Source organism: Colletotrichum navitas (genome assembly GCF_030913465.1).
Source record: "Colletotrichum navitas strain CBS 125086 chromosome Unknown LY79scaffold_131, whole genome shotgun sequence".
Taxonomy (NCBI): Eukaryota; Fungi; Ascomycota; class Sordariomycetes; order Glomerellales; family Glomerellaceae; genus Colletotrichum; species Colletotrichum navitas.
The window spans coordinates 1-72,089 of NW_026850677.1; the positions used below are offsets into that span (position 1 = coordinate 1).

The 72,089-nt window shown below is 25.8% G+C and overlaps 6 protein-coding genes across 6 annotated transcripts; 1 reads left to right on the forward strand and 5 right to left on the reverse strand.

Annotated features, from left to right (window-relative positions):
• Nucleotides 1-4,965: 4,965 nt before the first annotated feature.
• Nucleotides 4,966-6,526, reverse strand: LY79DRAFT_674593 (uncharacterized protein; the record flags this gene model as incomplete). The annotated part of the gene is made up of 2 exons (XM_060564330.1): nucleotides 4,966-6,315; nucleotides 6,470-6,526. 2 exons carry the CDS (start codon nucleotides 6,524-6,526, stop codon nucleotides 4,966-4,968), a joined length of 1,407 nt encoding a protein of 468 aa, XP_060407762.1.
• A 405-nt stretch (nucleotides 6,527-6,931) lies between these two features.
• LY79DRAFT_663624 (uncharacterized protein) lies at nucleotides 6,932-7,958 on the reverse strand. The gene has a single exon (XM_060562846.1). It carries the CDS (start codon nucleotides 7,888-7,890, stop codon nucleotides 7,153-7,155), a length of 738 nt encoding a protein of 245 aa, XP_060407763.1. The 5' UTR covers nucleotides 7,891-7,958; the 3' UTR covers nucleotides 6,932-7,152.
• Nucleotides 7,938-8,701, reverse strand: LY79DRAFT_571702 (uncharacterized protein). Its single transcript, XM_060559277.1, has 2 exons — nucleotides 8,194-8,701; nucleotides 7,938-8,122 (listed from the first exon to the last, which is right to left on the reverse strand). Exon 1 carries the CDS (start codon nucleotides 8,521-8,523, stop codon nucleotides 8,278-8,280), a length of 246 nt encoding a protein of 81 aa, XP_060407764.1. The 5' UTR covers nucleotides 8,524-8,701; the 3' UTR covers nucleotides 7,938-8,122; nucleotides 8,194-8,277.
• Nucleotides 8,702-8,884: 183 nt separating this feature from the next.
• LY79DRAFT_528493 (uncharacterized protein) lies at nucleotides 8,885-9,049 on the reverse strand (the record flags this gene model as incomplete). The annotated part of the gene is made up of 1 exon (XM_060556032.1): nucleotides 8,885-9,049. A coding segment is annotated over one exon (165 nt), but the record flags the coding sequence as incomplete, so codon positions are not given.
• A 1,961-nt stretch (nucleotides 9,050-11,010) lies between these two features.
• Nucleotides 11,011-11,710, reverse strand: LY79DRAFT_680025 (uncharacterized protein; the record flags this gene model as incomplete). The annotated part of the gene is made up of 1 exon (XM_060564534.1): nucleotides 11,011-11,710. A coding segment is annotated over one exon (243 nt), but the record flags the coding sequence as incomplete, so codon positions are not given.
• Nucleotides 11,711-16,038: 4,328 nt separating this feature from the next.
• On the forward strand, nucleotides 16,039-17,549 carry LY79DRAFT_707918 (uncharacterized protein). Its single transcript, XM_060565063.1, has 2 exons — nucleotides 16,039-16,678; nucleotides 16,798-17,549. Exons 1-2 carry the CDS (start codon nucleotides 16,147-16,149, stop codon nucleotides 17,139-17,141), a joined length of 876 nt encoding a protein of 291 aa, XP_060407767.1. The 5' UTR covers nucleotides 16,039-16,146; the 3' UTR covers nucleotides 17,142-17,549.
• Nucleotides 17,550-72,089: the final 54,540 nt, after the last annotated feature.

The following is a 72,089-nucleotide window of genomic DNA, read 5'->3' on the forward strand; positions in this document are numbered from 1 at the left end:
ATTTTTTACCTAGCACTATATAATACATGTTAGTGCCTATACTAAAAATAGATTTCTTAAAACTAGAATAGAAAAGCAGGGCTATTTCCTAAAAAGGAAATAAAAGAATTAATAAATTAAGAAAAAAAAGCTTTACCTAAACCTTATTTTACTTTATTTTTATATAGCTTATATAAGCCTATATAATTACTAATACTTTTTTACTACACTATAAAGGTCTTAACACTTGTATAGAAACCTTGTATTTTTTTTTTGAACTCTGCTTAGTAAACACTAGATTTATATTTACTTATACTCTAGTATTAATTAAAAAAAGTCTATTACCTTAGTTAAGTATAGCTAAGTATATAATAAGTATATATTAATAATATTTTTAGTCTTTTATATATTAATATACTAGTATTTATTTTAGTACTAATAGTGTTTATTAAGAATAAAGTTAGTATATACTAAATATATATCTAGATAAAACTAAAAATATATAAGTATAACTAGTATTATAAAGCTTCTAGATATCTATATATAATAAGTTAGTGCCTTATATATATATTATATAAGTAAAGAACAAAGGTTATACTAAAGGGGACCTAGCTATAGTTTAGGTTAAAAATAAGTCCTATATTAGATTAGTATATACCCTATTATAACTTAATAAGGATTATATATATACTTACTATAGTAGTAACTAAAGTTACTAAGGTTATTAGTATTAAAGATACTAAGGTTTATATAGTTAGTAAATATCTAGAATATTATTAGTATATACTAAAAATATAATAAAAATAAATTAAAAAAATACTTTACTATTACTATTACTATTATTATTACTATTACTATTACTACTACTACACTAGTTAGTAATAGTTTAAAGAAAAAAAGAAAAAAAAAAGAGAAATTTACTAAGCTTTAGCTTAGTATATACTAAGAGTAAGTTAACACTAGGCCTAGAGTAGATATATAAACAAAGTTATATAATAAGCACTAGCGCTTAAGTGAAAATTTTTTACTATACGTATAGTATAACTGCCTTCTATTTTTGTATATATTAACTTTGCATAACCCTGTAGGTCTTTACTATTACCCCCCCCCTAACTTTTTAGCCCTACAACAGATACCCCCCCCTGAAGCTGGAATACCCCCCTATAAACTATTCTCCTATGGTTAAATAGGTAATAGATTTAATAACTAACTAAGCTAGAGCTATAGCTGGTAATGGCTGGTCTTATAGACTGGCGACAGGTGGGGCCTAGTGGGGCACTAGCTGTCGGCAGGATATTGGCCTGACTGATGGATCTACTGGCAAGGCCGAGAAGTGGATCCGAAGGTTAGCTGCATACGGAGGAGCCCGTCAATAGTATTGTCCTAGAATGCCAAGACTGCCCCATAGGTTTGAGCCCACTTGGACCAGAATCTGGCCAATTAAACTTGCTGGATTAACCATCTTCCTTTTCCGAACTAGGACCCTAGTAAGTCGACCGGGCTACCACTGTAAAGGCCTGGTAACAGGGCTGGCAATAGGGCTCTTGGTGGTGTAAAATGCTGGCTACAATTGCTTTTGGTGTGCGCCCCTGCAATTATCCTTGCCACTTGACATAGGGTGGTCTTGGCATTCTAGGACAATACTATTGACGGGCTCCTCCGTATTGTCCTGTGACATACTTAGTCTTAGTAAAAATAATAAGCTTTTATATTATAAAGACTTTATAATATATAAAAAAAAGAAAAGCCTTATTAGCTAGTATATTAATATAAGCCTAGTCTTTATTACTAAGCTAAGCTATTACTTATATTAGTAGCTAATAGGCTTTATTATTTAACTTACTACTATTACTATAAATAGTATCTTTAAGTTACTTTTACTTAGCCTTAAGTATAATATTAAAGTTAATATAGTAAATATAAAGCTATTACTAAATACTTAAGAACTATTTATTTAGTATAGTCTTTATTTACTTATTATAATCTATAATTATAATTATAAAATAATAGACTAAGTATTAGTTTATAAGTTAGTAATTACTAGCTAAAGAAAACTAAAAACTCTTTATATTAGTTTAATAAGTAAGTACTAATAATAATAAAGCCTTTTAGCTAGTTAAAGTAATAAATCTTTAATTAATTATCTACTATTACCTAAAGAGTAAAAGAAATCTAGAAGAGGAGTTTTAGCTAGATAAGTAATATATATAAGGGCTCTAACTAGTGTCCTAGTTATTCTAGTTCTAGATATCTTAGTAAGATATTAATAATACTAGTTATTATAACACTTTAGTCTTTTATTATTAATAAAGCTAAATATATTATTATAAATAAATCTAAGGTAAGTTTACTTAGTAGCCTAAAAAAGTAAAAGTTTAAAGTAATTAGTATTATAAGTATTATTAAAACTAATTACTTTAGAGAATTACTTTTATATTTAAAGATAATAAAAAAATATCTAGATAAGACTAATAAAGTAGTTTAGCTTATTATTTACTTACTTTACTATATATAAGATACTTTACTTATTAAATAGCTTTATTAAAGTAGTAGTTAGTAAATACTTACTAAGCTTCTCTTAGTTTATATAAGCCTTAGTGTTATAGATATCTTATTAAGTAAATAAGGTATTTAAGAACTACTATTAAATAATAGTATATATATCTTATACCTAGATACTAACTTTTTAGCTTATTATATAAATAAAGTTTATTATAAGCTAAGTAAGCTTATAATAAAAAGGATATATAAAGGCTTTAAGGCTAAGGCTATAGTTATACTAACTATACTAGGTTACTAAATAATAATATAATAGTTACTTACTTTTCTCTTAGGTCTTTATAGTAATTTACTATTAATAACTATATTTTTAAAATATATACTATTAAATACTATTATCTTTTAGTAGTCTAAGGCTTTTAAATTAGTTATATTAAAAGGTATAGTATATAATTTAGCTATAAGCTTTATACTAGTTCCTCTTTATAATACTAAATCTATTAGCTTTTATAAAGGTATTAAGTTAATTAAAGAAAGTATTAAAGGTTTATTTTAGATTACTAAGTATTAGTAGGTTTAGGATAATAAATATAAAAAAAAAGATTAGTTATATAAGGTATAGTAAAAGGCTATAGTTTAAAAAGATATTTTACTTTAAGAGAAAAAATATTATTAAGGTAGTAAATAAAGTAGTAAATTAGCTTAAGGACTTTATTATTCTTATTATTAATAAATATACTTTTATTATTAAAAAAAGTACTATTATTAGCTATTAATTAGTCTTAATAATTTATTAAATAAGGTTAAAAGTACTATTAAACTACTATATAGTAAAATAAAAAGTTTACTAAGACTACTTATAAAAGAAAAGTTATACTTTAAAGAAAGTTAAAAAAAATAGTCTACTAAGTTTTTATTATTCCCTTAAGGAAATAATAAATAAAGTAAAGTATTAGCTTTATATTAAGGTAATATAGTTTATAGTATAAAAAAGGTTATATATCTTATAGTAAGCTTAATAAAAGCTTAGCTATAAGGTTATATTAACCCTTAGGATTACTAGCTTTATAGAACTAGCTAACACTAAGATAACTACTTTTAGAGAAGAAAAATAATAGTAGGTAGCTAGATAATAGTAGTAGGTTATAATTAAGTACTAGTTACTTTATTAAGATATAACCTATAGTAAGAGGGTAAGTAGGTTATATTTTATACTATAGTATATGTTATAAAAGTATAGTAAGTAAATAGTAAAAATAAAACTAAGGTTAAATAAATTAAGCTTACTATAAGGAGGGTTAAGAAAAAGAGAGCTACCTCTTATAGGTCTAGTAGAATTTAACTATACTAATAATAGTTTTTTTAAGTAATTAAATATAATAGACAGTAATACCTTTATAAAAGTAATACCCCTATATTAATTTATAATACCCCCTTATTAACTTCTTACTATAATAGCTAGCCTCTAAAAAGAGAAATAATAAAAGGTTACTAAATAATAGTAGTAGTTCTTAGTAATTAGTTACTTATAGGTCTTAAAAGATATAGCCTATACTAGAAAAGTAAATAAGTTAAGTTTTATATAATAAGATACCTTATAAAGCTATAGTAAGTAAATAATATAAATAAAACTAAGTTTAAATTAATTAAGTAGTAAAAAAGATAAAAAAGAGAGGTTACCTTATATAGGTCTAGTAGAATTTAGTTACACTAATAATAATTTCTTAGAGTAATAAGAGGTATATATAGGGGTACCTATATAAGAGGTATACCTATGTATTAATTTAGGGGTACCTATATATTAATTCCTAATAAGTAGGTATCTAGAAAGACACTTCTAAAGTAAAAAGTCTACTAGCTAAAGGACTAGTTAAATAATATATAGTAATATAAGTAAAAAAAGGTTATCTTATTACCTAATAGTACCTTTACTACTATATATAATATCTAGTAGGTATAAACTCTAGGTGTTAGTAATATAGATAGTCTAGATAAATCTAGTGCATCTGAATTATCTAGTGAGGCTAAAATTTGTATATAGGTAGGCAGCAGAGGTGGTGAAATAAGTGGTGATAGTGGTGATGATGATGATGATAGGGTTTTGCGGAAGTAGGGGTTTTGCGGTAGTGGGGTATTTGAGTTACCTTTATATACCTGTTTAGTTAGTATTAGTTATTATTTTAAATAGGAAGTAAAAAACAGATAACAGATGAAACAGAGAAAAGTCAGAATTAGACACAACAGCGCAGAACTCCTATTTTAAAAAGCAATAAAGAAGTATAAAATATATAAACACAATAAACAACCTGACAACAAGAACAACACGAGAGAAGAAACAACCGAGGACCCCGAAGAGCAAAGAACAAGCCACGAAACAAAAGAGAACACACTAAACATTGCAAAACCAGAAACACAAACGCTCCAATAGCAGATACAACAAAAGACAGTTCATCTTGTCAACATAGTAGCCCCTTAACGTCTACGTGTTCAAGCCCACATCTCGTCGTCCTCGGAGTCCAGGTAGTCTTCAAATGTCTGGCCGACGCGGGGTTCATTGTTAGGCTCGGCAATGCCCTCGTCCCGGATGGCTGCGGCGTCCAGAATACCGGCGCGCGCGCGCCACGCGATATCCCGGCGGTCGGCCAGCGGCATGTGCCTTGTAAAAGCTCCCTGCCTGAGCTGGGACATGGTGCTTCTATAAATACTCTCCGCGATTCTCTCTATCTCCTCCTGTTGGTCGGCGGCCGGTGATCTGGGGCGGCGAGGGCGGCGGGGGCGGCTGGCGGGCGCGGGTGCAGGCGAGGAAGACGTATCGGAGTCAGAGACAGGTTCGGGCTCGGGCTCGGACTCGGGCTCGGACTCGGACTCGGAGGAGACGGTGGTGGCGGTGCGGCGGCGTTGGCGGGGCGGGGCGTCAGACTCAGAGTCGGACTCAGGCCTGGGGCGGGACATCAGAGGGCTGGTCTGGGGGAGCGCAGGCTCATCGTCGTTGGGGCCGTCAGCATCATAGCCGAAGAAGTTGTCGTTGTCCTGATTGCCGCTATGCATAATAAAAGCCTCGTCGTAGTGGCGGCTGCCTTCGGTCTCTTCTGGCTGTTCTTCTTCTTCTTCCTCTTCCTGCTGCTGACGCAGCTGCTCCTCGGCATCCTGAACCAGCCGCAGCATCTCGGCTTCTTCCTCAGCCTCCTCCAACTCTGCCTCGTGCAAGGCCAGCATGCGCTGGGCGGCGTCGTCGTCGGGGTCCAGGAGCTCCATCTCGGCCCAGTCCCGTTCTTCGGCAGCTTGGGCGCCCAGGCGCTGGAGCCTCGCAGCCTCGGCGTCGGCAGCTTGGAGCTCGGCCTCGAGGAGCTTAGCGGCCTGGACAGCCACAGTCTTGGTGAGGTTGGAGGCACCAGAGGTGACCAGGGTACGCAGCAGCAGCCCGGCATTCTCTGGGTCTCTCGGAGACCCGGCCCAGAGGGCAGCGAGGTCGTCGGCGGTGGCGCCGGGGCGGGAGAGCACCTTGTCGGTAATCCAAGCCATTTTACGAATAATGAGGGGGGCAATCGGGGGCCTGGGAGCATAAGCGGCGGGGACCCAGGGGTGCGGTCCCCAGCGGTCCTGAAGCGTCGCATTGGCGCGCTCTGCTCTGATGTCCTTGGCGGCGACGTCGGGGTTCTCACGGAGCTGTGCGTGCAGGTGCCGGCCGTGGCCTTCGACAGAGGCATATAGAGAGGCTATGGCACGAGAGGCGGCCTGTGGGCGGGTTGCGGCGGCTGGCGCGAAGACATCATTCATAAAGGTAGACACAACATTGCTGGAGGGGGCTGCGTTGTAGGGATAGGAGTCTATAAAGTTCTATATAGTTGTTAACATTAGTATTATAAGCTATCTATCTATATATAACACGATACAACAGCGGAGAGCTATCAAGTTGATTTGTATTGATAGATTGGTGGTGTTTTGCTTTGCCAGGTAATGGGAGCGGAGCAGATGACGCAGAATCACATACCAGTCGTTCTTGGTTTGCGCCGGACTGGTTGCCGTTGTTGTTGTTGTTGTCGGCCATGGCGAAGTGAGGCAAGGCGAGGTAAGGTAAAGTAAAACAAACTGGACACAGACTAACAACAGACAAGACGAAACTCGACAATAGCAGTTGATGATGACTTCAGAAGGGAAGAGGAGAAAGAAGAGCAACGACTCGCAAGACAGACACGACGTCATGGTAGCATGGTATGGTATGGTATGGTATGGTATGGGCGGGCAGGCAGGCACACAGCCTCTGCTCTCCTTCCACGTCCATCTACACCTGCCATTGCACTTTCCGTACATATCCCTTCCCATCAAACAGGCTACAACCCCCACCAGCCCTACTCACAAGCACTTACTCGCTCGATGGTGTCCTTAGAGGCAGGAGGTGTCATTTAATAACCGGACTCGGACTGCAACAAGACACGCAAGAAACCGTCGAGTCATCAAGATTATGTCTGTTTGTCTGTTTGTCTACCTATGTTCTATCTATCTTGCCGAGAAACTGTAGTCACATCCCGGCCAAGCGTTTGATACTTTTCAGTTCCTGTTGCACACCTTGTCTCTTTGATGTTCCCTGCAGCCCTTCCCGTCCCCGTTCAGCCAGATTTCTAAGTATAACTATCAACTTCCCTCCGCCTTGCCGGTGATAAAAGCTATCCCCACCTATCTAGGTACCCTACCCTCTTCAGACACCGCAGCCACTGCTTCTGCAAGACCCCATTGCAATAACTCCGCTGCAAACAGTGCCGGCTCAGGCTCCAGAACTAGTTCGTCGTCTTCCCAGTCTTTAATCCGCTGCGCCCAGTCAAAAGCGGCCTTGTTGTCGAGTGTCCAGCGAGGCCTTGGGCCCTCTTGAATCCTTTTCCTCTCCTCGGACACTCGCTGTGCTATTCGACTGCCGTCTGTTGTATGAACCAGCGCCCCTAGCCTGATGAGACCAGGAACCATCTGCGCAGCCCAGCTTTCACCCCCCTCCTTGGGCCCCTCGGAGAGACAAGCGTAGTGAAGACTCCAATACCCAAACTCGTCTGGCCAGTCGTGGACCGGTCCATTACGTGCAACTGTACCAGCCCACAGACCATGGCACTGGTCGATGGTCCACTCAATCATTTCTGTCATGCGACCCGCAGCCATCATGTGAAGCCCCGTGAGACCCCCGCAGCTACTATGCGGCCGATCCCATACAGCTCCCTTGCGAATCAGAAGTTTGGCAGTCGACTCGTTGCCGTGTGCAAGCGATAGATGTAGCGGCGTTGGCTCAATGCCCCATCCGGACCATATGCCTGTCACACGAATGGCATTCATGTAAGGCGATGGGCAGAGGCAGCCCAGCAGTGCACTAGCTTCAATTGATACTCGGCGTCCGAGGAGCCAGCGGGTCATGTCTTGGTCCCCTCGCATCGCGGCTACATGGAGAAGCGTGGCGAACGGTCGGCGATCTTCCCAGTCGTCGTCGTCGTCGTCGTCGTGTATCGGGCAAAGCCCTGGGACGTAGAATGCAGCCGACAAGGCTTGGGCGGTATCTAGCGGTTGAAGTGTGTGTGGGACATAGCCGGCGAGGCGCGACAAAAGGGCAAGGTCGCCCGACAGCGCAGCGGTCATGAGCACGCCTACTCGGTTGTCAGGTAGTTGCCTGTCATTGTCAGAATCGTGCAAGCGAGATTAAAGAGGGAGAGAGGGACAATAGTATAGCCGGTTACTCACTGTGGCATTGGGGGTCCAAAAAGCCGTCGGTGGTCTGCAATGCTCATAGCCGCCCGGATGGTGTAGGAGAAGCCCCTAGCGGCGTCAGCAACAAAGTTGATTGGGGTTAGGGGGAACAGACATCCATTCCCTGCCTGGGCAGAGCATGTACCAGTCCCAAAGGATAGCATGTTTATAGAGAAGGGGGTTCGCAATCTCATGCCACATGTGCGAGACCAGGGCCAGCTGGGCTAAGCTCCGTAAGTCAAGGCGGGTCGGGGTGTCAGGGATAGTGAGTGCATCGGCTACACCGCAAAGTATCTCGGCAGGGAAGCGAGAGAGACAACCCATCGTGGTGCCTTGGAAATTCCAACTTGGAGTTCTGCAGGATTTGGTTTGCGTTGAGGGTTGTTTTGTTTTTCGTAGTGATCGCCTTGGCAAAGAGTTTGGTTGTTGTTGTTGTTGCGAGTAGGGAGAAAAGAAAAAAAGGGCATGACTTGCAGAATGAATGCGTTCAATTGAAAGAAAGCCTCAATGACAGCGGCACGGCCCGACCAGCGGGGCAGGGACACATGGTGATGTACAGGCAGGCATCTACAGTACATGGGTACTGGCTGGGTACATCAAGACTCTCACTGGCTAAATTTGTGCTGGATGTGCACAAAAACCCATGTACCTACCTCGTGACATAATCAAGGACGCACGGCCACATTTAGTGTAGTGTACGGGCCTCCGGGCTTCTTTGGCCTGATTGCACTTTCCTTTCCAGCTGCTGCTCGGTGGACGGCTCCACTATCAGACATTTGGCGTGTTCAAGAGTGGAGACGGTTCGGCTGGCCGTCCAATCAGACACTACAAACACGCTTGCGCCGCCCACAGCTTCTTTCCAGTATCGAACATGTCCAATCGCTTTCTGAAAGACTTGGGATCCGCAGCATCCGCGTTTCTACCTCTGGCGTTATCAAAGTCGGTGAGAGCACTTGCCTGAATAACGTGTGATGTGCAAATGCGGCCCGACTGACCACTAAGAGCCTGACCTTGCGACTAGCTCAATGCCTGGCCAGTATTGGCCCGATCGGGAACTGCCTCGGTATTGTCTCACGAGACAGTCGCAGCCTTCTTACAGCAAATCGTGCATCGACTGGGGTAAACGCACTTCTATGGTCGATCAATTCACTCGAGTTCCTGAGATTCTTGAAGGCGGGTTCTGTCAGAGGTCAGCTGGTCCGAGTGATGAAGTCAACGATAGGGCCACTTAACGGAAGGTAGGTATAGTGTTGTAACAGCATTCAAATCTAACCCCTTAACTATCGCAAGCTGGAAGGGTTTTATCCCTTATGGGCTGACTAATAGGGGCCCACTGGCTCTAACCCGTGACCTCCGCTAGGCACCTGACAGGTTCGACCTTGAGACAGCCTTTCGAGTCATCCGACGTTTTGGTGGCCGATCCGAATTTTTTCTTCATCTCAACAGCCTGCCTGCTCGAACACGAAGAGACGTCCCCCCACTTGCAATGTTGCATGCCAGGTCCCAGGCTTCAAATGCTATGTCGGACGGATTAGTTGCTATGGTTGTATATGGCGGCGGCGGTGGTGGCGGTACAGGAGACTCAACGGCGTCTTTACTCATCATGCCGTTTAACTAGGGGATTTGGTCAGAGGACAATCGAGATGACGGGGCTCTGAAATAGAACAGTGGGAGAGACGCCCATCATTCATATAGCGGGAAACACCCATTTTTGTAATACTGGTTAGTGCTTTGACTGCAACGGGGCGAGACCAGCATTTCCCTCTGTGGCCGGTCTCATGACGTCGGCATTGGCAACTGATAAAAGGGGTTTGGCCGACCGACGGTTCTGTTGGTGATTTGGCCATTCGACGAAGGCTAAGATATCGAAAATGCAACATGGACAAGGCGTATTCCGAGTTACAGACACAACTCACTGGCGTATCGCTTGGCTTTGAGGGCGGCGCTTCTGAGAATATCGAAATCGGTTAGTCCATGCTTCCACGTATGCAGCCTACCTTGCTGGCGTTGCTGTAACTGCTCGTATTCCCATCTGTCCCCCTGTCTGCCACGGAACAGACAAAATAAACTAGCTTGTTTTCAGTGGCGGAGTTTGCCCGACAATGCCCGTTCTGACGGAACGACTGGCAACTAGGCGATTGGAGTCTGAGACGGTAGAGTCATAAAATAAAAGTCGCTCTATGCAAAGTTACCCCTACAGAGTCGTCTGTCTATACCCTGGTCTTTCATGAGCCCGCCAGATGACCGACTCTATGACATTATGGGTCACTGAACTGCTATGTCTTGGTTTGGTGACTTGGTTTAGAGGCCGACATTACCACTAGTTACGTCACCGATGATAGAATAACAGAACAGCCTTACGTTATTACAATCAGGTTGCAAATCCTTACAAAAGACTTAGTAAACATAATGCTCTAGGATTTTGTCGCAATGCCCTCACAACATTATATAGCCTTGTAAATATCTAACTAGAGCTAGGACATCTATTAATCTAGTATCTACTGCCCTAATCTACTATTAAGACACGTATATCTATAAACTAGATTAGGTAGTCTAGAGTGTAGATAGTTAAGCTGTTTTCCTATAACTTTCTGTGATTAACTAAGTGTATTGTGACAGGTTCTTAATCTGAGCTCTCTAGGCAGATCCGGTGCATCTGTTTCCTGAAGGACATTATTAGAGCAAGTTTGTTGATACTTTGTCTGTAAGCCACTGACAATAACAGGCCCAACATGCTAGCGGCTTGATGCACTACATTTGTTGACAGATCTAACCAATCTCGCAAGCAAAAGATCTTCATGCCTTGAACCGTCGAGAGAAGAGGACGAACTTTTAATGCTAAACAGCCATGACAGTCTTGACACATCAGAAGTTACATATTAGTTGTTGTTCCTAGCACCCGACGTAACGATAGGGCTTACCATTGCCACAACATTGTAAGTTCTTTAACCACTCGATCAGCTAATCGTTCTCAGGCCGAGATCGACCAGCAGTAGCTCCATGTCAATGTCTCCATGAATGACAAGGAAGATGATGGGTTTTCACTAAGCAGTCATTTACTTTTGGTTTAGCTACCATTTGTACGACGGCAGTCGAGACGTCTGACCACCACTGCGCCGAGGACGACCTTGAGGATGTTACCGTTCTCCCAGGTGACGGTTTCAACCATATCGCGAAGATCGCCGTCAATCCTACCGACAAGATCTTCATCGAGCCACCGAAGCGCCTCACGCTCGCCGGGCTCGTTTTGGAAGAAGTGCACGCCCACCTAGTGCATGGGTGCGGTAAGCTTATCGAGCGTCTTAGCCGCAGTAATGATAGTCAACTCGACATTGTCCGAGGGCGCGTCGTCGGTGATGAGGATAATATTGATCGGCTTGACGCTCTCGACATCGTGATTCTTGCTTTCTAGGAGCTGAAGGTAAGACCGGAGGATGACATAGAGGCGCTGACCGGTGGGTGTGGTGCCACGGGGACGGATTGTGGTGAAGATTTCGTCGACCTTCTCAGCACGCTAGATGCCGTAGCAGCCGTTGACAGCCTTGCCCACCCTGGCGTTGCCGCTGTTCAATGTCTTATTATTAAGGAAAATCAATCCAATGCCGTCGTCTTCATGTGCCATACCACGTGATAGTCCATCAGACAACTATGTTCATGAGTATCAGCCTTCAACTGTTTCTTTCTTGTATCTAAGTAATTATATACCTTGTTATCCTATGCCTAGCTGTGACAGATATCAATTTTCTTAATCATCCGCATGAGCATTTTATGGGGCGGACGAGGTCGAGCTTTCGGTGGTTCCATTCGATCTCGCCGCGATGAGGCGATGGTGTACTGATCTTGATGGGCTAAATTCCTTGGGACAGGTAAGCATTTGACGCAGTCTTAAAGTCCATGCCGTGATACCTTGTTCTTATGGCAAGCGCCTCTTGCCACTACTCTGCAAACTGCGATTTGTCCGATATCGTAAGGTGTGGCAGACTGCTGTGTGCGTTGGTTACAGCGGGAAGGGCGGCTCCCTCTTTCATGAGGCAGTCTGCTTCCTCGTTCCCCTCGATCCCGTGGTAGCGAGGGATCCTCCGGCCTGCGACCTCTATCATCGTTTCTAGTTCATAAACTATAGAACGTCTCCAGCACGTCAAGCATGAAGCCCATACAGCCTTTAATGAGATCTTCAACGACCCGCTCATCTGATAAGGGCAGCCCAAGAATGGCGCATCCCAACGAGGTGCATCCTAACGACCACGTTCCACCGTCGCATCCATGGCATCCAACCTAAGCAAGTTGTCCTCAGTAATTACAGAGAAAACAAAGATGTTAGTCAAGAAAGGTTCGAAATGAGAGTAAAGGCTTAGTTGAAGCCAGCTCACTCAATGATTACGTACAAGTGGTTGACAAAGGTTGCGATCCGGATAATTTATTCAGTCTCAACGCCCATCAAATAGGTCAACCTTGTTTGAGTTGGTCAGAATCACTCCCGTGGCGGGCTCTAGGTTAGACCACTTTGGTTGCTGCTACTTGTTATGTTTCTCATAAACTGCATCTAATCAGACATACACCCCTCGTCAAACACCTCAGTTTCAGGATCCTCTATGGATAACTACAGGGTACAGTTCCTCAATTCTGACTCCAGCTAAATATCTAGTGGGTCAGCGATATCCCGCCTATTTCAACACTAAAGCCAGGTCAACGTTAATCTATCTTTTCTCCACCCTCTATCTTCCAGAATCATTACCAGCGTATCCCTAATTATAGTGCTCGTCTCATCATACAAATTAACCTTAAAGACAAATAACTTTCGGCAATATACTAGGGATCCAAGAAGCTCACTGTAACCTGAATATCCTTTGCCGCATGGTACAACAGGGCTACGTAGCCCGTGATAGCCAACATCAACAAAGTACAGTTTCATCTCACTACATCCACATTATCTTGAGGTAGAACTATCACCTGATCAATGTGCGAGGCAGCATGTCCATCGGCTTACCCAGCCTGATCATGAGGTAGGGTTTCCACAAATCCAACTCGCTGATTTCGTGAGCACCCCAGGCCAATTGACCAGACCACCCAGGAACCCCTGACATAAATAGGATCAAGCTAAGGTACAAGCTCCAAATACAAACTAATAATAGGTTTTGTTGGTTTATTTATTACAAGATTACAGCTGTGTGATTAGTCCTCGAAGAGGAAATAGCCACCATGGTGTGATAGTGTGATGGTGACAAACTAACAGTAAGGACGGCAAGGAGTGACCAACGCATTCCAACTGGGGTAGATTAGCATAGTAACCCAACACCTACAGGGTTCCGTGTTAGCCGTTTCCCATATTGCTCTAAGGCTTCTCTTCCTCTGACATAGTGCACCTCTTCCAGGAGACCAGTCTATCCAGGCTACTAGGAGTCAGACTTCAGCATATGTTCTAGCTAGAACACTTGCCCTCCAAAGAGAACTAAAGCAACAGGGACAGATAGAATGCATGAAGGTCCAAGTTCTATTCGCTAATAACCTTATTATTCGAAAGTCTATGCCAGCACATTAAGCGACTTGCCTACTAAACTCTAAGAAAGTGTCATCGTGGTCGCACTGCTAACATGATCATCTCAGTGTATAAAAATGTATTATATCACCTCAATGAAGCTGAGCATGTAAGGACCATAGAATATTTTGATAATAGATCTTCTTGATCTCCAGATCTCTCTATTGTCTAGTCAATGTTCTTAATAACAAAATGTATTCCTCCGAAGAAGCGACGCTTAACTCACAAGCCCTGATACTATGTTACGAGCAAGCTAGACTCGGGATTGTTTCCATAATTCCTGGATAAAGCGTCAATCCTACCTGGACTTGGAGATATAGTCGCTAATTTCTGTATCTCTTTGGGGTCTCACAAGACGCCCATATCGACTTCTCCGTCTTGGTTTGCTAGCGTCGGCAGAGCTCACCTTTGATATCACGGCTGAGCGTTACTTCTCGTCGCCTGATCGCGTCAAAGAAGTACCAGCTTTCCCAAGTCTTGAAGTGGAGTAGCTTAGATGGTCTAGTCTTGTAGATGTAGTCAAAGTATTATCAATTGTAACGCCAAACAACTAAACAAACAACATAGGGGTCATCTGTCAATATTCATCCAAAGCATTCCGACACACAGGAATATACATACCTCCAACAATGTTATCATGTACATACCTACGGCACAGCTCGCAAAGGTAGAAGCATCAGGTCCAATACCATTCCGATCTTTGTCACCCCACTAACCCCCTGACGCCTGCCGCAGACAACATCATGTACATCGTTCATAGCTACAATATAAGCACAACGAGAGTCCCAAGTAAGATTCTTGAGCCGGTGCAGCTCAGCAAAGCTAGCATCATTAGGCTGGGCTTGTGGTAGGAATATGTGGTCTGCGTGGGCCTCCAGCAGCGTGCGGAGAAGGAGGTTTCGTTCGGAGAAGGTGGTAGTGGTAAGCTGGGCGAGAAGTCGTTGCCGTGTGTCGCCTTGGGCAGCAGTGTACGTTTGCACGTTGTCAAGGGACTTGTGGAGTCGGTTCGTCGTTTCGGACAGCCGTCTCGCCAAGGTGCCGGAAGGTATGATGGTGTTGTTGGGTGACGAGGATGGGGGGGGTCCGTGTTGATGGCGCCGCGATGGATGTCGAGCTTGTTGATGTCGCACAACGGCTTGCTCAACTTGCTGCTCCCCGCCGCCGCAGTCATCCCCGTCAACGTGAAGCCTCGCGTTCTCGTCTCCCCACCAGCGCTCGTGTGCCCAGGCAGCCCTTACGTGGTCAGGCCAGTCGAGAACCGTCATGCCGGCTTCGTCGTCGAAGAGCTTTGTCAGAACGCCCGCCTTGAGGTTCTTGTTGAGCGTGTATGTCATGCTCGACACCATCTTGCGCCGGATCGCAGTCCACTCTTGTTCGCTGAGCGACGCCAGGTCGATGTTGAGCTTGGAGGCAAGGTTGACGAGGTCGGGGTCGTCACCCTGTGGGCGATGTGGGTGAAGAGAGGCCGTCTTGGCCATGCCGGAAAGCATCGGTACCGTCAAACGGTAGAAAGCCATGAAGGATTTCATGATGATAAGGTCGGACGGACGCCATGTCACCTTGCTCTGGCTGCCTCCCGTTATCAGGATCTCGCCGAGAGTGCAGCCGCGGAAGACGTAAGACGATCGGTTCTGGAACGTTGCAAGACCATCAGTCAGTCAATCAGTCAATCAGTCAATCAGTCAATCAGTCAATCAGTCAATCAGTCAATCATTCAATCATTCAATCATTCAATCATTCAATCATTCAATCATTCAATCATTCAATCATTCAAGCATTCAATCATTCAATCATTCAATCATTCAATCATTCAATCCAATCATTCAATCATTCAATCATTCAATCATTCAATCATTCAATCATTCAATCATTCAATCATTCAATCATTCAATCATTCAATCATTCAATCATTCAATCATTCAATCATTCAATCATTCAATCATTCAATCATTCAATCATTCAATCATTCAATCATTCAGAGGAAGGGGGGGGTCGTTACCGATGCTTTACCGTTCGCCGGCGGCGACGGCTCACGCGGGGTCACTGGCCAAGACATTGAGGACGACCAAGACGACGACATTGGTTAGTGTCGAGGTTTCGAACAGGAAGGCGCAGGAGATGGCAGTTTCGCCAGGGCGACCGGGTGGTGCGTGAGGAAACCGGAAATTGTGCTTCTCCATCGGGCCCGTTTGCAACAACAACAACAACAACAGCAACAACAGCAACAACAACAACCCCCTTCCAATAGCATCCTTTTCCTTCTTCCAACTCGCCACTTCTGCTCTCTCCCCGCCCCCCATCCTTTTTCCTTCTCCATCTCCTTCATTGCAAATCGTCTATTTTTCGGCACCCGACTTGGAAGTCCTCCAGACAACACACCATCGTTTCGCCTGTTCGTTCAACCACCAATAATGTCTAGCGAGGAATTCAAACCCTTTTTCAACAACCTTATTTTAGACGGCGTTCCCTATACCCAGGCTCTTTTTGAGGCGTCCCTCGCGACACGATACTATAATGAAATCCCGCCAGAGCTATTCAGCCGTTTCAACACATACCTCATTGACAGAGCCAACAGAGAAAGCACCCACGCCAGCCCTGGCCAGATCAGCAGCAATAGCGGTGGCCCTCCCCTCAGCCCTTTTAGGTCCAGAGTAAGCAGCGTTTGCTCCCCCCGCACGCCATCCGGTTCTCAGGCCCTGTCTCTGGACCTCAGTGACATGAGCTGCCTTCCGTCGCACCAAAGCCAGGTTAACCAGGAGCTACTCCACCGCAAGGCCACGGATCACTGGACCAAGTACGTAGCCTGGAAGCGGGAGAAGGAAAAGCAGCCAAAGTCACGGCCAGAGAATCTACGCCAGGGTGAGGCGGCGGCGGCAGCGGCTTCTGCTGCGCTTAGGAGACACACGATGCCTCTATCGTCGTTTGAGACACCTTACCGTCCACGTACGTCCCTTGATCCCTAGTTCCTTGTTGTCACTACCACTGTGTTGCTTGATGTTAGCGTGGGCATGTGCTTAGGGAACCGTAACTGACAATACATACAACTTCTTGTTCTGACACAGGATTAGGAGTAGACCTATCAACGTCGCCAGCGCCACCGTCACCGCCGTCACCGCGGCCGCAGCTGTCACAAGCATGGAACCCTGTACCCATGAGACCGTTTGCTGTCCCGACGGCCGCGACCCGTTTGTACATGACACCTCCTCGACCGCCACCCGGCAGCAGACATAAGGATCTGGTATGCGAGTTCGAGGCCGAAATGAAGCAGTACCAAGACGACTGGGAGAAGTTCAAGGAGGCTGAAGAGGAGGCGAACCACCGCAGGGTGGCTCTAGGGAAGAGGAACCTCCGCCTCATTGAGCTCCTCGTTAGCATTGAGGCGCTCCCTGAAGGTCATACAGACTAAATAGCGGGCGGTTAGACGCGGAGGAGGAGCAAGGATACGGTAAAACGCCACAAGCCACCACTGACTTCGAGGGCCCAGTGCTGCCGCAGTCCTCATCCCTGCCCTTTGCCGCTGCTTCTTCTTGCCCTACTGCCAACACAAGCAAAGCCAGTGAAACAAGTAAAGCAGGTGAAAGTGGCCAAGAACAGTGGGTTTTCCACGGCTACCAGCCCGATGGCACGAAGAAGCCTAGAAAACGTGGCCAGGGAGGATCCAAGAGCGGAGGTGATCAGCGCAGGGGTGGTTGAGGAAATGTTCTAACCTGGTTTGTGTGTAAATCTTTGGTTTAGTAGAGAAATAAGTCGCAGGTCTGTGTTGCTACAGTCGAGATACGTAGACAGGGAAACGTGGGATCGCATTCGTCCCAGGTAATAATGCATGCTTAAGACTTTTGTTGCACGATTGAAGGCATCTCTTCCCTACCACCAGCGTCGTGATCCATCTATCCGCTGGTCTTCTGCCTGCCTGCCTGGTCTCTTGCCCGCCACGTCAGCTCTTCCAGTAGGATCCTGTAATAGAGAATGTCCAAGTGTGAGTATACGCGTCCAAAGACCTCTGTAGCTCAAGCTCTGGCGGTGGGAATAATCCTGCAGCAGCACCTACTTTTGCTAACAATGGGGTCTAGATGGTTGAGCATGAGCAATGAAAAGGATAAAACAATAGTGACGCGTTACGAAGAGAAGGTTAACGTTGTAGGCGTGCTCTTCGGAGTGCTCTGTGAAGTGCTCTCTGGAGGTGCCAAGGATGGGCGTTGAACTGCGGGACATAGACGGCAAGGATTACAGCTTGTAGGACAGACAAAGAAATAACAAGACAATAAGACAAGGAGGTAGAGTATTACATTAGTGCTTAGAACTACACACTGGAGCACTATAAGAGTATACCACATAACTTAGGCTACTACTAATAGAAAAATAAACTATAACTATAGATTGTTTTAGTATAAAAGTATAAGTAATATTATATACTAATATATAACGTATATATATAGTAAGTTAAATAATATAGTAAGCTAGACACTTTTTATTTCTTTTATATACTTCTCTTATATATTAAGTTTTCTTTATATATAATAATGAATTCTTCTTTAAATAAAAGCTATATTATCTTTATACTTATAGCTATTAAACAAGACTAAAAGTTATTTATATAAAAAGCTATCTTTATCTATAATATCCCTAATTTAATACTTTATAACTAAGTTATTAGATAAATACTATAATATAAAGCTTATATAAATTTAATGAAGATAATATCTCTAGAAGAAAAGGTAATTTATAAAAAGATTATTAACCTAATTAATTAAGGATTTTTACTTTAGCTTAGAGACATATAAGATATAGCTAATTACTTTATTAATATATATAATGTAATATATATAAGACTATATTAAGTAAAGAACTTTATATAATACTAAGTAGACCTTAATATATAATTCTAATATTAGATTATATAAAGGGCTAGTACTACCTTTTAATAGATATATAGTAACTTAATATAATTAATCTAGACTAAGGAAAAAAGATTATTTATAGTAGTATATATATTATATATATAATATTAAATAAGAGCACTAACTAGGCGTTAACTAAGTATACTTACTTTACTAGCCCTTATATATTATAGTAAGCAAAGGCTTAGTACACTTACTATAGCTATAGCCTATAATAAATTATTTATTAGAGAGCATTAGCCAAAGGTCTTATAATTATTTAAGGCTAGTTTACACTTAAATAAAATATAATTATAAAGTATAAGAAAAAGATTTATAATATTTATAATTTTAATAAGACTAGGTTCTAAATAGAAATACTATTATATTAAAGGTTACTATAACTTCTAATTAGATAGAAAGGCTTTACATAAAGTAGCCTAGTAATTAAGAATAGATTTTTATTATTTAAGGTATATATACTAATTACTAAGTAATATCTTTATATACTATTATTAGAAGTAAATATTACCTTTTAATATAGTATTTTAATAATATAACTTTAGCTATATAGTATATTTACTTAAGTAAAATAAATAAAGTATAAATAAAATTAGCCTAGATTAGCTATAAATACTTTAATTAGTATATAAAGTCTTATATAAAAGATACTTATTACTTTCTAGTCCTAAATAGCTATAATAAATATAAGATAACTAAATTTAATAACTATTAAAAAAAGATTTATTACTTAATATATACTTTCTTGTTTATTATTTAAACTTTAGTTTTTTAATATTAGTTATTATAGTTTCTAAAGATACTTATATAGTAAAAAACTTAAAAAGATAATATAAATATAAATTATATATATTACTAAAGATAATATACTATATAAGTAACTAGGTTATATAAGTAACTAGGTTACTTTTTACTACTTATATATATACTACCTTTATTCCCCCTTTTCTTTACTAATAACTATAGTATAGAATCTAAACAGAAGTATTTTAGTTCTATTACTTAATACACTTAAAGTAAACCTAAAGTTAAGTATAGAAAAGGCTACATTAATCTATAATATATCTTATATAACCCTCTAATAATAATACTTTAGTTAACTTATAAAGTATAGTATTTAACTACATTACTAGAATTTAACCTTGTATATAAAGAATTATTGTAATATTAAATATTATAGATAAATATTAAAGTTATTATGTTAACCTTAATAACTTATTACTAGTAAATTCTTAGATAATTAGCTATAGATTCTCTAAGAATTTATAGGTAATAAGTTAGTTATTTAACTAGCTAACCTATAATAATTATCCTTCTTTTCTTTATATATAATAGAGAACTATAGTTACCTTAATTATTTAGTAATTACTACTAATATATAAAGTTAACTATACTAACTTATTCTTTAGTATTACTAACACTAATTAGTAGTTAACTTTACTATTAACTATAAAGGTTAACTTTACTATTTAAACTATAGATTAGTAAGGTCTATAAGAAGAGGTAATTATTACTAGTTAATTATTTATATACCTAGAGTAGGCAAGGACTAGAAACTGCCTCTATAAATACCTTTACTATAATATTACACTAATTACCTATTATAATAGGTTAATTAATAAATTTATAACTAGTCTCTTTAACTAGCAGAAACCTTATAATTTATATTTATTATATAAGCTTTATTACCTTTAAAGAAGTACTTTTAACTATAAAAAACCTCTTACTTTATATACTTATAGCTAACTAGTAATTATTTACTATATCCTATTTATTATAAGCTTTTTAGCTTACTAACCTCTTTTTTTTATATATACTTCTTTAATTAACTAATAGTATTAATAAGTTACTAATATAATAGCGTATTATTTTTCCCTAAGTTATTTACTTATAAGAGTATATTTTTCTTTAACTATCTATACTACTAGTAGTAATCCTTCTAATAAATATATATACCTTTTAGTCTACTAAAAAAAACACTTATATTTAAGAGGTTATTAGGCTAATAAAGTATAATAGTAAATAATAAAGTGCCCTTAAGAAGAAACCTAAGTTAAAATAAGTAACTATAATAAGCTTATAAGTAAGTAAGGCTTATAAGTTACTATACTTTTACTTATAAGGTAATAAAAGAAAGAAATTTAAAGTAAATATAATATACTACCTAATATAGTAAAGAAGATAGTAGTAATAAATAATATTATTACTATACTTTTTACTTTTATATAGTATATTCTTTATACTAATAAAAAAAGATTATATTATAAGGTTATTAATTAACCTTATAAAGAAGTAATAGTCCTTTATACTTAATACTATTACTATATTTTACTTTAGTAAATCTAAGTATAATAACTACTTTAGTAGTAAATTACTTTACTATATATAAGAAGACCTTACTAACTAGGCTATTAGTAACTTTAAAGCTATTAACCTAAAGGTCTTAATAGGTCTATATAACTTTATTACTAACTATAGAGTATAGGTTAACTATAGTAAGTACTTATTAATTACTTAATATATTTAATACTCTTTAAAAAAAAAGAAAGTACCTACTAGACTAATAAAATAATTACTATTATTAAAAGATTATTATATAACTTTAGAACACCTTAAAGACTTTAACTTTATTAAAGATATTAAGGGCTATAAAATAATTATATATAAAGTAAAAATAGTTAAAGTATATATATTACTAGTAACTACTTACTAGACCTCTTATAATAACTTAACTTTTACTTTACTACTACTTATATTAACACTAAAACCTTATATAATAGCTAAAATTAATAGCCTATATAAAATAACTATTATACTACTATAGAAGCTTTTATTAACTATAGTAATATTAATAGTAATATTAAGATTAATACTAAAGTAAATAAGTAACCTTAGAAAGATATACTTTAATAACTAAGCTATAAAATATACTAGTAGCTAGTATAAGACTATTAACTTAAAATTACTATTTATTATAAGACAAGTGTATTATATAGTAGATAGATAGGTAAAACATAGGATAACCCTGTTAGTATATATCTAGGTATATACCTAGGGGGTATATATCCTATTACCTATTACCTCTTGTTAAGAGGAGGCAACCTTAATAGACTATTTACACTTATACCTAGCTTTTATTCTATATTAATTATTTAGCTCCTTATTTATTATTTATCTTATTTTACTACTCTACTACTATACTTTACCTTTATACTATATTACTTTATATTATCTATTATAGCTTTACTTTTTTTATTATATTAATAATAGCTAGTAAAAAGGCTATATTAAGTAGTAGTATAACTACCTTAATCTATACCTTTAAAACTTTTTTTTACTAGAATATAGTAAAAATACCTTTTTACTTTAATAAGAATTAGCTTATAGAAATAGTATACTATAGCTAGTATAACTAGGCTAAATTACTAATATATAGTAACTATATATATAGGTTTAGCTAAATCTAAATTATAAGGTTACTTATTCTTTATTATAAAGCCTCTATAATAATATATATACCTTTATATTTATAAAATTTAATAGTAATAGGCCTTTTTATAGAATAATAAATTAATAAAAAAAGGTTTAAATTAGATAGTAGTAGTATAGCTAGTTTATTTTAAATAAGATTAAATATCTAGATAATAAAGTAAATTATTAAGAATATAAAAAAATATTTAGACCTATATATATAGCTTTATATAAAAGCTATAGATATTTTATTATTTTATATTAACTTATAAACCTCTTAGTTATTAAGAAACCTAGTTACACTAAAAAGATATATAACTAAGTAGGTTTTAGATACCTTTTAAAAACTTTCTTCTTAATAAACTAACTTAAATAAAAATATTATAATAAGTAAAGCCTTTACCTAAAATAAGAATATTTTACTAGATAGTATATTACTAAAGTAAATAAAAAGTATAGTAATATTAAAGTAATTACTAAAAGGTAAAAGACTAAAAATTATAGGCCTACTAGGCTTTTATACTAGCCTACTAGTAAATCTTACTAAGAAAACTAGACTACTAGTTTATTTTTAATAATACTTATACTTTATACTAGAATAGTTCTTAGCTAGTATAAGTAGCTACTTATATAGCCTAGACTTACCTAGGTTTTAACTTATATAAGCCTAGATAATATAAGCCTCTTATTTATCTTATAAAGTATATTAATAACCTTTATTATTAAGGTAAATAATATATATATTACTTATAGCTTAAAGACTACTAGTAGTATACTTATTCTCTTAAGAGAACTACTTAAATAGACTACTAAGTACTATTTACTCTCCTATATACTTAATACTATTAGACTTAATAGTTAAGTAAGCTTAAGCCTTATAAAGACCTTTACCTTTAAGTTAACTAGTAATTAACCTTATATAGTAAAAATAAATATTAACCTTTATAATACTCTTTACTATAGGCCTAATACTATTAATAAATATAAATAAGTTTATAGTAGCCTTCTTTTATACTATAGTAGCCTAAATATAGTAGGCTAAGACTTTATTAGGTTCTATAGCTAGCCTAGGCTATATACTAGCCTAGATATACCTAATAATAATAGTTAAGAAATTTTAGCTAGATATAAACACTAAAAATTACTTACTTAACTTTATCTTTTATAACTACTATATAATATACTACTATAAAGTAAAGTTATAGATTTAAGTAGTTAAAGTAGTATATCTAGATAAACTATTACTATAGTATTTTAGTTAAATAGTTTAATAATATCTTTATAGTTAAGTATATAACTAGTAAAAATTCTAACTTATAACTAAAGAATAACACTAGTTAAAGTAATAAAGGTAGTTTTATATTATTAAGTAAATTAAGGAATATTTTAGCTTATTCTTTATTAATATAAGAAAGTAGTTTAAGTAGAACTACTTTATAATTAAAAAAGTTAATAAGTAAAATAATATTTATACTTTTACTTAATCTTACTTTAAATATACTAAGGTATAAGGTAACTAAACCTAATACTAATAGCTAATAAGGTTCTATAATAACTTTACTTTTTAACTTTAGTAATTCTTTTATAAACCTAGGGAATATTACTCCTTAGATATATATATTATACTTATAGAGGAATAATACTAAGTATTATAAGATATAGCACTAGGATTATACTGTAACCTAGTATATATTAATAATACTATTAACTAAAATAATATAGTTAGTAATATAGTACTATAGAAGAATATACTAGGATATATAAGATCTAATATAGATATCTATAAGAACCTTTATATAGTAAAACCTTCTATTTTAAAAAAAGAGAATACTATACTATAAAGATCCTATAATAATAATAATAAGTGCTTAAAAAACTACTGCCTATATAATAATAGTTCTTAAGGAAACTATAAAGAATACTAGAACTATAGTAACTACTAATAAGACACTAAGGATTAATATAACTACTAGGATAACTTAGACTATTATATATATAACTAGTAGCCTTAGTAAAAAAATAAATAAGAAAGTAGTTAAAGATAATAAGTAAAATATACTTATTAATCTAATATAAAAAATAAATTTTAATTTATCTAAGAATATAATAAAGATATAAATACTTATATTAATAAGCTTATTAAGAATAAGTATATACTTAGAAAAATAAAGGAATTTCCTTTAATCCTAGGTAATAATATAAATTTTATTTTTATACTTAAAGGCCTAGAACTATAGGTAATAAAGGAACTAAAGATAGTTACTAAAGATCCTAAAGACCCTAAGGACCTATACCTCTAAGAAAATAAAGTTAAAAGGTACCTTAAGTAAGCTACTAAGGTATATAAAGAAGAAAAACCTAAAGAGGTCTTATATAAGAAGTTAATCTTTAATAATACTATAAACTTTACTTTTTAAACTAGTAAAGTTATTAAGGCTATTCTAAAGCTTAAAAAAAAATAAAGTTACTATAAGTATACTTATTTTTATATTAAAGTATAAGTAAATAAAGACTTAAAGAACTACTTAGTGTATATTAATATAAGTATATTAGTTATCTTTATTAAATATAACTAAGTAAAAAGGTTTATAAAGAACCTAAGATTTTCTTTTACTAAGCTATATAAAGTAAAAGCTATAGAATTATTACTTATACTAATAAAGAATATTACCTTTAATATATACTTTAGTAGAACTATAAAGAGTACTAAGATAAAAGTCTATATAATAGTTATAGTAGAAGTAGTTAAAAAACTTCTAGCTTACTTATTACTTAGTATACCTTTTTATAATAACTATAGTATAGTAGTAAACTTTAATAAAAAATAAGTAAAACTTTTATTAGCCTATAATATAATAATCTTAGTAATAGTAAAAAATTATTTCTTTATTATAAGGAAAATTATAGTATAGTATATAGTAATAATATTACTAGACTTAGTCTATTACCTCTTTATTAACTTTATTAACCTCTCTAAGAAATATAATAAAGAAAGTAACTTATATAAATACTATATATACTTAACTAATAAATTTACTCTTAATATAATACTAGATTTATTAATACCTAAGGTAATACTAGTTTATAATAATATAGGTATACTAATTACTATTAAGAAGAGTATAAAAGTAGTATAAATCTCTCTAGTATATAAAAAGTAGTATAAATCTCTCTAGTATATAAAAAGTAGTATAAATCTCTCTAGTATATAAAAAGAAGTCTATATAGCTTATTACTAAGGAAGTACTAGATATAATTACTTATAGTAATATAGTAAACTTCTTTAATATTACTAATAAGTTCTTTAATAGTAAGAATAAGACTACTATAGTAGTAAACACTAGTAATAAATTAGTAAACTTACTATTATTAGCTAAAGAAGTACATAGATATAAAATAGTAAAACCTAACTTTTACTTTATAATAACTAACTACTATAAAGTAAAGATTTACACTAATAATCTTAAGTATATAGAAAAGCTAAAGACTATACTTAATAAATACTATATTTACTATAAGTATAGGTTAATACTTATACTAGATAAAGATAAAATAAAGATTAAACTACTAGATAAATAATAAAACTAAAAGTAAAATATCTATATATTTTACTTTAGTATTAAAAATATAAAGCTTCTTAATAAATAAAATAACTAGTAATATAAAATTAGTAAACTTAGTTAGTAATAATACCTAGTAGTACTAGCTTACTTTCTTTTTATAGTATAAGAATATAATAAGGATAAAATAAAATATAAAAGGTATATAGTTACTAATATAAGGCCCCTTAATAAGTAGGCTACACTAGATATTTATTCTTTACCTAACTAAGAGAATATTATATAAAGACTTTAAAGTAAAAAAAAGATAATAATATTTAATACCTTAGGGTTTTTTTACTAGCTAGAAGTATATTTACTTTATAGAGACTATATAGTAATAATAAGCCTATATAGGCTTAAATACTCTAATATAGTACTTATAGGCTTTAAGAACTTACTAGTATACACCTAGTGCTTTATAGACTATATCTTCTTTAAATATTACTACTTTATAAGGGTATATATTAATAATATTATAATTTTTAGTAACTTTAATAAAGACTACCTTTAGTACCTAAAGATAGTTCTATAAATTTTTAATATATACTATATCTATATTAGTATAAAGAAATTATTTATTAGCTTTTTATTAATAAAGCTTCTTAGTTATATAGTTAATAGTAATAGTATATATAAAATAAATAACTATATTTAAGCCTTTAAGTAACTAGCTTTTTTATATAGCCTCTAAGACCTTAAGATATATCTTAGTATAGGTAGCTAGTTATAAATAAAGATACTATAGTTTAATATAATTATAGATCTATTTTACTAAAAGAAAATAAAACTTAATAAATAATTATAAAAGAAGAATATACTAGAACCTAGAATAACTTATTAGTATAAAGTAAAAGTTATTACTAAGGAGACTTTTAACCCTATAGCTAAAGAACTTAATATATAAAAGACCTTATAAAAGAAACTTTATAACTAGGCTATATATTATTACTATAACCCTAAGAAGCTACTTTTCTTTAAGATTAATATATATATTAATAGTTTTAAACTTATAGTATTTTAACTTAACTATAACTAGAATAAAAAGAAAATACCTAGAATTAATATAATAAAAAACTATATTAACCTTATTTTCTTTATAGACTATAACCTAAGTAAAAAAATATTTTAGTATAACTAGGTGTTACAATGTTAACTATTGCAGATAAATATTACAGTTATTAGGTTAACCCTAATGACTTATAACTAGTAAATCCTTAGATATTTAGCTATAGATTCTCTAAGGATTTATAGGTAATAAGTTAGCTATTTAACTAACTAACCTATAATAATTATCCTTTTTTTTTATATATAATAAAGAACTATAGTTACCTTTATTATTTATTAATTACTACTAATATATATAGTTAACTATATTAACTTATCCTTTAGTATTACTAATACTAATTAGTAGTTAACTTTACTATTAACTATATAGGTTAACTTTACTATTTAAACTATAGATTAGTAAAGACTACAAGAAGAAGTAATTATTACTAGTTAATTATTTATACGCCTAGAGTAAGTAAGTACTAAAAAACGCCTCTATAAATACCCTTACTATAATAGTTTATACTAATTACCTATTATAATAAGTTAATTAATAAATCTATAACTAGTCCTTTTACCTAGTAGAAACCTTGTTAATTTATGTCTATTATATAAGCTTTATTACCTTTAGAGAAGTATTCTTAACTATAAAAAACCTTTTACTTTATATACCTATAGCTAACTAGTAATTATTTACTATATCTTATTTATTATAAGCTCTTTAGCTTACTAACTTCTTTTTCCTATATATATGCTTCTTTTACTAACTAATAGTATTAATAAGTTACTAATATAATAGCCTATTATTTCTTCTCCTTTTACTAACTAATAGTATTAATAAGTAGCTAATATAATAGCTTATTATTTTTCCCTAAGTTATTTACCTATAAGAGTATATTTTTCTTTAACTATTTATACTACTAGTAGTAATCTCTCTAATAAATATATATGCCTTTTAGTCTACTAGAAGAAATACCTATGTTTAAGAGGTTATTAGGCTAATAGAGGGCAATAGTAAATAATACTATGCCTATAAGTAGAAGACCTAAGCTAAAATAAGTAAGTATAATAAGCTTATAAGTAAGTAAGGCTTATAAGCTACTGCCCTATTACCTATAAGGCAACAAGAAGAGGTTTATAGTAAGTATAATATACTACTTAATATAAGGTAGTAAGTAGTAGTAATTAATAATATATTTACTATACTTATTAACCTTATATAGTGTATTCTTCTATAGTAATAAGAAAAAGACTATATTAAGAAGTTACTAACTAACCTTATAAGTAAGTAATAAGCTTTTATACTTAACACTATTACTATATCTTATATTAGTAGTTATAAGTACTATAACTATATTAGTAGTAAATTACTTTACTATACCTATAAGGATTTTAGTAAATAGTCTATAAATAACTTTAAGGTAATTAACTAGAAGGTCCTAATAAGCCTATATAACTTCTTTATTAATTATAGTATATAGGTTAACTATAGTAAACACCTATTAATTACTTAATATATATTTAATACTTTTTAATAAAAGAAAGGCACCTACTAAACTAATAAGATAATTATTATTATTAAAAGATTATTATATAACTTTAAACTATACCCTAAAGACCTTAACTTTATTAAGAATATCTAAAGTTATAATATAATCCTATATAGTAAAAAACTAACTAAAGTGCACCTATTACTAGTAATTACCTATTAGACCTCCTATAATAACCTAACCTTTACTTTACTACTACCTTTATTAACACTAAAACCCTAAGTAATAGCTAAAATCTATAGCCTATATATAATAACTACTATACTACTATAGGAGCTCTTGTTAACTATAGTAATATTAATAGTAATATTAAGGCTAATACTAAAGTAAATAAGTAACCTTATAAAGATATACTTTAATAACTAAGGTATAAAGTACACTAGTGGCTAGTATAAGACTATTAACTTAAAATTACTATTATTCTATAACCTTTATATCTAGGTAAGTATAATATAAAACTACTATAAAGTAGTAATTTAAGTAATACTTTAAGGTAAACTATAAGAATATTATACCTTTACTTTTTACTAATAGGTAAGTAATTTTAATACTCTAATAGTAAAGCTTAAAGAATAATTTAAAGGTAATAAGGTATACTTAGCCTATATTACTAAGCTTTACTATATATTATTTAACTTAATTACCTATAAAAACTATAGTAAGAATAAGCTTAAGATTCTTAAGTTACTTATTAAAAGGGTTACTAAGCTAGTTAAGGTAACTACCTATAATAGCTTACCTAAGGATAAGGATTATTATAAGTACCTTATTACCTATTACTATAGTATACCTAAGTATACTATAGCTTTTCTTAACCTACTAGCTATATTCTATAGCCTCTATATATAACTATATAATAAAGTAGTAAATACCTTACTTTACTATAAGCTACCTATATAATACCCTATAGATAAATCTACTATAGGGGATAAGTAATTCTAGGTTAACTATAAGTATAATAGTAGCTATAATAATTATACTAATCTATAGTAAATATAAGGTTCTTTATAAAGTAACTACTATAGTAAAAACTAGTATAGTAATAAATTAACTAAGAAGTACTTTATCTATAGTAAGCCTAGTTATTAGTTAACTAAATATACTAAAGAAGAGTAGTAATCTTTATTTAACTAGTATAAAAGTACTTACTTTATATAAGCTTTACTAGCTACTTTTAACTACTTTCTTTTTAACTATAAAGGTTATAATATAAGTTATCTTTAAGAAGTAAGTAATAGTAAAAAATAACTTACTAGTAATAATAATAACTATATAGATATAGTATTCTTTATATTTACTACTTTCTTTATATTTACTACTTTCTTTATATAACTATTATTTAATAGCCTAACTATATTCTCTAAGTTATATAACTAGGTAACTACCTATATACTTACTTATAAGAACCTACTAAAGGAGCTATTACTTAGTAAGACTATAAAAACTAATAAGATATTTATACTTAATAAGTGCTATTTAGTAGTAACTTTCTATAGTATTATACTTAATACTAGTGTAGCTAAGAAATTAACTACTAGCTATAAGTAATACTTTACCCTTTAGTACTACTTAGGTAAAAAGATACTTATAGATACTACTTAAGTAAGTAAAGTAAGTATTTACTTTAGTAGTAGTAATTACTTTAAATCCTTAAAGGTAATTAATATACTTATACTACTTAGTAACCTTGTTTTTTATATAATAACTACTAATACTTTATTTCTCTTTTACTTAAAGAATATAGACTATTATAGTATAAAATTTAATAACCTTACTAACTAGCTAATCTAGGGTAATAATATTATACTTATTATTTACTAATTTAGCTACCTATAAATACTTTTATAACTACTAGAAAAAAGTATTACTAGGTAATACTTAATAAATAGTAAATTACACTAAATCTACTAGTAATTTAGCTACTTATTTATTTAGTAACTTTATAAGTTACTTAAATACACTAAAGAAAACACCTCCCTCTTGTTAATTAAAGCTATTAATAAGTACTACTACTACTACTAATTATACTCTAAAGCTCTTAGTTACTTTAAGTTTATACTATATAATAATAATAAGTTTAACTATAAGGTCTTAATTATAATAATATATCTTAATAATAATAAACTAGTACTTTATATAGTTAATATAGTAATAGTGTTTAATATAGTAAGATTCTTATAATCTATTACTATAAAGTATATATAGGAGGTATAATAGATATACTAGATTAATATATATCTTAGCCTACCTAATTAAATAATAACTAACGCTAGCCTAAATTTTTACTCTAGTAAGTTTAAATATACTACCTATAGGTTATTTATTAAAGTAAAAAAAGTACTTATTAAAGCCTATTATAGTATTAGTAAAGTTAAGTACTATTATATACTCTTTTACTATACCTATAAGATTATTTATAAAAAAACTAGCGCTAAACCTAAAGTTACTTTTTAACTTACTATTAAGATAATTAATAATACTATTAGCCTAGATAGCCTTATCCTAATTCTCTTTGTTTTTAGTATATACCTCTAAATAACTAATAAGTTACTACCTACTATAACTACTATATAGTATACTAAAACTATTAAGAAAGTAATAAATATAGTATACTAGATTTATATAAAATAATAGCTATATAAAGCCCTAACTATATATAATAGCCTAGATTTAACTAATACTATTACTTTACCTCTTTAATCCTTTATTTATATATAGTATAAAAAATATAACTAGTAAAGCCTGTTTTACTTTATTACTAATAATAGTACTACTTATACTATTAATTTACCTTATAGCCTATATAACTTTAGGATTACTATAGTAAAACCTTACTATATAGAGGAAAGTTAACTAGATTTCTTTACACTAGATAAACCTACTAGCTACTCTATATAAGCAGAAGATAATCCTATATACACTATATAAGTATAAAAAGACCTTATAAAAATACTTAACACTAAAGAGAAAGTATATTATACTATTATTACTAATAATAAACTACTATAATAATACTATAGTTGCCTATAAAAGAACCTAATACCTATATTCTTTATAAAAATATACCTTACTATAACTATAGTGTTTTTAACTATAAAGGAAAAGGTAGACTATACACTTACTATTAAGCTTTATAAAAAAGGGATTATTACTATACCTAGTAAACCCTTTAAAGAATCTAATAAAGTAAAGGTAAAAGCCCTTGTTAACTATAGTGTATTTTATATTATTACCTATAATAAGAAATCCTATAGTAATACCTATATATTTAAATTATATATAGTATATAAAGTAAAAGGTAAAAATAAGTAGCCTTATAAGAAGTTATAGCTTATTATCTAAGGCTATATAGATAATAGTAAAAAAATAATTCTTATATAGTTACTTACTATCTAGTAAATAGCCTAATAATTAATACTTACCTTTGCCTCTTTACTACTTTAATATAGATTTCTCCTCTAGTTATATAATATTACCTAGGTATATACCTAATTAGTAATACTACTAAATTATATTATTCTTATTTATTTACCTATATAAAGTTACTATTTTTACCTAGTAAATATAATAATAATAGTAACTAAGCTATTATATAGTATTATAAAGGTAGAAACCTACTAGTAGGTAACTTATAACTACTATTATAAAGAGAATCTCTAGATAAATTTATTAACCTTTAACCTTTACTTATTAATATTATTACCTAATAATAGTAACTTTAGATTAATTAGTATATAAATAGATAATATAATTAGCCTTATAAATAGTAAATTCTTTACCTATAAAGAAAAGAAGCTTAAGAAGGCTACTTTTATAGTAAAACCTAAGTAGTTACTTATAGCTAATAACTTTATTACCTTTAATAGTAGTATATTATCTATTACTACTAATAGTAAGTTTACTCTTTATTAGAAAGGCTAAAGTAAAAAGATATAACTTATTAATAAGAAATTACTTACTGCTTAGTAAGATTATATCTAGTAATACACCTATAGTATATATATTACTTCTATTTATTAACCTAAAGCCTACTTTAACTATTAAGTTACTACCTAATACTAATTACCTATAGTAAAAAAGATTAAAGCTTTAAACTACTAAATTAAATAGTAAATTAATAACCTTAACTATAGCCTATAATTCTTACTAATTAACCTTATAACTACTATACTCTTTTATTTATTAATAGCTTATTTATAAATAACTATAAGTTTACCTTTTAACTTAGCTTTATTATAGTCTTTACTAATAAATAAATTATTAAGTAATTTACTACTAATAGTAAAAGCTTTAAATTAACTAGTAATATTATTTACTTTAGCTTAATAAAGTATAAAAGAGTTATATATAGTGTACTTACCTCTAAGGTATATAGGATAGTTACTAGCGCTAATATTACCTATATAATTAGTACTACTTTTATAATAATTACTAACTACCTTAAGCTACTATAAATACTTATAGTACTTTATACTAACTTATACTTACTTTATAAGTGCCTTATAAAGCTTAGCACTATAAAGGAGAAGTAACTTATAATAGATATTATAGCCCTTTACTAGTTATATAAACACTATAAGATTTTTAAGATACAGTAGATTTATAGTAGTAATAACCTAGTAGATAGATTTATAAAGTTATTACTAAATAATATATTAGAAAAGCTAGTTAGTAATAGGCAGTTAGAAATATAGATAAATAAATAGGTTTCTTGTATATAATAGGCTATATAAGTAAAAAGTATTAAATACTTTTTAGCTTCTTGTTTTTATTATATTTTTTAGTTATTCTTTTAGATATAAATAATAAGGGATTTTTAGCACTATAGAAAGTTACTAGTGTTATAACGTTGACTATTATAGATAAATATTAGAGTTATTAGGTTAACCCTAATAACTTATTGCTAGTAAATCCTTAGATATTTAGCTATATATTCTCTAAGGATTTATAGGTAATAAGTTAGCTATTTAACTAACTAACCTATAATAATTATTCTTCTTTTCTTTATGTATAATAGAGAACTATAGTTACCTTTATTATTTATTAATTACTACTAATATATACAGTTAACTATATTAACCTATCCCTTAGTGTTACTAACACTAGGACTAAAGTAGTAGCTATTATATAGGCTATTAAGAAGCTCTAGAAGCTTATCTAGTTAAATAAATATAAGGTTAATATTCTTATAGATTATATAGCTATAAAAGATATTATTACTTATATACTATTATAAATAATAAACCTTAATAAGGCTAATTTATGCCTTATTAACGCTGCTAACTACTTTTCTTAATCTTTGCTCTAAATCTTTTATATTAAGGTCCTTTATAAAGTAACTACTATAGTAAAAACTATTATAATTTTAAATTAACTAAGAAGTACTTTATTTATAGTAAGCCTAGTTACTAGTTAACTAAGTATACTAAAAAAAAAGTAGTAATCTTTATTTAACTAGTATAAAAGTACTTACTTTATATAAGCTTTACTAGCTACTTTTAACTATTTTTTTTAACTATAAAGGTTATAATATAAGTTATCTTAAAGAAGTAAATAATAGTAAAAAATAACCTTTTAGTAATAATAATAACTTTATAAATATAGTATTCTTTATATTTCTTATTTTCTTTATATAACTATTAATTAATAGCCTAACTATATTCTCTAAGTTATATAACTATATAACTACTTATACTTTTACTTATAAGAACTTATTAAAAAAGCTATTACTTAGTAAGACTATAAGAACTAATAAAATATATATACTTAATAAGTAATATTTAGTAGTAATATTTTATAGTATTATACTTAACACTAGTATAGCTAAGAAATTAACTACTAGCTATAAGTAATACTTTACTTTTTAGTATTACTTAAGTAAAAAGATACCTATAAATATAGCCTAAGTAAATAAAATAAGTATTTACTTTAGTAGTAGTAGTTACTTTAAATCCCTAGGGGTAATTAATATACTTATATTACTTAGTAACTTTATTTTTTATATAATAACTACTAATACTTTACTTCTTTTTTACTTATAAAATATAGACTATTATAGTATAAAGTTTAATAACTTTACTAGCTAGCTAATCTAAGGTAATAATATTTTACTTATTATTTATTAACTTACTTACCTATAAATACTTTTATAACTACTAAAGAAAAGTATTACTAGGTAGTACCTAATAAATAGTAAATTATACTAAATCTACTAGTAATTTAGCTAGTTATTTATTAAGTACCTTTATAAGCTACTTAAATATACTAAAGAAAATATCTCTCTTTTATTAATTAAAGCTATTAATAAGTACTACTACTACTACTAATTATACTTTAAAGCCCTTAGTTACTTTAACTTTATATTATATAATAATATTAAGTTTAATTATAAGATCTTTATTAATAAAATATATTTTAATAGTAATAAACTAGTACTTTATATAGTTAATAAAGTAGTAGTATTTAATATAGTAAATTCTAATAATCTATTACTATAGAGTATATATAAAAAGTACTATTAATATACTAGATTAATATATATCTTAGCTTACTTAATTAAATAATAACTAAGGTTAGCCTAGATTTTTATTTAAGTAAGTTTAAATATACTACCTATAGGCTATTTATTAAAGTAAAAGAAGTACTTATTAAAGCCTATTATAGTATTAGTAAAGTTAAGTACTATTATATACCTCTTTACTACGCCTATAAGATTATTTATAAAGAAACTAGTACTAAACCTAAAGTTACCTTTTAATATACTATTAAAATAATTAATAATACTACTAGGCTAAATAACTTTATTTTAACTTTTGTTATATTTAATATTTACTTTTAGATAACTAATAATTTACTACTTACTATAACTACTATATAATATATAAAAGTAATTAAGAAAGTAATAACTATAGTATACTAGATCTATATAAAGTAATAGCTTTATAAAGCACTAGCTATATATAATAGCCTAGATTTAACTAATACTATTACCTTATCTCTTTAATCCTTTATCTATATATAGTATAAAAAATATACTTAGTAAGGCCTATTTTACCTTATTACTAATAATAGTACTACTTATACTATTAATTTACCTTATAGCCTATATAATATTAGGATTACTATAGTAAAACCTTACTATATAGAGAAAGGTTAACTAGACTTCCTTATACTAAATAAGCTTACTAGCTACTCTATATAAGTAAAAGATAGTCTTATATACTCTATATAAGTAAAAGATATCCTTATATACTTTATATAAGTATAAGATAACCTTATAGAGATACCTAAGACTACAGAGGAAGCATATAATACTATTATCATTAATAATAAACTACTATAATAACACTATAGTTATCTATAAAAGAACCTAATACCTATATTCTTTATAGAGATATACTTTACTATAACTATAGTGTTTTTAACTATAAAGGAAAAAGTAGACTATATACTTACTATTAAACTATATAAGAAAAGAATTATTACTATACTTAGTAAAGGCTTTAAAGAATCTAATAAAGCAAAAATAAAAGCCTTTATTAACTATAGTGTATTTAATATTATTACTTATAACAAGAAAGCCTATAGTATTACCTATATATTTAAATTAAATATAGTCTATAAAGTAAAAAGTAAAAATAAGTAGCTTTATAAGAAATTATAGCTTATTATCTAAGGCTATATAAATAATAGTAAAATAAATAATTCTTATATAGTTATATACTATTTAGTAAATAGCCTAGTAATTAATCTTTACTTTTACTTCTTTACTACTTTAATATAGATTTCTTTTTTAGTAATATAATATTACCTAAGTATATACCTAATTAGTAACACTATTAAATTATATTATTTTTACTTACTTACTTATATAGATTTACTAGTTTTATTTAGTAAATATAATAATAATAGTAACTAAGCTATTATATAGTATTACTAAAGTAAGAACTTACTAGTTAGTAACTTAGAACTATTACTATAAAGAGAATCTTTAGATAGATTTATTAACCTTTAACCTTTATATATTAATATTATTACTAAATAATAGTACTTATAGATTATCTAGTATATAAATAGATAATATAATTAGCCTTATAAATAATAAATTCTTTACTTTTAAAGAAGAAAAGCTTAAGAAGGCTACTTTTATAGTAAAACCTAAGTAGTTACTTATAGCTAATAACTTTATTACCTTTAATAGTAGTATATTATTTATTACTACTAAGAGTAAGCTAATCTTTTACTAAAAAGGCTAAAGTAAAAAGCTTTAGCTTCTTAATTAAAAAATTACCTACTACTTAGTAAGATTATATCTAGTAATATACCTATAGTATATATATTACTTTTATTTATTAACCTAAAGCTTATTTTAATTATTTAGTTACTACTTAACACTAATTATCTATAGTAAAGGAAATTCAAGCCTTTAACTAATAAATTAAATAGTAGATTAATAACCTTAACTATAGCCTATAATTCTTACTAACTACCCTTATAACTACTAAGCTTATTATATTTCTTAATAGCTTATTAATAAATAACTATAACTTTATTTTTTAACTTAGCTTTATAATAGTTCTTATTAATAAATAAATTATTAAGTAACCTACTACTAATAGTAATAGTATTAAATTAACTAGTAATATTATTTACTTTAGTTTAATAAAGTACAAGATAGTTATATATAGTATACTTACTTCTAAAGTCTATAAGATAGTTACTAGTACTAATATTACCTATATAATTAGTACTACTTTTATAATAATTACTAACTACCTTAGGTTATAATAAATACCTATAATACTTTATATTAACTTATCCTTACTTTATAAGTGCCTTATAAAGCTTAGTACTATAAAAGAGAAGTAACTTATAATTAATATTATAGCTCTTTACTAGTTATATAAATACTATAGGATTTATAAGATATAGTAGATTTATAGTAGTAATAACTTACTAGGTAAATTTAAAAAGTTTTTATTAAATAATATATTAAAGAACCTAGTTAGTATTAAGTAGCTAAAGATATATATAAATAAATAGGTTTCTTATATATAATAAACTATATAAGTAATAAGTATTAAATACTTTTTAGCTTCTTGTTTATATTATATTTCTTTAGCTATTTGTTTAGATATTAATAAATAGGGAATTTCTAGCACTATAGAAAGTTACTAGTCTTATAATATTAACTATTATAGATAAATATTAGAGTTATTAAGTTAACCTTAATAACCTTTTACTAGTAACTTCTTAGATAGTTAACTAGTATATATATATAGTAAGTAAATAATTATAGTAAGTAGACTATATCTTCTTATTCTTTTATTATTTTAATATATTAATTTAACTATATTATATAAAATTAATTAAAACTATATATTACCTTATTCTTTATTATTATCCTAAACTACCTTATAGGTTTATATATTATATCTAGTCTTTCTATAATTACTATATTATTATATATTTAGTTTACTACCCTCTATATAACCCTTCTTTTAGGACGTTCCTTTACCTCTAGCTTTAACACCTTCTTTTTCTCCTTATAGTGCCTCTACTTTAGTTATATTAAGTAACCTTCTAAGATATAGTTAGGTCTTTTAAGCCTTTTAATATTTACTAAGTACCTTTATCCTTATATAAAGTTTATAGTTTATTACCTTAATAATAGTAAGTAAATATACTAACTTACTAATACCTTTTAACTATAAGTTAATTACCTTATATATTAGTATTAGTAAACTTCTTTAATACTCCTTAATTCTTTTTTTAATAAAGTAAAGCTTTATATACTTTTAATTACTTTTATTAGTGTCTTTAGGTCTTATAAGCTTAAGCTAGTTAAATATAAGTTTATTAGTGTTAGTATCTTTAGCTTAAAATCTAAGTAAAAAATAATAACTTTAGGATTAAAAGGTATAAGACTAGCTTACTAAAAACCTACTTATATATTAATTTTACTTATAAAAGTAAAATAAACTACTTTAAAAGTAAAAGAAAGATTATTTTTAGTAATATATATACTTTATATATATATTAGTTTCTTAATTTTCTTACTATATAAGTGCTTTAAAAGGCTAAAATAGCTAATACTAAGAGGCTTAAGCTTATATAATAAGTAAAAAGCTATATATAAAATAATAATTCTTTTTTTATAATAGTTACTAAATTTAGTTAATTTATAGCTATTATAGTAATCTAGAATTTAAAAGTAATAAGTAATTTTTATATAAGACTTTATATACTAGTTAAAATAATTTAACTAATCTAGGCTAATCTTATTTATTATTTATCTATTTTTACTTAAGTAAATACACTAATTAGCTAGAAATTAGCTATTTTAGTACTAAAAGAGAAAATAATATTTACTTTTTATAATAATATATAGAGATAGTACCTAGTTATTTATATATATACCCTAGATTATAAAAACTTATTTATAATTACTATACTACTTTATATAAGGTCTTCTTTATTAGTTAAAAGTTATAATAACCTTTATATATAATAGTATTTTTATTAAAAACCTAGTCTTATTAAAATTATAAATATTATAATTCTATATTCTATATTTTATAACTAGATCTTATATAAGTGTAAACTAGCCTTATATAATTATAGAATCTTTAGCTAAGGCTCTCTAATAGTTAAGTAAATATTAAAATTATATTTTTAATTAAGGTTATTATTATATAAAGTTCTTTACTTATTAAGGCTTAATATATATTATATTATATTAATTTAGGAGTTAGTTAGCTATATCTTATATAATTTTTTATTATAAAGAAAACCTTTAATTAATTAGGTTAATAAGCTTCTAAAAAATTACTTTCTTTTTTACTTTTATTATCTTCTTTTATCTTAGGTGTATTTTATCTTATATAATATATTTTATACATTAGTAATAGAGTATTATACAAGGGACCTTAAAGATAGTAGCTTTTTTTTATATAGATATTTTTAGGTCTTTTTTAATAGCTTAAAAGGTAAAGATAATATAGTTTTTAATTAAAGAGAATTATATATTTATATATAGAGGAATACTAGTGTAAAGGTTAAAGAAGGAAAAAAAAGGGCAACTAGTCTACTTATATTAATTATTTACTTACAATATATATATATATTATATATATATATGGGAAGTTATATATCTTTATGTTATTTCTACTATTTTTATCTTTATACTAGCTTTTCTTTATATATAATAATAGAATCTTCTTCTTAAGAAACGTAGACTATTCTTACACTTATAGCTATTTAAAAAGACTAAAAGCTATTTATATAAAAGACAGCCTTTATATTTCAGGTACCTAAGGCTATACTTATATAACTAATATACTAGTTAAAAACTATAATATAAAATATATAGAAACTTATAGAATATAAATATACTAGATAAAGAATTAGTTCTTAGAAAGATTATTAATCTAATTAATTAGATATTTCTTTTTTAATAATAAAATATATAAGAAATAGCTAGTAAACCTCTAAATAAATATAATAAATATATTATAGACCTTAATAAGTAAAGAACTTTATATAGTAATAATTATAACTAAAGATATATTTTTACTATTTAATAAACTATAAGAAAGGCTTACCTAAAGATTCTATAGATATATAAGGCTACTTTATACTTTTGTAGAATATAATATAACGTATAAGATATAAAATTATTATATTTATAATTTTAATAAGACTAGACTCTTAATAAGAACACTATTATATATAAAAGTTAATATATATATATATAGTTAGTAAGCTATTATAGTAAGTAAGCTATATTCCTTACTTTTTATCTTTTTTAAGTTTATAGTAATATTTCTTTATATAGAAATATAGATTTTTCCTTAATTAGAAGCTATATTATCTTTACTCCCTAAGCTATTCAAGAAAAGCTAAAGTTATTTATATAAAAAGTAGCCTTTACTTATAATACCTCTTAAATAAGACTTTAATACTACTATACTAGATATATTATATAAGATAGAATATATCTAAAGTTAAGAAAGATAATAATATCTAAAAAAAAGGTAATTCCTAAAAAGGTTATTTGTATAATTCATTAGTAGTATTGTTTATAATAAAAATATATAAAGATATAATTAATTAACTTTTAAGTGTATAAAATATAATATATATTAGGCTTTAATAAGGTAACAACTTTATATAATAATATAGAAAGATATTACTTAGCTATCTATATATATGCTTTAAATATTAAATAAACTCTTAGAAGGCTTTAACTAAGGATCTTATAATTATAGAAGGCTAGTTTATACTTATATAATATATAATTATAAAGTATAAGAAAAGGTTTAATGTTATTTGTTCTTTAATAGAACTAGGTTCTTAAGAAAAATATTATTATATATAAACGTTACTATAACTTCTAATTATAAAGAAAGGCTTTATATAAAGTAGCCTAGTAATTAGGAATATATTCTTATTATTTGAGATATGTATATAAATCACTAAGTAATATCTTTATATATTAGTATAGAAAGTAAATATTAGTCCTTCTTATAGTATTCTAATAATATAATTTTATCTATAAAGTGTATTAACTTAAGTAAAAATAAAAAATCTATAAATAAGATTAGCCTAGGTTAATTAAAGTACTTTAATTAATATATAAAGTCTTATATAAAAAGTACTTATTACCTTTTAATCCTAGATAGCTATAATAGCTATAAATTATTTAAAATTAAAAACTACTATAAAAAAGAAAAGATTAATACTTTATATATATTTATTTATTTCTTTATTATATAAGCTTTAACCTCTTAATATAGTATATTTTAGGCTTTAAAGCACTTATATACAAAGAAATTAGGTAAAGTATATAAATATTAGTTATATATATTACTAAAAATAAGTTTCTTTTTACTTTTAAAGTAGTATTATTTATAGTAATAAGTAAGATAAATATATAAGTTAGTTTTTAATAGGCTAATCTTATAGGTTATATATTTTAATTCTAGAGGTTAATTTCTTACTTAGATTTTAAGGTAAATAATACTAGCACTAGTAAACTTATATTTAAGTAGCTTAGACTTATAAGACCTAAAGATACTAATAATAATAGTAGAGGGTATAAAAAGCTTTACTTTATTAAAAAAAAGATTAAAGACTATTATAGTAGTTTATTAGTATTATTATATAAAGTAATTAATTATATTTAAAGACTATTAGTAAGTTAGTGTATTAACTTGCTATTATTAAAGCTAAGAACTAGTAACTTTATATAAGGATAAAGATAGTTAGTAAGCACTTAAAGTCTAAGAAGACCTAACTATATCTTAGTAGGTTACTTAATTAGCTAAAGTAAAGGTACTATAAGGTTTAAAAGAAGTTATTAAGGCTAAAAACAAAGATATATCCTAGAAAAAAGACTATATAAAGAGAGGTAAACTACTTATATAATAATATAGTATTTATAAGTAAACTAAATATAGTATATAAGTATATAGAGTAGTTTAGAATAGTAGTAAAGTATAAAGTAACATAGGGTTTTCATTAACTTTATATAATATATTTAAATTAGCTTATTAAATAATAATAAAATAAGAAAGTAGCTTACTTACTATATTAGTTTACTTACTATATATTACTATTATTACAACTTTTAATTATAAAAGGAATCCTAATATAGGCTAGCAATTAAAAATTGATTTCTATTATTTAAGGTATATATATAGAGAGCTAAGTAATATCTTTATAAATTATTATATAAAGTAAATATTACTTTATATTATAATATTATAATTATAGGCCTTTAGATATTTAGTATATTCACCTAAGTAAAGATAACTAAACTATAAATAAGGTTAGTATAAATTAAGTAAAGTACTTTAGTTAGTATATAAACTCTTATATAAGAAATACTTATTAGTTTTTAATCCTAAGTAGTTATAATAGCTATAAATAAACTAAGTTTAATAGCTACTATTAAGAATATAAAATTATTACTTTATATATACTTTTTTCTTTGTTATATAAATTCTAGGCTTTTTGAATTAACTATTATAGCTATAAAAGTACTTATATAGTAGTAAAAGTTAAAATAATAATATAAATATAGATTATATATATTACTAAAGATAACTTTCTTTTGCTTTTCAAGTAGAAGTTTTTACTTTAATAAGTAAATTAAATATATAAGCTAGTTTTTAATTAGCTAATCTTATATTAATAATTTTAAAGTTATTCTTTTATGCTTACGTTTTAAGCTAAAAATACTAATAATAGTAAACTTATATCTAGGTAGTTTAGACTTATAAAACTTAATAATATTAATAATAGTACTAAAAGAAATATAAAACTTTACTTTATAAAAAAAACTAAAATATAGTAAGGTAGTTTTCTAGAAGTATTATATAAAGTAATTAAATTATAGTAAAAAAGTATTAGTAAGTTAGTATATTAACTTACTATTATTAAGACGAAGAATAAGTGACTTTATATAAAAATAAAGCTACTTAGTAAACACTAGAGGTCTATAAAGACTTAACTATAACTTAGAGATTTACTTAATATAGCTAAAGTAAAGATACTATAAGAAGAAGAAAAGTTATTAAAGCTTAAAGTAGAGAAATATTCTAAGAAGAGGGACATATAGAGACTAAAGGTAGTTATCAAGAATAAAGTAGTATATTACCTAGTAAATTTTATATATTTAAATTTAATTTACTTATTAAGATAATAAAAAGCGTATAAATATATATAACTTACTATAATATATAACTTAGTTATATATACTAAATTAGTAAGTTTAAAATTAAAGAGTAATATAGATTATAAGTAACTAGGTTATATAAGCAACTTGTTTAGTTTTTACTACTTATATAATAATATATAAGCGAAATTAACTATAATACCTTAAATTTATTTAAAGTAGTTAAAATCCTTGTCTTTAGAGGTAGACTTAACTTTCTAATATATATAAGTATTATAGCTAGGCTCTCTATAAATACTATATTATTATTATATATATATATATTTATCTTCCTTATAAAACTACTACTTTAACCTGTTTCTATATGGAACTACTTTATTATATTTATCTTAGACTTAATATCTTATACTTAACTAATTATAAGTGTTTTACTTTTTAAAATCTATTTTTGTTATCTAATAATAGTAGCTTAAAGCTTTATTTACCTTTTAATACTTAGCAAGGTTTACTTATATTAAAGTCTATTTATATAGTTCTACTATTATCCTTTCTTTTAGCTGCTATATATACCTAATAATTAATATTAATAAAATATTTTAGTGTTATATAATTTAATTTATAATTAAATTAGACTATAAAGTAAATTTAATTAGGTTATTTAGTGTCTTTAAAGCCTAAGGTTCTAGTAAGCTAGTAAAAGAATAAAGTAGTATTAGTATATATAGCTATATATTTAGCTATAAAACTATATATTTAAGGTTATAAAAAATAAAGCTAGTTACTTTAAAGCCTACTTAGATATTTACTATAGTTATTATTCGATTATATATCTTATAATAAGCTAAAGGTAGGTTTTTCTTTAAATATATAAAATATATATTTATATAAGGACCTTAATTTATTAATAATACACTTATTCTAAAGGACTAAAGTACTTAATATTAAAATACCAAAGCCTATATAATAAATAAGGTAGTATATAAAATATAGTAATCTTTTACTTCTTATAATAAAGCTTAAAATTAATTAAATAGTAGCTTTTATAACTATTAAAGATAAAAAAGTAGTAAATGCCTTTTATATAACTTCTTATATAAAGATTAAAGTACTATACCTATTCTAGGCCTTTCTTATTTATTATTTAACTATCTTTTATAAAAGTAATTACTTAGTTATATAAAAGAACACTAATTTATATTTATAAAGTAAAATATATTTACTTATAAAGATAATATATAGTTAAATAAAATAGCTATATAACTAAATACCTTATAGTACCATAATTTACTTTTAACTACTTTAGTATAGTTTTTGTAGCTTTCTCTATTATTTAAAGACTATAATAATTATTCAGAAGATATTTTACTTATTATAAACCTAGTTTTATTAAACTTATAGATATTATTACTATATATACTATACTTTATAATTATATTTTATATAGAAAAAGCTATATATAATATATATTAAGATCTTTATAAAGAACAGTGTAATTATAAGCTTTTTAATTTAAATATTTCTTTAGCTTAGGCTATTATTCTATAAAGTTTAAGGCCTAGTTAGTCTTAGTATACTATATAGTATAGTTATAAAGAAGTTAATTAGCTATTTCTTAACTAGGACTTATATATAATAAAAATACTTATAAATCTAGGTTAATAAGATATTAAATAATAGTATTCTCTTTATATTAGGTTAATTTCTAGCTTTATATTTAACTATTAAATCCTACTGATTAGCTATAGTATTAACATTAGAGGGCTATATAAGATATATTATAGATTATTATAGCCTTTTATATACTTTATTTTAGGTTTATTTAAAGTATATTAAGCGCTAGGACTAAATTAGTTTTATTTAGATACTATACTATAGTTATTACTAGAGAAAAAGGGTAATAACAGTAGTATATATATTAGTTTTCAGAAGTAACCTAGTTACTTATATAATATAGTTACTTATAAGCTATATTAAAGTAATAAAAACTTTGAATTAATTTTATAGTATATAGTTAAGTATACTTATATAAATAATAAAATACTAGGTATATATATTTAACTTATTATATTACTTAACCTACTATATATATATATATAGTAAGTAGTACATTATAGTAAGTAGTATACGTCTACCTTATTTCTACTAGCTTTATTGTTATACTAACCTTTCTCTATATATAATAATAGAATCCTCTTCTTAAGAAAGCAAAATTATCCTTGTAATTATAGCTATATAAAAAGACTAAAATCTATCTATATAAGAGGCAGCCTCTATCTATAATATACCTAAAACTATACTCTATTATTAATACACTAGATATCCTATATAAGCTAAGATATATTTAAAATTAATAAAGATAACTATATCTAAAGAGGAAGTAATTCCTAAAAAGGTTATTAATCTTATTATTTAAGGGTTTCCTTTATACTAAGAAGATAGATAAGATATAGCTAATTAACTCTTTAATATATATATTTAAATATATATTAGACCTTAATAAGTAAAGAACTTTATAAAATAATAACCTTAATTAAAAATATAATTTAACATTAGATTAACTATTAGAAGGCCTTAGCTAAAGATCTTATAATTATATAAGGCTAGTTTACACTTATATAAAATATAATTATAAACTTTAAAATAAAGGATTATAATATCTATAATTTTAAGAAGACTAGGTTTTTAATAAGAATACTATTATATATAAAGGTTACTATAATTTCTAACTAATATAGAAGGTCTTATAGAAAGTAGCCTAGTAATTATAAATAGGTTTTTATTATTTAAGGTATATATATAGATAAGTAAGTAATACCTTTATATATTATTATAAAAAGTAAATATTATCTTTTATTATAGTATCTTTATAGTATATTTCTAGCTATATAGTGTATATAATTAAGTAAAAATAAATAAACTATAAATAAAACTAGCCTAGATTAGCTAGAGTACTTTAATTAGTATATAAAGTCTTATATAAAGAGCACTTACTACTTTTTAATTCTAAATAACTATAATAGCTATAAATTAACTAGATTAAATAACTATTATAAAAAAGAAAAATTATTACTTTATATATACTTTTTTACTTATTATATAAGCTTTAGCTTTTTAATATTAGCTATTTTAGCCCTTTAAAGTACTTATATACTATAGAGATTAAGAAAATAATATAGATATAAATTATATATATTACTAAATATAACTTTTTATTTACTTTTAAAGTAGTATTTTTTACTTTAATAAGTAAAATTAATATATAATTAGGTTTTTAGTAAGCTAGTCTTATACCTTTTAATCCTAAAGTTATTATTTTTTACCTATATTTTAAGCTAAAAATACTAACACTAGTAAACTTATATTTAACTAGCTTAGGCTTATAAGAACTAAAGACATTAATAATAGTAATTAAAGATATATAAAGCTTTACTTTATTAAAAAAACAATTAAGGACTATTAAAGTAGTTTACTAATACTAATATATATATATAGTAAGTAGCCTATTATAGTAAGTAGCCTACTTCCTTTTACCTTGTAACTTTTTTTATAAGTTAATTAAGCTATAATATACAAAATTAATTAAAACTACTTATTACTATCTTCTTTATTACTATTCTAAACTACCTTATAGGTTTATATATTATATCTAGTCTTTTTATAATTACTATATTATTATATATATAGTTTATTACCCTCTATATAACTCTCCTTTTAGGATATCTTTTTACCTTTAGCTTTAATACTTTCTTCTTCTCCTTATAGTGCCTCTACTTTAGTTATATTAAGTAACCCTCTAAGATATAGTTAGGTCTTTTTAGCCCTCTAGTGTTTACTAAGTATCTTTATCCTTATATAAAGTTTATAGTTCTTTACTTTAATAATAGTAAGTTAATATACTAACTTACTAATACTCTTTAACTATAAGTTAATTACCTTATATATTAGTATTAGTAAACTTCCTTAATACTTCTTAATTTTTTTTTAATAAAGTAAAGCTTTATATACCTTTAATTACTATTATTAGTGTCTTTAGGTCCTATAAGCCTAAATAATAAGTAAAGAAGTATATATAAAGTAATAATCCTTTTTTTCTTATAGTAGTTATTAAATTTAGTTAATTTATAGCTATTATAGCTATCTAGGATTAGAAGGTAATAAGTACTCTTTATATAAGACTTTATATACTAGTTAAAATAATTTAACTAATCTAGGCTAATCTTATTTATTATTTATTTATTTTTACTTAAGTAAATACACTAATTAGCTAAGAATTAGCTATTTTAGTACTAATAAAAAAGGTAATATTTACCTTTTATAATAATATATAAAGGTATTACCTAGCTATCTATATATATACCTTAAATAATAGAAACTTATTTATAATTACTAGGCTACTTTATATAAGGCCTTCTATATTAGTTAGAAGTTATAATAACCTTTATATATAATAGTATTCTTATTAAGAACCTAGTCTTATTAAAATTATAGATATTATAATCCTATATCCTATACTTTATAATTATATTTTATATAAGTGTAAACTAGCCTTATATAATTATAAGATCTTTAGCTAAGGCCCTTTAATAGTTAATTTGATATTAAAATTATATTCTTAATTATAGTTATTATTATATAAAGTACTTTATTTATTAGGGTCTAATATATATTATATTATGTTTATTTAAGAGTTAGTTAGCTATATCTTGTATATCTTCTTGTTATAGAGGAAACCCTTAATTAATTAGGTTAATAACCCTCTTAAGAATTACCTTTTCTTTTACTTTTATTATCTTTATTAATTTTAGATATATCTTATCTTATATAATATGTCTAGTGCGTTAGTAACAGAGTAAACTTTAAGGGACCTTAAAGATAGTAGCTGCCTTTTGTATAGACATTTTTAGGTCTTTTTTAATAGCTTAGATAGCAAGGATAATATAGCTTTTAATTAAAGAGGATTATATATTTATATATAGAGGAATATTAGTGTAAAGGTTAAAGAGATAGAAAGTAGAAGGAAGTAGGCCACTTACTATAATAGGCTACTTACTATATATATATATTAATATATAAAGTAATAGATTTATAGTTAAAAGGTATTAGTAAGTTACTATATTAACTTACTATTATTAAGGCTAAGAGCTATTAACTTTATATAAAGATAAAGGTACTTAGTAAGCACTAAAGGGCTAAAAAGACTTAACTATATCTTAGAGGGTTACTTAATATAGCTAAAGTAAAAGCACTATAAAGAGAAAAGAAAGTAGTTAGAGCTAAAAGTAAGAAAATATCCTAAAAGGGGGGTTATATAGAGAGTAGTAAACTACTTATATAATAATATTATAATTATAGAAAGACTAGGTATAGTATATAAATCTATAAGGTAGTTTAAAATAGTAATAAAGAATAAGGTAATATATATTTTTAATTAATTTTATATAATCTAGTTAAATTAACTTATTAAAATAATAAAAGAGTAAGTAGATATATACTACTTACTATAATATACTACTTACTATATATATATATTATAAGCTATGTATTATAGTAAGCTATATATATATACTTAAATCTTTTATTCTTTTTTTTAAATAGCTCTTCTTTATATATAATAATAGATTCTTTTTTTTTAAATAGCTATAGTATTTTAACTATGATAGTTATTAAATTAAATATAGACCTATTATATATATACTATATAAGCTACTTTTCTTTACTTTTTTCTTATTCTAATAACTTAATTTAACTAAATTATATAGAATTATATATTATCCTAATCTTTATTATTATATTATAATTACCTTATAGGTTTATATATTATATTTAGTCTTTCTAGAAGTAGTATAATACTATATAAGTAGTTAATTACTATTTATATTATCTTTTTTTTAGATTTATCTTTATCTTCAGCTTTAATAACTTCTTTTTCTCTTTATAGTACCTTTACTTTAGCTATATTAAGGAACTTTCTAAGATATAGTTAGGCCTTATTAGTCTTTTACTTTTTACTTAGTATCTTTATTCTAATATAAAGTTACTATTTTCTAGTCTTGATAATAATAACTTAATATACTAAGTTACTAATACTTTTTAGTATAAATTATATACCTTATATAATAATATTAGTAAATTATTAAATAAGCTTTAATTTTTTATATAATAAAGTATAGCTTTATATACTCTCTAGTATTATTATATATATCTTTATGTCCTATAAGCCTTAGCTACTTAAATATATAAGTTTACTAGTGTTAACACCTTTAGCTTAAAGCCTAGGTAAAAAAGAATAACTTTAGGATTAGAAAGTATAAGACTAGCCTATTAAAAGCTAGCCTATGTATTTATTTTACTTATTAAAGTATATAATACTAGTTTAAAAGTAAAGGAAAATTTATTTTTAGTAATATATATAATATATATCTATATTATATTATTAATTCTTTTATATATAAGTAGGTTAAAGGGCTAAGATAGCTAATATTAAGAGGCTAAAGTATATTTAATATATAAAGAAATCTATATAAAGTAATAATCTTTTTTAATACTAGCTATTAACTTTAACTAATTAATAGCTATTATAGCTATTTAGGATTAAAAAGTAATAAATACCTTTTATATAAGTCTTAATATACTAATAAAAGTTCTTTAGCTAATCTAGTCTAATCTTATTAATAGTTTATTTATTTTTTATTAAGTAGATATACTATATAGTTAATATTATATTATTAAATACTATAATAAAAGAAAACAACGTTTATATATAGTACTTAGCTAATTATAGTAAGTAGTTTACCTCTTTTTACTTTTTACCTCTTTAATCTTTATACTAATACTTCTCTATATATAAATATAGATTTCTCTCTAATTTAAAGCTATATTATATTTACTCTATAAGCTATTAAAAAAACCTAAAAGTATATAAGTACAAGGTAGCTACTATCTTTAAGGTCCCTTAAAATATACTTTATTACTAATATATCACAGGTACTATATAAGACAAGATATATCTAAAATTAATAAAAGTAATAAAAGTAAAAAAGAAGGTAATTCCTAAAAAGTTTCTAAACTTAATTAATTAAGGGTTTCTTTTAAAATAAGAAGACATATAAGATATAGTTAACTAACTTTGTAATAAACGTTATATAATATATATTAGACCTTTATAAGTAAAGAATTCTATATAATAATAACCTTAATCTAGAAAAATAATTTAAATATTAAATTAACTATAAGGAGACCTTAGCTAAAGATCTTATAATTATATTAGGCTAGTTTATACTAATATAAATAGAATTATAGAGTATAGAGTCTAGGGTTAAAATATTTATAATTTTAATAAGACTAGGTTCTTAATATTGAAGGTATATAGATAGATAGCTAAGTAATACATTTATATATTATTATAAAAAGTAAATATTACCTTTTCTTCTAGTACTTAAATAGCTAATTCTTAGCTAACTAGCATGTTTACTTAAGGAAAAATAAATAAATAGTAAATAAGATAAGACTAGACTAGTTAGATTATTTTAACTAGTATAGAAAGTCTAATATAAAAAGTACTTATATATTCTTGCTTATTAATAAGTATAATAGCTAGAAATTACCTAAATTTAATTAACTTTTATAAAGAATAAAAGTCAGTTGTTTATATATACTTTCTTATTTATTATATAACCTATAGACTTTTAATATTGTTTATTTTAGTCTATTACAGTACTTATATAGTAGAGAAATTAGAAAGATAATTTAGATAAAGATTTTATACATTATAAAAGATAGGTTCTTTTTAAAAAGTAGTATTCTTTAGTTTAGGAAATATATATATTTATAAGCTAACTTTAGATAAGCTAGTGTTATATTTCTTAACCTTAAAACTTATCTTTTTAACCCAGGTTTTAAGCTAAATATACTAATACCTCTTAGTTAACCTCTAGGTAGTAATAGCTATTAGGACCTGAAGATACTAACTATAGTAATTAAAACTATCTAAAGCTTTAGTTCTCTAAAAAAGAGAACCTAGTAATATTAAGGTAGCTTTTTAATAGTAATATATAAGCTTATTAGCTTTTAAGCTAAAGGTATTAGTAAGTTATTATATCAGCTTACTTTTATTAAGGCTAAGAACCTTAGACTTTATATATAGTAAAATATACTATATAAGTACTTAAAGGCTAAAAAGACTAAACTATATCTTAGAGGGCTACTTAATATAGCCAAAGTAAAGCTACTATAAAAAGGAAAAGAAAATATTAAACCTAAAGGTAAAAGAATATCTTGATAAAAGTCTTATATAGAAGGTAAAAAGCTAAGTGTATAATAACATAGTAATTATAAAAAGAATAGTTCTAATATATAAACCTAGAAGATAGTTTAAGATAGTAATAAAGAATAAAGTAGTATATATTTTTAGTAAGTATTATATAATATAGTTAAACTAACTTATAAAAAAAGTAAATAGGTATTAGAAGGTTAACTACTTACTATAATAGGCTACTTACTATATATATAAACTAATAATCTATACTTATAGTTTTATTTGTTTCTTGTTCTAGTTCTTCTTTTAGTTTTCTTTTTATATTATTTATATAATATATACTATTATAATTTTTCTTTGTTATCCTAGAATTTAATCTATTATATAAAGTTTAAAAACTAATTATATAAACTATTATATACCTAGGATTAATTAATTCTAAGTTACTACTATTATGAATACTACTATTATTGATAGTAGAATTATAGCTTTTTTTTATAAAATTAGTTACTGTCTATTTATATAGGTAGGTCTAGTTCTTCTTTTTGTTATTATATTACTATATTAGTTTAAACTAGCTTCTACTATAGCTAGAGTAGTAGGTATAGTAAGATACTTTCTAACTATAGTACGTAGTGTTAGGAATTTAACTTCTTTATCTTACTACTACACTATAACTAGGTTAACTCTACTAACTACTATACGTAATAGTTAATACTATAATTAAGGGTAAGTATTATTACTAATATTTAATACTAAACCTAAGAGTTAGTATAACTCGTAGTAATATATATTAGAAATACTTAAAGAACAATAGAGAAGAATAGTATTAATACTATTTACTTACTTTATATCCTTAAATATTAACTCTAAAGTAGTTATATAATCTATCTTTTTACTTATTCTTGTTTTTCTATTTACCTTTAATAGGAAATAAATCACGAATATATTTCTCTTAACCCTTATTATAAGACTATTTAACTTTACTTTTACTTCTAATAGTTAAAATACCTATAATAGTATTAATATATAGAGTTTCTTGAATTTTTCCTTTACTCTTGGTAGTAGTATTACTACTATTAGTTAAAGTCTCTAGACGTATTCTATTTTAAATAGATTCTAAGTATAGATTCTTTAAGTTCTTAATTATTAAGTTACTAATAATATAATTCTTTAAACTATTAGTAAGTTAGTTATTTACTCCTTCATATTATTTCTATTTATAGAGATAGTTATATATATATATACATATATATATTAACTTTATATTTAAGTTACTTACTAAATTCTCTTACTAAGCTGTTTTTTACAAAGGTTTAATACTATTAGGTATAAAAGATACTAAAGTATTCCTTCTAAGACTTTTATATTTAAGCTTTAGATCTAGAATATACCCTGTTAAGTAAGGCTTATACTTACTATAATAAGTACTAGACATAATAAGTAAGTTAAATAGTATTTTAGCTTTTATAAGCTTATCTTTATTACTTTAATAAGTATATGATAATAAGGATACTTAGTTCTATAAAACTAGAGAAAGATTAGCTGGTAAGATTTCTATAGTTATTAATATACTATTTCTAATACTAACGGAGAATTATAAAAATACAAAATATAAAAATACAAATACATGTATTTGTATTTTTGTATTTTAAAGGAAAAATACATTACATGTATTTATATTTGTATTTTACTAAGAGGAAATATAATACAAATACAAATATATATATTTATATTTATATTATTGTATTTTATTACACTTTATTTATAGTTACTAATAGTTATATATTAAAATATAATTGAATCTATTATGTTTCTTTTATGATATATCTACTGTATTTTTAAACTTTTAGTTACTTATAAACCTCTAAGTTAATAAGCTAAGTATTATATTATTAAGATATATAATATATATTTAGCTACCTATTTTGTAGTATTAAGTAAAATATAATTTTATTACCTATACTATATACTAAAGACTAACTATACTTATTAAAATAAGACTATACTATTACTACTATTATTAATTCATAATAAAAGTATATATAAGTAATATATAGTAGCTTATAATATAATACTAAGTATTAAATATAATAAATAATCTTTAAGTATTAAATAACTATAATCTTAAATCTAACTATTCTTATTATTTATATTTAGTATATCTAATAATATTACTATATATACTAAAGAATATAAGAGCTATTACTAGAATAATCTATAACTAAAGTATTATCCTCTTCTTGTTCTATTTCTTCTTCTAATTCCTCTTCTATATTGTTTTTAATATATCTACTATTATTATTCTTCTCTTCTATAGTAAAATCTAATTTATTATCTAAAACGTTAGAATAATTAAATAAATTACTATATAACTTAGGATTAACTAATTCTAAGTTACTATTATTATTAATAATAGAATTCTGGTTCTTTAATAGTGCTAGTTGCCTACTGTTTTTATAGGTAAGTCTAGTTCTTCTTTTTATTATTATATTACTAGATTAGCTAAAACTAGCTTCTACTATAGCTAAAGTTAAAGGTATAGCAAGGTGTTTTCTAACTATAATACTTAGTATAGGGAATTTAACTTTATTATCTTGCTACTAGTTAATAGGGTTAACTTAGTTATAGTACATTAGTATTTAATCTTATTTTAGTAGTAAATTATTAGTTAATATTAATATTAGTAGTTAATAACTTAGTATTAATACTAGTAATTAATAATATTACTTATAGAGTTATAGTTAATATTATTACTAGTACTTAATAAGTTAATATTAATACTAGTAGTTAATAAGTTAATATTAATACTAGTAGTTAATAACTTAATATTAATACTAGTAGTTAATAATATTACTTATAGAGTTATAGTTAATATTCCTACTAGTAATATTATTTATTACTAATAAATAATAAAAAGGTCTAATAATAATAGATTAACTTACTTTATCTCCTTAAATATTAACCCTAAAGTAGTTATTTAATTTATTCTTTTATATATTCTTGTTTTCTTATTTACTTTAAATAGGAAATAAGTTACTAATATATTTCTTTTTAACCTTATTATTAGGTTACTTAATTTTAATCTTAGTACTATTAGTAGAATTTTCTATAGTAGTATTAATAAGTAAAGTTTCTTTATTTTTTCTTTTAGTCTTAGTAGTAGTGTTACTACTATTAGTAAAAGTTACTATACTTATTCTATATTTAATAGATTCTTAGTATAGACCTTTTTAATTTTTAATTAATGAATTATTAATAATATAGTTCTTTAAGCTATTAATAAGTTAGTTATCTACTATATAATAATAGTACTATTTATAAAGGCTTTATAATATATATATTAACTAACCTATTAAACTCTCTTGCTAAGGTGTTTTTTACTAAGGTTATAATACTATTACGTATAAAAGAAACTAGAGTATTCATTCTAAGACCTTTATAGTTAAGTCTAGCATCTAGAATAAACCCTGTTAAATAAGGCTTATGTTTAGTATAATTAGTATTTAGCGTAACTAGGTATAGAAAATAGTCTTCTAGCTTCTATAACCCTATATTTATAGCTTTTATAAATATAAAAGAATAAGGATATTTAGTTTTATAAAACTAAAAATAAATAGTTAGTAGAATTTCTATAGTTATTTATATACTATTTTAATAGTATAAGTAAAATAAACATAGGAATAGTAATATATATATATAGTAAGTAGATAATTATAGTAAGTAGACTAGTTTCTCTTTTTTTACCTCTTTAACCTCTACACTAATATTTCTTTACACATAAACATATAATCCTCTTTAATTAAGAACTATATTATCTTTACCCTCTAAGCTATTAAAAAAGACCTAAAAATGTCTATATAAAAAGCAGCTACTGTCTTTAAGGTCCCTTGTATAACACTCTATTACTAATACACAAGATATATTATATAAGACAAGATACGCCTAAAATTAAAGAAGATAATAAAAGTAAAGAGAGAGGTAATTCTTAAGAGGGTTATTAACCTAATTAATTAAGGGTTTCCTCTATAATAAGAAAATATAAAAGATATAGCTAACTAACTTTTAAATAAATATAATATAATATATATTAAACCTTAATAAGTAAAGAACTTTATATAATAATAACCCTAATTAAAAATATAATTTTAATATTAAAGTAAGTATTAGAGAGCCTTAGCTAAAGATCCTATAATTATATAAGGCTAGTTTATACTTATATAAAATATAATTATAAAGTATAAGATATAGGATTATAATAAGACTAGGTTCTTAATAGGAATACTATTATATATAAAGGTTACTATAACTTTTAACTAATATAGAAGGCCTTATATAAAGTAGCCTAGTAATTATAAATAGGTTTTTATTATTTAGAGTATATATATAGATAGCTAGGTAATACCTTTATATATTATTATAAAAGGTAAATATTACCTTTTCTCTTAGTACTAAAATAGCTTATTCTTAGCTAATTCTTAGCTAATTAGTATATCTACCTAAGTAAAAATAGATAAATAATAAATAAGATTAGCTTAGATTAGTTAAAGTATTTTAACTAGTATATAAAGTCTTATATAAAAGGTACTTATTACTTTCTAATCCTAGATAGCTATAATAGCTATAAATTAACTAAATTTAATAACTACTATAAGAAAAAAAGAAATATTACTTTATATATACTTTTTTACTTATTATATAAACTTTAGCCTCTTAATATTAGCTATTATAGCCCTTTAAAGCACTTATATAGTAAAAAGATTAAGAAAATAATATAGATATAAATTATATATATTACTAAAAATAACTTTATTTTTACCTTTAAAGTAGTATTCTTTACTTTAATAAGTAAAATTAATATATAAGTAGGTTTTTAGTAAGCTAGTCTTATACCTTTTAATCCTAAAGTTATTATTTTTTACTTAGATTTTAAGCTAAAGATACTAATACTAATAAACTTATATTTAACTAGCTTAAGCTTATAAGACCTAAAGATACTAATAAAAGTAATTAAAAGTATATAAAGCTTTACTTTATTAAAAAAAGAATTAAGGAGTATTAAAGAAGTTTACTAATACTAATATATAAGGTAATTAACTTATAGTTAAAAGGAATTAGTAAGTTAGTATATTAACTTACTATTATTAAGGTAAAGAACTATTAACTTTATATAAGGATAAAGGTACTTAGTAAATACTAGAGGGCTAAAAAGACTTAACTATATCTTAGAGGGTTACTTAATATAACTAAAGTAGAGGCACTATAAGGAGAAAAGGAAAGTCTTAAAGCTAGAGGTAAGGAAATATCCTAAAAGGAGGGTTATATAGAGGGTAGTAAACTATATATATAATAATATAGTAATTATAGAAAGACTAGATATAATATATAAACCTATAAGGTAGTTTAGAATAGTAATAAAGAATAAGGTAATATATAGTTTTAATTAATTTTATATAATATAGTTAAATTAACTTATTAAAATAATAAAAGAATACAAGATATAGTCTACTTACTATAATTATCTACTTACTATATATATATATATTATTAGTATAATAAATATAAGAATAGTATTAATATAATAGATATAAGATTAGTATATATACTAACTTTATTATATAGGCTTATATATTTAAATAGTAAAACTAAGATATATACTTTTTAAAATAATAATTACTTACTTTATCTACTTAATTTTCTTTAGAAGTTTATAGTGCTTTTATATCTAATAGTTAATAATAAATATTCTCTATTATACTAAGACTAGTACTAATAGTTTTATAAATCTAGCTTTATAGATATAACGTAGAGCTATAAAAGCTTAGAGTATTTTTTATTATATAAGTTAACTATATGTAGTTATTATTATTAGAATATATAATCCTCGATATCTTATTTTTTATTTAACTTATATAGTATATTTAAATCTAGTTATAGCTTTATAGCTATACTAACTAAAACTTATACTAGTTTCTTTCTAGTCTTATTACCTAGAGCAAAATTAGTTAGTATTAGCTTATATAATATATATATATAATGAAAAATATATAAACAAACTAGTAAATAGTTACTTATAGAAGGGTATTTTTATTTTATAACTATAAACAGGGTATTCTTTACCTCTTTTTATATAGTTAATAGCTATTTAAAATTCTTTAAATATTATAGTATTATGTCTTAGTAGTATAACTACTTTTTTAAGCTTTCTAATATTACCTATTAAATAAGTTAGTATATATATTTATATATATATATATATATATATATATATATATATATATATATATGTATATAGTTATATTAATAATAATAATAAAAATTACGTACTATAGTTATTCTTTAATAAATTTTCTTTATCTTTATAAGATAATCTATCTAAAGTGTCTATATAGTTATTAAAGATATATTTTACTCTAAATCTATATATACTATTATTTAACACTATACTACTAATATACTTATTAAAACAGCTTTAGCTACTAGATCCAATATATATACTATATATATTATAATATATAAAGATATACTATTATTAGTATTATAACTCAGTATAAAGTTATTTAAATAAGTGTTATTATTAGTTATATTATCTTTAATTATACTGAAGATTATATATATATATATATATAAAAGTGTAAGGATATTACTAAAGAGTTAGCAATAGGCCTTATAAGGTTATTTATAGTGTAGGTCTAGTATATAGTGCTAGCACTAGTAGATCCTTTAGTACTTACTAGAATAGTCTATTGTTAGGCGTTAGTATATTACCTAATCCTATTATAAAAAGCTAGAGAATTATAATATATACCTAATAAGGTTTTCTTTAAGTACACTATACTTATTAATGATACTTTCTTTAGAGACTTCTTATTTATATAAGCTAGTATATATACTATCTAAATACTTAAAGCATGAATAAACTATAATAGCTAGTATAAACATAAAGTAATAGTAAAATTACTAAGAACTAGTGCTATTAAATATAATATTCCTAGTTATACTTAAAGAAAATAGTTTATCTACCTAACTATATAGAGTTTAACTTAGTAAAATAATCTATACAAGAGCCTATAACTCCTAAATAGGCCTTGTTACTTATTAAGGTCTATATCTCTAGCTAAATAAATATATAACTTTAGATTAAAAAGTTAAACTATAAGTTATAAATAATAGTTATTTTCAAGCTATTAAACTTTATACCTATGTGTTTAGTTAAGGTTCTATAATTAATTATAGGAGTAGAAGTGTTTAGACATTATATTAGTAGAATATATTAAATAGTAAGTATATATATAGAGTTAAGAATAATAAGCTAACTTACTAATTTAGATAAGATAATAAAGAGTGAAATTTATTAAAAGTAATATTACTATAAGATATATTTAACTATAATAATTAGTTAACTATCTAGTTATTTAATTCTATTTCTTCTATATAATTATACTTATTAGTAATACTACTTTCTCTACATCTTTATTTCCTCTATATATTAGATAAATTATTACTAACAGTATATTGTTTAATATTAGTTCTATTACTACGCTTAATATAGACCTTAACTATAGAAAAGTTAGTAAGAAAATAATAAAGAAAAATATATATCTATAAGTATAGTAGTTTATATAAAGTAAGTAATAACTTATACTTCACATTATTTATATTTAGCTTTTTTTTGTAATATTACTATTACAAGGTAATAAATTATATAGTAAGTTATTATATTATATATCTAAAGTTTAGCTATTTTAGGAATTTATTTCTTATTAAAACCTCTATTACAATAGGCAAATTCTATTTCTTTATCTTTATATAGGTTTTTAGGTAGTAGTTTATAAGTAATAGAATACTACTTAGTGTCTTTAAAGGTCTAGTTTTTCTACTTATCTATTTTATAAGTATAAAAATACTACTTTTTAGTACTATAAAATATATATATATATATAGTATAAGTTACCTTTTATAGTAGGCTATCTACTTCTACTTACCTTTTTTCTATTTTTATAAGTTAATTTAACTATATTATATAAAATTAACTAAAACTATATATTACTTTATTTTTATTATAATTATAAACTACTTTATAGGTTTATATATTCTATTTAGCCTTCCTATAATTATAATACTATTATATAACTAGTTTAGTAGTCTCTATATAACCTATCTTTTAGAATATCTCTTTACCTTTAGCTTTAATAACTTTCTTTTCTCTTTATAGTGCTTCTACTTTAGCTATATTAAGTAACCCTCTAAGATATAGTTAAGTCTTTTTAGCCCCTAAGTGCTTACTAACTATCTTTATCTTTATATAGGGTTAATAGTTCTTTATCTTAATAATAATAAGTTATTATACTAACTTACTAATACTTTTTAACTATAAGTTAATTATTTTATATATTAGACTTAATATATATATATAGTAAGTAAGTAATTATAGTAAGTAGACTAGTTTCCTTTCTTTTTACCTCTTTAATCTTTATACTAATATTCCTTTATATATAAATATATAATCCTCTTTAATTAAAAACTATATTATCTTTACACTTTAAGCTATTAAAAAAGACCTAAAAATATCTAAATAAAAAACAGCTACTGTCTTTAAGGTTCCTTATATAACACTCTATTACTAATATATAGGATTTATTATATAAGACAAGATATACCTAAAATTAAAGAAGATAATAAAAGTAAAAAAACAAGTAATTCTTAAGAGGGTTATTAACTTAATTAATTAAAAACTTCCTTTAAAATAAGAAGATATATAAGATATAGCTAGCTAACTCTTAAATAAATATAATATAATATATATTAGACCTTAATAAGTAAAGAACTTTATATAATAATAACCTTAATTAAAAATATAATTTTAATATTAAATTACCTATTAAAGAGCCTTAGCTAAAGGTTATATAATTATATAAGGCTAGTTTATACTTATATAAAATATAATTATAAAGTATAAGAAATAAGATTATAATATCTAGAATTTTAATAAGACTAGGTTCTTAATAAGTATACTATTATATAAAAAGATTATTATAACTTCTAACTAATATAAAAGGTCTTATATAAAGTAGCTTAGTAATAATAAATAAGTTTTTATTATTTAAGGTATATATATAGAAAACTAAGTAATATCTTTATATATTATTATAAATAGTAAATATTACTTTTTTTTAGTACTAAAATAGCTAATTCTTAGCAAATTAGTGTATTTACTTAAGTAAAACTAAATAAATAATAAATAAGATTAGCCTAGATTAGTTAAATTATTTTAACTAGTATATAAAGTCTTATATAAAAAGTACTTATTATATTTTAATCCTAAAGATCTATAATAACTATAGATTAACTAAATTTAATAACTACTATAAAGATAAAAAAGCTATTACTTTATAGATACTTCTTTATTTATTATATAAGCTTTAGCCTTTTAATATTAGTTTTTTTAGCTTTTTAAAGTACTTTTATAGTAAAATAATTAAGAAAATAATATAAACATAAATTATATATATTACTAAAGATAATTCTTTTTTTACTTTCAAAGTAGTATTCTTTACTTTAATAAGTAAAATTAATATATAAGTAGGTTTTTAGTAAGCTAGCATTATACTTTTCAATCTTAAGGTTATTATTTTTTATATAAACTTTAAGCTAAAGACACTAACACTAGTAAACTTATATTTAACTAGCTTAGGCTTATAAGACCTAAAGACACTAATAATAGTAATTAAAGGTATATAAAGCTTTACTTTATTAAAAAAGAAATTAAGAAGTATTAAGGAAGTTTACTAATGCTAATATATAAGGTAATTAACTTATAGTTAAAAGGTTATAGTAAGTTAGTATATTAACTTATTATTATTAAGGTAAAGAACTATAAACTTTATATAAGTATAAAAATACTTAGTAAACGCTAGAGGGCTAAAAAGACCCAACTATATCTTAGAAGGTTACTTTATATAACTAAAGTAGAGGCACTATAAGGAGAAAAAGAAGGTATTAAAGCTAAAGGTAAAAAAACGTCCTAAAAGGAGGGTTATATAGAGGGTAGTATACTATATATATAATAATATAGTAATTATAGAAAGACTAAATATAATATATAAACCTATAAGGTAGTTTAGGATAATAATAAAGAATAAGGTAATATATAGTGTTAATTAATTTTATATAATATAGTTAAACTAACTTATTAAAATAATAAAAGGATAAGAAGATATAGTCTACTTACTATAATTATTTACTTACTATATATATATATATATATATATTAGATTAATTAATAGATCTATAACTAGTCTTTTTACCTAGTAGAAACCTTATTAATTCTTGTCTATTATATAGTTTTCTACTAATAGAGAAGTACTTTTAACTATATAAATTAATCTACTTTATATATATTATACCTAACTAGTAACTATTTACTATATTTTATTTATTATAAGGCTTCTAGCTTACTAACTTCTTTTCTTCTATATAGTGATTAGGTTAAGAGAGTAATATAAATATAAATTATATATATTCCTAAAGATAACTTGTTTTCACTATTAAAGTAGTATTATAAGTATATAGCTATTAAAAATAATATTACTACAGGTAACTATTTTCTAGTTAACTAAAAAGTAGAAATCTTAGATTTCTACTATTATAGTTGCTACTTTAAAAGGTAATGAGCTATAATAGGTTAAAAGGTTTAAAAAGGTCTTATAGACCTTAAAAGAGGTAAGAAGAAACTTAATAAGTCTTAGATATCTATAAGTTTAACCTATTAAATAATACTAGAAGAATTAAAACTAAGTCTTAGGACTATCCCTAGTTAAAATAGTATTAATATCCTAGCGTAAAGACTTTAATTCCTAAAGAAATTTTAGTTATAGAGGGAGAAGAATCCCTCTACCTAGAATAGTAACATTATTTTTATTTCTTTACAAAATATTAGTCTTATATTAATAAATAAGCCTAGTAGGATTTTAAATAGCAGAAGGTCTCTATAGATATTTATACTTATATACTAGAAAGGTATAGAGTAAAAAGAACCTCTATATTACAGTAATCTAAAGAGAAATATTAATAACTTATAAAGTAATATAAGATAATTCCTTAATTACTAATTATCTTATATTATTATATCTAATTAGCTTACTAAAGAAAGGTTTATAGTTTAATATAGCTAAAAGGTAGGTCTAGAAAAGAAAAGAAAAAGTTTATTAGCCTTCTATCTATATAATTTATCTTCTTTATATAGGCTTTTTCTATAATTAGAATAACTACCTCTCTCTATATATCTCTATATCTTAGATTAGCTTAAAATTAATCTCCTAATTACTTTACCTTATTCTAGTACTAATTACTAGAATAGTAATAAATTTACCAAGGCTATCTAAAGTAAGTGCTATATATTCTAGTAGGTTCAATATTAAGCCTGAAGAATATACCTATATTAAGGCTTATAGTAGTAGAATATTTATTAATATCCCTAAGATATTACCTTTACTACTAAATTTAAATAATTTAAACTTATTATCTAGACTATGATATTTAATATCTATTTTTTAGCTTAACCTATAAGCTAGGTAAAAGCTAGCGTCTAGGTTTCTATTATATCTTTATTAGCTCTTTTAACTATAGAGGATCTAATACTTATTAAGTTATATTATAGTAGATAATAATACTTATAATTACTTATATATATACTACCTCTGGGGTTAGGCTATTACTACTACCCTTATTAATAATAGTAAGTGTCTTTATTTCTTAATAATTACTTTTTTTATACTAAAAATAAAGCTAATAATATAAATAGGTATAGTATTACTAATATTGTAAATTAATAAGTAGTAAAGTAAACAGTAGTAGTAACTTTACTTATAGTAAAGATAATAAATAAGATATTATTTATATACTACTAACTTTTTTATAGTAAAAGAGGTTAGTCTATAAAAAAAAGATAAGTATTGTAAAAATATATCTATATTAATATAGTAATTAACTAAAGAATAAGTTCTTAGTTAATATAGTATAGACCCTTTTTTAATATAGTACTATAGCCTTGTATATATTTTTAGTAGAAATACCTAAAGCCTAAGCGTTAAAGTACTTTATTAATACTTTATCTTTTGCTTACTATATACTTTTATCTAGGATATCTCTAACTTAGCCTTTATATCTACCTAATAAGAAGCCTAGTAGGTATATATAGGTATACTAGCCTAAAGTAGTATAATGTCTTCTACTATAGCCTCTAGTAACTAAAATAATAAGGAGTCTAGCTAGAGTTTATTTAATTAAGTATAAGGAGAAGCTCTAGATTCTAGACTATACCCTTAATAGCTCCTTACTCTAGCTAGGCTTAGAACACTATTAATAGTTACTAAGATAGTAAAGCCTAGTTAAGGCTCTTTTTTAAATAAGTTATAGTAGGAAACTGTTCTCTAATAGACTATACAAGATTTTATATATCTACTCTAAGAGAGAAGACTAAGGTATTATTACTCTTAAAAAAGAACTAGAAAAGGTATAGACTATAACACTATACTATTAATATAGTATTATATTTATCTTTTATACTTACGTTATAAGCTATCTAGTAATCTATTTATCCTTTTTTAGCTAGATTAATATATCTTATATAGCTTTTTATATTTTTACTAGTAGGTTACTTATATATTTCTATAAGTATACCTAATTTAGTAGTTACTAGGGTATAGAAGCCTTATATTTTAAGTAGATAAGATATAGAGCGTTAATATAGAAGTCTATTTATCCTAATATATTTTTTTCTATATTATATAGACCTTAATAGTGCCTATTATACTAGCTATAGACTAACTTATTATAATTACTTATATATATATCTAGGCCTACTAGCCTATTAAATATTATCTCCTCCTAAAGGTTAGTAAAAATATACTTACTGGCTAAGAAGTAGAGAATTATAAACAAATGAAAAATATATTATAAATATAAAATACAAATACAAAAATACAAATATAAATATAAATATAAATACGTATTTATATTATATTTTAGGTTTTCCAGAATATATGTATTTGTATTTTTATATTTAAAATACATATTGTTATTTATTTTCTAATTACTTAAATAAACTATTTAAAGATTACTTTAGTAGTCTATAAATACTATATATACTAGTAATACTGTATTCTATAAGGTATAGGTTATATATATATTTAGATATATATTATAGTATTTATATCTTTTATAAAATTATAAAATATAAGATCTAAAGCTATAAGTATAACTATAATATAAGAGTATAGTTATATTATTGTTAGAGTTATATTATAGTTATAGTTATATTATAGTTATAGTTGTATTATAGTTATAGTTATATAATAGTTATATTTATATTATAGTTATAGTTAAATACTAGAGATATAGTTATAGTAAGTTATATACTAAGTAAAAAAAGTATATATAGTAGTATCTTACTTCATTATTTTCTTATAGTAAATAGTAACTTACTTTCTTATATACTATATAAGATACTATTATATTAATAATAGTAAAGGTTATAAGAATACTTTTAACTGTTTATTTAACTATTAACTTCCTTAAAACCTTTATTTTATTCTTTATTAAAGATATATATATATATAATAATAAAATAGCTTCTGAATCTAGCGATTCCTTCTACGCTAGTAAATCCTCTAGTACTTCTTAAGCAGAGGATTCTATTATTGATTCCTCTTAGATATTAATTAATAGTACTAAAAACTAGTTTTTATATGTCTATAAAATAGAAAATTAAGAAAATTATATTTTTGAAGGCACTAAGCAGTATCCTATTACTAACAGCTTATTTACTTATAAACTATTACCTATTAATTTAAGTAAGATAGGGAAATAGAATTAACCTATAATATTAAAGATTATAATAAGAAATTTACTACTAAAGTAGCTTGATTTTAGATCTCTAATACAGTGACTTACTATAAAAAAACCTACCCTATAATAGTAACATTAGAAAAAGAAGAACTATATATAGATAAAATTAAGTGTAAGTTATTTTATACCTCTATATTATTACCTACTTTATATAAAACTATATACCTATTCATAACTATATAACTATATATAACTATATAACTATATATAACTATATAACTATATATAACTCTATAACTATATATAACTATATAACTATATATAACTATATAACTATATATAACTATATAATTATATATAACTATATAACTATATATAAGTATATAACTATATATAACTATATAACTTTATATAACTATATAACTATATATAACTATATAACTCTATATATATATATATATATATATATATATTATATAGTTATATATATTATAGTTATATATTTTATAGTTATAAATACTATTATAACTACTATTATTGTTATTATAATAATTATTATTAATAATAATATTATTATTCTTTTACTAACTTGTCTATAGTTTAGGACTATATAAAGAATAATAATAGAAGGAATACTATATAACGTACTATTAATAACTTTATATACTAAATAAACAAAGAAATAGAGAAAGTAGTACTATTAATAATTATAATAATATAGAAGAAACAGAATTCTATAATTATATTATTAACTATTTACTATAATTTAATATACCTTATAGTAATATTACTTCTAATAAGTTAAACTTTTTTTATCTTATTTAAATAAGTAAGTTAGCTTTTATTTTAACTATATATATATTTATATCTTACTATATATATTTTACTAATATTATCTTTAAATAGCTCTAGTCCTACTATTAATTATAGAAGCTTAACTAAATACCTTAGTATTAAGTTTACTAGCTTAGAAGCAACTATTATATATAACCTACAGTAACACTTTTTAAACTATAGTTATATATCTATTCAGCTAGATATATAGACCTCTATAGATAATAAGGCCTATTTAGGGATTATAGACTCTTATATAGATAACTATACTAAGTTAAACTATATATAATTAGGTATATTAACTATTCTTTTTATTTAAAACTAGTTATTAATAATCTTACTATTATTAACTTGTGATATATATATATATATATATATATATACTAACTACTATAACTTATTTAGGCTATTAATACTTAAATAGTGTATATACTAGCTTATATATATAAGAAGTCTTTAAAGAAAGTATTATTAATAAATATAGTATACCTAAAGAGAATATTATTAGGTAAGTGTTTTATTTCTTTAACTTAAGTATATATATAGATATATATATATATATATATATGTAGTTTACTAACTATTTAATCTTTAGTATAACAAGAGATAATAGTACTAATAATAATACTTTTTTAAATAGCTTTTTACTAAGTTATAATACTAATAATAGTATATCTTTATATAATATAAGATATATAGCACATATATTAAATCTAGTAGCTAAAGCTGTTATAGATAAATATATTAGTAGTATAGTGTTAAATAAAGATATTCCTAACTTTAAAGTAGAATATGTCTTACATAACTATATAAGCGCTTTAGATAACCTTTTTATAAAGACCAAGAAAAAGTATTAAAAATAACTATAGTAAGTAGGTTTTATTATTATTATAGTAGTTAATATAGTTATATATATATACTTAGACTAATATTATAATAGGTAATATTAGAAAGCTTACAAGTTTAGTAATACTACTAAGAAATAATACTATATTATACAAAGAATTCTAAACTATAATTTACTATTATATATAATCTATATATATATATATATATATTTCTTTATATAAATATATATACATATATATATATATATACCTCTTTATATTGTTATCTATATATATACTTACTTATATTAATATATAAATACTATATAAGCTAATAGTTACTAATCTTACTCTAGGTAGTAAGACTAGATGGAATCTAGTATATCTAATGCTTAATATAGCTATAGAGCTAAAACTAGCCTTAGATATAATATACTATATAAGTTAACTAAAAATAAGATATTTAGGATTATTTATCCTAATATTAATAACTAGATATAACTTACTTATTTAAGAGATATACTTCAAGTTTTTTATAGCCCTACTATATATTTACAAAGTCGAAGTTATATAACTATTAGTATTACTCTTAGTATAATAGGGAATATTTATTATTAACTATTGGAAATTAAAGCACTATATACTTCTAAAGAAAACCAAGTAGATAAAGTAAGTAATTAATATTTTAAAAAGTATCTATATATATATATATATATCTTAGTATTTGCTATCTAAATATATAAGCCTATACATTAAAGCTAGTATATAAACTAATCTTATATCTATTATATTAATACTATTCTTATATCTATTATATTGATACTATTCTTATATCTATTATATTGATACTATTCTTATATTTATTTTATTAATACTATTCTTAGATTTATTATAATAATACTATTCTTATATTTATTTTACTTATACTATGAAAATAGTATATAAATAACTATAGAAATTCTACTAACTATTTATTTCTAGTTTAATAAAACTAGATATCCTTATTCTTTTATATTTATTAAAGCTATAATCATAGGGTTATAGAAGCTAGAAGACTATTTTCTGTACCCTATTACGCTAAATACTTATTATAGTAAATATTAGTCTTATTTAATAGGGTTTATTCTAGACCCTAGGCTTAATTTTAAAAGTCTTAGAGAAAATACTCTACTGTCTTTTATACCTAATAGTACTATAACCTTAGTAAAAAAGAACTTAGTAAGAGAATTTAATAGGTAAGTTAAATATAAATAGTGTATATATATACATTTATATATATATATATATATATACTATAAAACCTCTATAAATAGTAATATTATTATATAGTAAATAACTAACTTATTAATAGCTTAAAGAACTATATTATTAATCATTTATTAATTAAAGATTATAGAAATTTATACTTAGAATCTATTAAAGATAAAATAAGTATAGAAACTCTAACTAATATTAGTAATAGTACTACTAAGAATAAAGGAAAAAATAAACAAGCTTTACTTATTAATACTACTATAGAAATGTCTACTAATAGTACTAAGTGTAGAATTAAGCAACCTAATAATAAGGTTTAAGAGGCATATATTAGTAAATTATTTCCTATTTAAAGTAAACAAGAAAACAAGAATATACAAAAAGGTTAATTAAATAACTACTTTAGAGTTAATATTTAAGGAGATAAAATAAGTTAATCTATTATAAATTAACTACTAGTGTTAATCTTGAGTTATTAACTAGTAGCATTAATATTAAGTTATTAACTACTAGTATTAATATTAACTAATAATTTACTACTAAAATAAGATTAAATACTAATATACTATAACTAGGTTAACCCTATTAACTAGTAGTAAAATAATAAAGTTAAATTCTATATACTAAGTATTATAGCTAGAAAATACCTTGCTATACCTTTAACTTTAGCTACAGTAGAAGCTAGTTTTAACTAATCTAGTAATATTATAATAAAAACAAGAACTAGACTTACCTATATAAACAGAAGGCAACTAGTACTATTAAAGAACTAGAATTCTATTCTTAAGAATAATAATAGTAACTTAGAATTAATTAATCCTAAGTTATATAGTAATTTATTTAATTATTCTAAAGTTTTAGATAATAAATTGAATTTTACTATAGAAGAGGAAGATAATAATAGTATATATTTTAAAAACAATATAGAAGAGGAATTAGAAGAAGAAATAGAACAAGAAGAGGATAATACTTTAGTTATAGATTATTCTAGTAATACCTCTAATATTCTAGTAATAGCTCTAATATCTTTTATTATATATATATTAATACTATTAGATATACTAGATATAAATAACAAGAATATTTAGATTTAGGATTATAGTTCTTTTTTACTTAAAAGATTATTTAATATATTATATATATAGTATTATATTATAAGCTAATATATATTACTTATTTATACTTTTATTATATATTATTTATAGTAGTATTAGTATAGTCTTATTTTATTAAATTAAGGTAGTATCTAGTATATAGTATAAGTAATAATCTTATATTTTACTTAAAATTATAAAATAGGTAGCTAAATATATATTATATCTCTTAATTATATAATTCTTAGTTTATTAACTAAGAGGTTTATAACTAACTAAAAGTTTCGAAATACAGTAGAAATATAATAAAAGAAATATAATAGATTTAATTATACTTTAATATATAACTATAAATAACTATAAATAAAGTACAATAAAATACAAAAATATAATTATAAATATATACATTTTTCCTCTAAAATACAAAAATACAAATACATCTATTTATATTTTTATATTTTGTATTTTTGTAATTCTCTACTAAGAACTTACTTTCCTATAATAATATTTATTATAATACCTTAAGTAGTATATATAGCTTTAGAGAGTAGCTTTAATAAGTAGCTTTAGTAGTTTAGTAGTAAGTAAAATACTACCTACTTAAACTTACTTATAAAATATACTTATACTTATCTCTACTTCCCTCTCTATATTTTACTTTATACCTATTAATTAGCCTTAAGGTATATATACCTTTTTAATCTATATATAAGGCTATTTTTATCTCTAGTATATAATAAACTAAATAAGAATTACTTTAGAGGTTATCTAGATAGCTAGTACTATTATAGAACTTATCTTAGGTAGCTTAGTTACTACTACTATAGTCCTAGTATTATATATATATAGTATAGTTATTATTATATAAGGATAAACAAAAAAAGTAGTTACAGCTTTATTAGCTAGCAAGTTAAGTATAATAAGTTTTAAACTATAATAGAATATACTTATTATATTATATACCTTTAGTAGTATAAAAGAAGTCTTCTTAGTAAGAGAATAGGTTTATAATAATATATAAATATAAAATAATATACTATAGTTTAGTAAGTAAAGACTATTATTTACTATAAGTATATATATCTCTTAGTTAAATAAATACTACTAAGTATAAGAGTATATAGATTATAATAAACAAGAAATAATTATAATAATATATAGCTTCTAGTACTTCTTTACTATAAAAGAGACTTAGTAGTATTAGAATATAGCTATTATTCACTCTAGACTAATTAAGTATAATACTAAGGTCTACCTAGTAGTTTACTTTTATCTAGCTATAGTTACTTTAATTATACTATAACAGGATTTATGGCAATGGCTGTGGGTCTCGGCGATAGGTCGCTGAGCCTCCGGCGCCCCACCCCACCATCTAGTTTTCTAGCAGCAGAGCCCCTATCGTCTAGCTCTGCAAGCTTAAGTCTTACAATATACCAATACCTACCATTAAGCCCTACCTGGTTAAGTGCCCATAGCTATTATCTTATATATACTATCTCTTAAAACTCTTAATAGTTCTTTATTTACTTTATTTTTTAACTATCTATAGCCTAGATTTTATTTTTAAGCTTTAGGTTTAGAAGTATTACTATATTAAGGGTCTATAAGGATAATAAGTATATAAATATAGTTTATAAGTATTTAACTATAGTAAAAAATATAATAAAAAGTACTATTAGTATTATTATTATTATTAATATTTTTAAACTTAAATCTATTAATAATAAATAGTCTAGAAACTAGTAATTATTTACTTTACTTACTTTAACTTCTACTATACTTAAAACTAACGTTAGCTATTATATATCTACTTTACCCTTATAGGCACTAGGGTAAAGTATTTTAGTATAATAGTTAGTAGCTAAGTAAAATAATAATTTTAATATATAGTATATAAAAACTACTTAAGGTATAGAAATAGAATAAAATAAGAGAAGATAAATATAGGCTTTAGACCTTTTATACCTTAATAGGCTATCTAATTCTTATCTAGTCCTATATAGTAATTTATTTATATATTATATAGTTGAAAATAAATTTAGTTATTACTAAAATCTATACCTTTTTATAGTTCTTTTATTACTATAGATAGCTATATATATATAAAAGAGTTCTTATAATACCTACTATACTTATATAATAAATACTAAAGTAGACTTTATATTTAGGTTAATATTAGAGCTATAAGGAATTTAGGCTTCTAGGCACTATTACTATATTTTAAAATTAAGATCTTAGGGCTATTTATTTATAAGGTATTTAAGTTAAAATTCAACTCATTAGTTTACTTTAGTAGTTAAAAAAAAGAAAAAAAAGGGTACTTTTTTACTTCATACTTTTAAACTTAAGAATAATAGTTATATTAACCTATAATAAATAGTTAAACTAAGTACTATATATATAAATATTACCTAAAAGTAAGACTTTATATAAAGGTTTAGTAAATAGTCTAAGTAGTCTCTTAAGATAAAAACTTTATAAGATATAGTAGCTAAGGTCCTATTATCTATAGTATTATTTTTATAATTATTTAGTTAAGTATTACTAATAATTAATAAGTAAGTATATTTCTAGTTCTCTAGGCGTTTATACTATCTATATAGCTTTATTATTACCTCTATTATCCTAGTTTACTTATATAACACTTATAAATTAGGCACTATTATATTTATCTTAGTTATTATTACCTTTATTAGCTTTTAATTCTAGAGAGATACTCCTATAGTTAGTAATACTTAGCTTCTTGTAATTTTTAACTTAGTATTAGCTTAATTAAGACTATTAGGGTTAAAGTAAGATTAGAAATATTATAATAGACTTAAGGCCTTATTATATAGACTTAGAGCCTTATTATATAAGCTTAAAGTCTTTATAGTATCTATTATATATAAAGATAAAGGTACTATATCTTAGGCTTATATATATAAAGGTAATAAATAGTAGAATAATAGCGTTATTACTAAAAGGTTATCTATATTAAGCTATTTAAACTTCT

Coding starts and splice junctions, on each gene's coding strand:
- LY79DRAFT_663624 (XM_060562846.1), bottom strand. CDS start 7,890: ATGCGAGGGGACCAAGACATGACCCGCTGGCTCCTCGGACGCCGAGTA.
- LY79DRAFT_571702 (XM_060559277.1), bottom strand. CDS start 8,523: ATGGGTTGTCTCTCTCGCTTCCCTGCCGAGATACTTTGCGGTGTAGCC.
- LY79DRAFT_707918 (XM_060565063.1), top strand. CDS start 16,147: ATGTCTAGCGAGGAATTCAAACCCTTTTTCAACAACCTTATTTTAGAC. Junction 16,679..16,797: donor TGAGACACCTTACCGTCCAC/GTACGTCCCTTG, acceptor GTTCTGACACAG/GATTAGGAGTAGACCTATCA.